Source organism: Ornithodoros turicata, chromosome 10, assembly GCF_037126465.1.
Source record: "Ornithodoros turicata isolate Travis chromosome 10, ASM3712646v1, whole genome shotgun sequence".
Taxonomy (NCBI): Eukaryota; Metazoa; Arthropoda; class Arachnida; order Ixodida; family Argasidae; genus Ornithodoros; species Ornithodoros turicata.
The window spans coordinates 7,642,661-7,703,608 of record NC_088210.1 but is presented as its reverse complement, the minus strand read 5'-3'; the positions used below and the strand labels follow the sequence as shown (position 1 = coordinate 7,703,608).

At 46.2% G+C, this 60,948-nt stretch overlaps 1 protein-coding gene across 1 annotated transcript; it reads right to left on the bottom strand.

The window, feature by feature from the left end:
• Positions 1 to 7,338: 7,338 nt before the first annotated feature.
• LOC135371087 (paired mesoderm homeobox protein 1-like) lies at positions 7,339 to 51,395 on the bottom strand. Its single transcript, XM_064605088.1, has 3 exons — positions 50,843 to 51,395; positions 40,129 to 40,289; positions 7,339 to 7,592 (listed from the first exon to the last, which is right to left on the bottom strand). The coding sequence occupies exons 1-3, from the start codon at positions 51,012 to 51,014 to the stop codon at positions 7,395 to 7,397; spliced, it is 531 nt and encodes a 176-aa protein (XP_064461158.1). The 5' UTR covers positions 51,015 to 51,395; the 3' UTR covers positions 7,339 to 7,394.
• Positions 51,396 to 60,948: the final 9,553 nt, after the last annotated feature.

The window sequence follows — 60,948 nt, the reverse complement described above, 5'->3', positions numbered from 1 at the left end:
TAACCTTTTTTTGTCGCTCTTCACTTGCGACATTTCTAGTCAGTGTATCTAAATATGTTCATTTGAATAACGCTGCAGTTTTTGCATTTTCGTGTCCTTGCAGGGTGACACTCGAGACAATACACCCTTTTATTGAGGGTGTAATGTCTCCTAGGGGTTTACATTTACATCTAAAAGGGTGTTAGTTATCGAACCCTCCAAAACACCTTCACCTCCGGCACCTTCAATAACTGTCTCCTACCACTTTCAATCTCATCGTGTCGGTTACAGACACAGCGACTCCGTCATAACGACACTCGGCAGTTTCAAGAGGACGCTGTCCGACTGAACGACCATCTGCGGTCTATCGACCCGGCAATAGATTTCGTTGCCACACACCACTGCTCGCGTCAAGAAACATCCATTCTACACCGACTACGCCTTAATGCCGCCAAAGCACCTCTACTTCTCTGTAAAATGGGTCTTCTCCAGTCACCCAAATGCCCCACTTGCGCTGTTGAAGCCGATGTTCCACACGTTCTCCTCGACTGTCACAGATTCGACACCCCTCGAGCCACGCTGACACGACGCCTACTCGAGCTGCGGTGCACGGACTTTTCTCTGGCCACTCTGCTCGGCCCAGTACGAGATATACAGCGGTCTGTGACCAAAGCAGTTCTGACTTTCTTGAGAGACTCAGGTTTTATGAACAGCCTGTGAACTCAGTCGTGCAATCTCATTCTTCTGTGCCCCACTCTCACCCTCAATGCATTAACCTCATGCTTTCCTTTTAAAGACATCTTCTGTGATCCCTCTCATCATTCTTTCACCGTTTGTTAGTCATCTTTATTTTTTTGTTGTCATCTTTGTCTTTAATCTACCTCATCCCTCTTTCATCATTTGTTAGTTTATCCTTTACTTCCTCATTCTTTTTCTTTTATTTATTTCTTATTTCCTAATTTTCTTTCTTTACTTATTTCTTATTCCTTCCTATTTCTTTTTTTCCTTAATTCTTTTCTTTTCTTTTTCTTTAGTTCTTATTTCTTAATTTTCCTTATTTATTGATTTATTTATTTCTGGAAGCGCAAGCCGACGTCTCGTTTGGCTGACCGTTCCCCTGTTTTTTTTTTCCTTTTCGTCTAATAAATATATCCCCCCTCCAAAACACCCAAAAGGGTGTAATACACTGGACTAAAAACACCCTTTCTAAAGAGTGTATTTTCTTCTTGTGGGTGGTCATTTACACCCTAAAGGGTGTTAGTTATGGTATCGCGTGATTACACCCTAAAGGGTGTTTAGAATTTAAGAGTGTAAGCAGGGAAATACCGCGCATCTTTGGGACGGATTTGCAGTGTCGCTGTATATGGTTCCCTGTTTTGAACAAGCCTTGTTCGTGGTTACCCTAATAGTTCAGCTAGCAGCTACAGCAGATGGTGGTGGTGGTGGGTGGTGATAGGGCTTGCCGTTGTCGGCCTCACTTATGTGGGCAACGTCACGACTCACGCCCTGGGGAAAGTGCGTGTCCTGGGTCGACTTCTAAGGGAACTGTGCCGACATATGTCTGAAAGCGTCTGAGGAAAACCCAGGAAAAACCCCAGACAGCACAGCCGGCACCGGGATTCGAACCCGGGTACCTCCCAGTCTCGACGTCGCTGGTTCACTAGATTGTTCGCTTAGCCACTCCGCGATGTTTTGGTTGGAAGAGATATGGTAACCTGGTTTGATACCTGGCACATAGAGGTGCTGATCGGATCACAGTGGTGCATGACATCATTTACAAATAGCTTATTGTACATTAAACGCACAGGTTTTACCTGACAGCGTTCATTCGTCGCTGATTTCGCAATAAGCATTATCACGAACCTCTCTCGTCTGCTTCTTCTAAAGAAATCTTTAGAAATAGAGAACCAAGTACCTTTCATTTTCGACAATTTTTCCAATACATTTTTTTTTCTCTCTGTCATCACTTATTGCTCGAAGTTTGTGTGACACATGTCTTCAAACTCTAGGCAGACGATCTATTGTCTTGACTTCGCTCTCGAGTACTTCGTGGAGCAGTTTTTCGTGGGTGTTACATCGTCCGCCTCTTGCATTCCAAAAACTAGCAAGTTATGTCTTCGAGACCTGCATTCAAGATCGTCTATCTTGTCACTAAGACAGTTATTTCAAGCCTCGATATCTTGTCTGTGTGATCATTGACTTCTTAAGCTATGGACATTTCACTTTTTGAACTTGAGGCCTAAGTGCTTTGATCCGGGTGTACGCTTCGGACATCAAGTCATTTATTACATCCTGGTCAATCTTTACCTGGCAATTACTTAGCATCACGTATTGGGTTGTTTCAATAATTCTGTCAGTAACGTATGTATGCGTGCTCAGTAGGAAGTCCAGGATTCAATTCGACATATCCAGACAATAGCGGTAGGAATGACTTGATTACACTCACGCACTTCGAACAGATTTCTACGATCTGCTGAGTGCACGGCAAAACTACGATGCATTCATTCATTGTTATTCCTAAAACAAGCATGGGGGAATTGTTTTCTCACCTGAACATAAACAAGAGGGTTAAACGTCCGTCTGATTTATTGCCGTGCATCCGTCTGGGGTAGGTAGAAAAACGCCAATCTTCTATAAAGGTTTCGGTGATGCTATTCCTCTGGCAGTGCTCCACAGAAGCTCAGGCTCCGTCAGGATGTCATCAGGAATGCAATCGCCTCGCTCCAGGATTCAAGCCAGTCTTTTGTGGATTATACCCTTCAATAGCTTGCCAGCGCATGACGTTAGAACTGTGCGGGAGCAATAGGACAGTTGACCTTCTGGTCTCCTCTTCTTTAGAACAGGTGTCACCCAGGCGCGTCTCCAGTGCGATAGCATGCATCCATCCATGAGGTCCAGACTTCATTAAATAGCTACATTTACACCTGAAAGGGTAGTATTGGCTGGATAACTAGCATGGATGAGAGCTTCAAGCTTGTCGACCCCTAGGTTTTTGAGGGTGTGATTGGAGATCCCATAGACCGGGTCTAGATAGGAGATCCCATAGTCTAGACCGGGCGAGCTGCGCCGTTTTTGACCTTGCATGATGGACTTTAGTTGCGGCACTGCGTAGACACCGTCCGCTGGAGAATTGTCGGCTACACTCTAAGAAAAAAAAGGTAGACTTTCTACCCATTTCGGTAGAGCTGCATTGCAACCACATTTCTATACTCGAACCAGTTTTACCTTTTGGGTATAACTCCATGCAGAGTAGAAACAAGCTACAGAGTTGAAACTGTCGTTCTACCAGCTTGGGTAGGAAATTCTACCATTTTCTCTTAGAGCAAACGTGAGAGAGAGGCACAAGGGAAAGGGACGCTTATACCCGCGGGGGAGAAGTCGAGTGTGGATTGGCACGAAATGGTAGAAGTACCGTCCTGCTCCAACTTTGGGTAGGAAATTCTACCTTTTTCTCTCAGAGTGTACAGAGTGGCTAGAAGCTAGGCATTAGCCACTCCGACTAACGACAGGATCTAGATCACTGAGATTGCCTTCGGATATGCCTTTGGGGTCCTTTGATGCCACGTCACCGATTAAGTGACGAGCGGGTTCACAGGTTCTGGGAGGCCTCCAATAGCTCTCAGTGTATTCCAAACCTTCGTTGTCGGAGTACAAACATTGAGAGGCTCGCCGAACTCTCTCGATTGAGTCCGCCTTACCTTCAACGTACACCTACTGTGAGCAGCGAAGACACGCCCGTAGGCGATCCAGTCGACCTGAAGACCAGTTCTCAGACCCCGTCGCTGCGCACGACGTTACGCCGCACGGAGGTTGAAGAACCGGAGGCCAGGGGAAAGTATAATGGCCGGGTGGTAAATTTATGAGAGCTGTTCGCCAAGGATATCTTTACAAAGTCGAGCAAAGCACATGCCGTGGAGGCGGCAGGTTCCTTGCTGAATTTCACCCAGTTAGTGATATTACTGGTTTTCCTGAAACAGTTACTGCGACACGGAGTCGAAGGCCGAATAGGGAGCTGATCTGAACCCTATTGTGCCAGGCTCGGCTTCACACTTTAGAGTGATATCAGGAGCAACTCGGGTCAACTTGATTGCATTTACGTAGTGGGGCGGACGCATGCGGGTGGGAGAGCCCGTGTGAGCACCACTGGATCTCTGGAGGAGAGGTAACTAGCAATGAAATTACTTCGTTTTCAGTTTCGTCGACCGTCCCAAGGACTGTGGCTCGCATTAAAGTATCCGCATACAATTAGAGGCCCCGTCAGAAGCAGCCATGCTTCACACACTGGGTCATCCCGTAAATACCGAGCAGTAATATGATTCGAAAAAAAAAAAAGAAGAAAAGAAAATATCAACACAGAGACACGATTTAACGTCTGTTCTCGTTTATTATTATTATTATTATCATTGTCATATACACATTTATGTGGGAAAAGTAGATATTTGTTCAAAGTGGTAATCGGCCATCGATGCGTCGTGGTTGTAATGGGACAACTGGATGGGACTCATCCTTGGATGCCAGGCTGGTGTGCGGCTGCATACGTCCGACACCGTGCGACTCGTCCGTTGGGCCGTCCGTTCATTCCGTCGAAACTTAGCTCGACGGTTCTGGAACCAGACCTGCAAACATAATGGTATACGGTCAAGGCAGAGTTGCGTCGTTCAAAGACCTACGCTCCTGGAACGAAACTAAACCCCATCACACGCTCAGTGGCAGCCGTTATGCGGAATGATACTGTTGTTACCCTTGATTCAGTGTGTAAACGTGCGAGGCGTACACTCTTAAAAATAAACCTTCACCGCATAGCACGCTGAAGGCCAAACATTGTACAGGGTGATACCTCTATCACTCTTGATTTGTGGAAAGCGCGGGGTGTACACCTTTTTGTGACGATTAACATTCCTGCATAAGTGTCACAAAAAGGCGTCAACAGATCAGGGGAGAGAACGAAGTCTCTCGGGATGATGCTTGGCTGGGAGAGTGCTATGTGGTGAAGTTCATTTTGAAGAGTGTACACTTTAAAAACTGAGGAGGGCGTCGGAGTAGTTTGAAACTGAGCTTAACCGCATAGCACTGTCTGCGACAACCATTGTCATGAATGGTAGGAATATCGCTTCTGATTCGAGGAGAGAGAGAGGGGGGCGCACGTCTTTTTGTCTCAATTATCATGTATCCAAATTTACAAAAAGGCGTACGCGCCCTCTCTCCTCGAACCAGAAGCGATATTCCTATCGTTTGTCGCATTGGTTTGCGCAGGGAGTGCGATGTGGTGAAGTTCAGTTTCAAGCTACTCTGACACCCCCCCCCCGTGTGCCTTTTCTGTGACACTTATGCTGTTCATAATTGTCACAAAAAAAAGCCCCCGCCCTAATCGCTTCATCGTCGTTACGGTCGTTAAAAGCTAACGAGTGGCGGGAAATTCAAAAAGGTGGGCACGTGACACATTGCGCGTGACGTATACCACGGTCTTCACGTATGGGGCGAAGAGCGCCGTGCACGTGTTTTATCACGTGCTCACCCTTTTGAATTTTCCCGCCACTCGTTAGCTTCAAACGAGCGTAACGACGATGAAGCGATTAAGCCCCCAGATAGCGATATTGCTGCGAATCATCTTCGAGAAACTTCGAGGGCAGGCACGAAACGGTACATCTCATCCCGGCGCGTGCTAAAGAAGCAAGAAGTTTCCAGACACATCAGTAGTATAAATATATGTCCTATAGCCAAGAGTTTTCTCTAATCCAATTCTAATCCAATTCCAATCCAATTCTAAGCCAATTCCAATCCAATTCTAAGCCAAAATCCACTGCTAAGCCAACACAATCCAGTTCTAAGTCAACACAAACCAATTCCAAAGCCATCTGATTGGCCGCCATTAGCTCCGCCCACTTCACGTTGATTGGCTCATGCTAGGCCTACTGATCATTGATTGGTTGATCGTAGCTCCGCTCCTTAATGCTAATTAGTTGGCTTGGCTCCGCCCACTTCACGTTGATTAGCCCATGCTAAGCCACTGATCGCTGATTGGTTGACCGTAGCTCCGTCCCTTTATGCTAATTACTTGGCTCGGCCCCTTCACGCTGATTGGTGCACGCCGATCGCTGTGCTCCGCTGATCGGTCCATTCTAAGCCTACTGATCACTCTCCCAGACTTTCTAAGCGCTCTGATTGGCCGCCGCCACCGATTGGCCCGCTGAACATAGCCTTTATTCGCGCCCGCAAGATGGCAGCTGCGGCTTTATCTCAGATGTTCAAACTAACCCTGTGGCGTGCAACTTTCCGCCCACTTCATGCTGATTGGTCCATTCTAAGCCTGCTGATTCAGACGCCTAAGCCAAAGCCTACTGATCACCGTCCCAGCGCTCTGATTGGCCGTCCCCAATGTAAGCCTACCGATTAGCCCTCGCTGGCCTGTTCTAAGCCCACTGACACCAGATGGCGCAACTCTTTACTGGCTCCGCCCACTTCACGCTGATTGGCCCTTTCCAACGATTGGTCCATTCTAAGCCTACCGCTGGCTGGCCCTGATTGGTCCACGCTAAGCCTACTGAACGGTGATTGGCTAACCTGAATTTGTCGGCAGCAGCTTCAGACAATTGTTGATTTCAATCTTTATTTGGTACAACGGCCTCTAGTCCAGCTGTGGGCTGGTTCCCCTGATGTGACTTGGCGTGGACCAATCAACGTGAAGTGGGCGGGGCTAATGGCGGCCAATGAAATGGCTTTGGATTGGCTTGTGATGGATTACAAATGAATTGTGTTGGCTAAGAACTGGATTGTGTTGGCTTAGAACTGGATTATGTTGGCTTAGAATTGGATTAGAATCGGCCATCTTGGATTAGAAAAAGGATGTCGTTGTTCAGTACGGTTCTTATGCCGTATGGTTCTTATACAGGCACCGTTATTATGCCGTATTAAACTATACTACTGACATATTGTTGAACGCAGCAATAAACAATGCAAGGGGGACACGAAGTTGACGCCACGGCTGCATACTCACAACCGACAGAATATTTATTTCAGGCTGATTCTATCCGTGATATTTCTCGTTTTCCTGAAACCGTTACTGGGACACGAAGACGAAAGCAGAATAGGGAATGTGATGTGACACACCTTGCGGTGATATCAGAAGAAAGCCGGGTTAAAATATATTGCATTTACGTAGTGCGGCGGACGCGTGTAGGTGGGATAGCCCGTGTGAGGACGATCGCTGGAGGAGAGATAATTATTGTAGCAATGAAATTACCTCGGCTACTGTTTCGTCGACCACCTCAAAAGACCGTGGCTCGACGACTGGGTCATCTCGTAAATGCTGAGCCGTAATACGGTTCGAAAAAGAAAAAGGATCAACACACAGACAGGGACTAAAGGCTCTTCTCGTTTTATTATTATTGTTGTTATTATTATTGTCATGTACACATTTATGTGGGAAAAGTAGAGATTTGTTCAAAGTGGTAATTGGCAAACGATGCGTCGTGGTTGTAGTGGGACAACTGGATAGGACTCATCCTTGGATGCCACGCTGGTGTGAGGCTGCATACGTCCGACACCGTGCGACTCGTCCGTTGCGCCGTCCGTTCATTCCGTCGAAACTTAGCTCGACGGTTCTGGAACCAGACCTGTAAAAGTAATGGCATATCGTCAAGACAGAGTTGCGTCGTGCACGCATTACGGATAGGAAGACCCAAGGGTGCTATAGACTCGGCAAAGCTGAACTAAGTTCAATACTTGCCTGTGGCGGCCCGTGCGTGATGACGAAGACGTGCAAGCGCCGTAGCGCACGGCAGCAGAGGCACGTCTTCGTCCTCACACACGTTTATTGTATGGCCGCCAGAGCCAGACTGGGTAGACTCATGGCGGCCAAAAACCGTTGAAGAAAGCTCGCGCCTTGCGATATGGTGCTGGTGGCGCATCAACTTCGTCTTCGGCTGGGTGGCACTACAGCCCTCCCCCCCTCCCCCATGCCAAAAACCGCGAGGAGCGATCGGCCTTGGTGAGCAATGCAAGCTCGGATGGCAATACATGCTTAGATGGCGAGCGCTTGGTGGAGCTGGTGGAAGCTACGTAGACAGGCGATGGCCCGGGGGGCGACGAGGCCATGAGGTTAGGGTTCTCCAAAAAGGCAGTTTTCAGCCTATCGACGCTGACCGTATCTTGCCTGCTGTTGATGGCTATACAGAAGGTTTTGTCCGATTTCTGGAGTACAGGATATGGGCCGGAGCAGGGGGGGGGAAGAGATTTCTTGATGGCGTCGGACCGTAGGAAAACGTGGGTGGCGGTGCGTAACTCCTGCGGAATGTAGGCCTAAGCTAAAGAGTTTGCACGCGTGGGAACTGGTCGGAGGTTATCGAAGGCATGCTGCAATCGATCGAGCAGCGCGGAAGGCTGGAGTTCTAGTGATGTGGCGGCGCGTGTGTGATGACGAAGACGTGCCTCTGCTGCCACGCGCTACGGCGCTGGCATCTACCCGCACCGAATAACAATAAGGTCTTTGCCATCCGCAGCGCCGAATGACACGGCTATGGCTTCTGATTTGAGGACATAGCGAGGCGTACGCGTTTTAGTGGAAATTGCCTGTCCTCCATCCGTCTTTGTTGTCTTTTCCTTTTTTTGGTTACAGTCGTGACGACAGCAACGTCTGTGTGGCCAACATGAAGGAAGGAAAGAGAGGAGGAGCCCAGTTGTTCCAACACCACCTAGATAACGCAAGGCCTCTTCATGCTTCCCTCTCCCTGCGTGTGACGTAACGCTAGTTGCCCGAGCTTGATCCCGAATCCGATGGCCCGATGCATGCTGATGCAAGCGCTGTGCAACTTGCCGGTCATCTCTCCATGCTTCTAGTGTCTGTTTCGTGAGATTTTGGCCTGTGCGTCGCATACTGCATTGTCAGGGTTCTCGAGTGACAGGTACGTATGCTTTTGGAACGCTCTATGTAGACACAGGCAGTGTCCGTTAACTGAAACGATGTTGGTGAGTCAGTTCCACATGGGCCGGTGCTACGTTCCTCGCTGTCGAGACAACAACGACGAGGGCCCAATAGTGAGAGAGAGAGATCATGGGTTTAATGGCATAAGGGCAACAAAGGCCCAATAGTGCATGTGTTCTCGTTCCCAAAGGATGAAGCTCTCAAAGAATCGTAGCTGAAGGCGATTCCACGCGCAGATTTTAAACCGATCATTCGCTCCAAGGTATGTAAGCAAACTTGAAGCCACTGCCACTGGAATGCCGTGTGGGATCTTGCATACATGTTTGTTGTAATACGGTTGTCCTCATTCTCTCGCAGGTCTGCGAACTGCATTTTCAGCAATTTGAACTGTCGCGAAACTCACGCACAGCGATGAGGCCACTGGGAAGACGACTGAAATCGAAAGCGATCGACTACGACTGGTGCTAGGTGCTGTGCCCTCAGTTTATTCAAACTGCCCGGCCTGGTGGTGGTGGTGGTGATGTTGAAAGGGCTTGCCGTTGTCGGCCTCACGTATGTGGGCAACGTCACGACTGCCCGGCCTGCATGTCATCTACGCATGCTCGTCGCGAATCAACGAACTCCAAACGCGCCAGGATGAACACGACCTTTCAGAAACCCCTGTAAAATTCACTAGGAACCACAAAGAAGTGATGAAGAATTCAGTGTCTTCTATGACGACTTCAAAAGCAAGTTAGGAGGCATCTGCAACACCAACTTTGGACAATATAGGTGTCACCGACAAGTGTGTGATGTTTCTCCACATTGTAAGCAAACCATCATCGAAGGAGTGAAGTAGTTTTTTCAGCGTTCGAATAAGTATATAAACTTACAGAAGTGCTTCGTTCACCAGTTGGCCTTGTTCCTCAGTTGATGCTAAATTCCATTACGTTTGTTAAAACATCGCTTTCAAGAACAAGAGCGCGACGTCGCTTGCTTAGGCACGCTCTGGCGACCGTCCAAGTCAGGTATCCCAAACTCACCTCGGAAAAGCGTGCAACGAAGAAGGCCGCCACTAGATACCCCACTGTTGCCGTTCCGGATCACTTCAGCGCGCTAAGTTTAGCGGCAAAATGTTTTTGTTGTTTCTGCGAATGAATCTAGTCTTTATATGCCAAATAAAACGCGTATAACAACTTTCTCTGTCGTGTTTCACTTTTTGGTCCCGTTTTTAAACGTGTTGAGCGATCGGAAGGATCTAGTGCACGGCTGCGTGCATCACATGGCGTACCTGTCGTACCAGGCGCCGCAGGCGCTGCAGTCGTCCATTTTTCCTTGGGTGACTTGGCCTGGCTTGGATTGTGCTTCAACTGGATCTTTAGCGCGCTACAATCCACGCAAGCCAACGTCTGGTAACAATGGGGTATCTAAGGGCGGCCTCCGGCATTGCACGCATCGGGATAGGAACAAATACATGGGAAAATTGCGACCTTGGGGGACCTGGTCCAAGTATCAGAGGGAAGCAACCGAGGGACTGACCTTGAGGGACTGACTTGCCTTGATTTGAAATCAGGGGCGAGAACGTTGTCATTCGGGATGATGGTTGGCTAGGAGCGTGCTATGTGGTGAAGTTCATTTTTAAGATTGCAGCGTGACGTCACGGCGTGCATGATGAGGCCTTGTGTTATCTAGGTGGTGTTTGTTGTTCTGAGAAGTGAAACCGAGATTGGGGGCCACTCCAGTGACATCACCTCTCCCCTTCCGGTTTCGGTTACATACATATCTATGGGAGTCCCCAACGCATACACTCTTAAAAATGAACTTCACCGCATAGCACGCTCCATCTCATCATCTCAAATGATATCGTTATCTGCCCTGATTTGTTGGAAACGGGAGGAGTACGCCTTTTTTGTGACAATTATGAGCAGCATAAGTGTCTGTGCTTAGAATGTGGTTGTATTTACAACACATATCCAGGTGTGAGCTGTAGCGCGAGCTCGCCGGCTCATGTGAGCAGATGACGTGGCACGGCAACGGGCGAGCATGCGGAGCAGAGGGACGGAGGCCCGCAACTAAAGCCAATGACAGTCGAGCCGCAGCATCACGTGACAACAGCATCTTCCCGGCCGCCAGTGATGCAAAGTCATTTCAGGTCTTCTCCAGGAGTCCAGATGCAGATGAAGAAAAAAAAAAGAATTCGACCAAAAACCTCTGTTGATTGAATTTTCTCCAGAAACCGCCTTATAAACATTAACTCGATTCAACGTTGTCATGCACACTTGCATGAGACATAGTTGCATCGTAAAAACTGCTGCTCTCGGCTGGAGATGCGGTTACAACATATAGCAGAAACAATGGAATACAAAATTATAGTGCCTAGATATGCGGCAAGCTCCAGTTTGGGATATAGTCTTGGATATTTCCAGCTTGCGAAGTACTCGCTGACGTACAGGGATCCGTCCATGTGGCGGTGGAATTGTACGCTGTCATAGTTCGTATGAAGTGCAGGACGTTTCCTCCTAGTCCAAACCACAGACCCAACCCTAACGCAGACACCAAGAACGGTATTCCAAACGTCCAGTGCAATTCGGTGTCCTTGTTTATTATTTTTTTTTTCCGCCAATGGTTGCGCTGAACAGCCTCTACTTCGGCGCTGGATCATGGTAGGAGCAGAAAAAAAGAAAGCAAAGTCAATTCAACAATTTCCCTGTGGCAGGATTGTTACACAGACATACGCTTCTACGCGCTGCTTCATAAATTTCGTAAACCGAAAACGAAACCTCCAGATTTCCCCTCCAGCCTCCAGATCGAAATTCCTCCCTCCAGACGGCGACACCAACCCTCTAGATGTGGAGCGGACTCCTCCCACTTGGCAACACTGCTTCCAACCCCGTCCTACAGATAGCGCAGCCTGTCTTTGCTCTGTCTGATCGCGGAAGAGTCGAGTAAGTCGCCTCTTGTCTCTCCTACCTGCTCCGTGGTTCCGGCTGAATCCGAAGGTTCTCGGCAGTGCACTACAGAAAGCTCCGTCGCGGGGCCAGTTGATTTCAAGCGATCAGTGGAACGTGAGAATCCAACCCAGATCCACAAGTAAAACTACCTCCACCGAGGAACAAAGATGACATCGACCAGCCCAATCCGCCGTTGATTAGTGAAGCAAGCGATGTGGGTACCCCCAAGTTCCAGAAACTTTGCCCGACTTCCTTTCCTTTCATTTGTTTTACATATAACGAGCCCTAAACACCCCATCCTGGAGTAGCCAGTCCCGAGCGACTTAGGACCACGGTTGCGGAATGGGATCACCCATTCCATTCCAATTCCATTCCGAGGAATGAAGATTTGCGATAATTCCATTCCTTTCAATTCCTCGGAATGAAAAGGTATGGTCAATTCCCACTCCTGCACTCTTAGAAATGAACTTCACCACATAGCACGCTCCTAGCCAACCATCATCCCGAATGACAACGTCCTCGCCCATGATTTGTTGAAAACGGGAGGAGGAGCCTATTTTGTGCTCATTATGCACGGCACAAAATAGGCTCCTCCTCCCGTTTTCAACAAATCTAGGGCGAGAACGTTGTCATTCGGGGTGATGATTGGTTAGGTGCGTGCTATGTGGTGAAGTTCTTTTTTAAGAGTGTGGAAAGGCCATTCCATTCCTTTAATTCCACTAATGAAATAATTAGGACCGGTAATCGTAATAGCTAGCTCAGCAGTGCTATAGAGTAGATTGACATTACCCAGCACGGAAAAAGCACAAAAACAAGGTTATTTCGCCCTCCTACTCCCTTCCTCCTCCTCCTCTGCACTGGCATCATCATTACAGGAGTTTCCACTAAAGTAACTGGTACAAGTGATGTGGGGTTGCGGGCCTCACACTAGTGAAGCCAAAATCTCCACTTTATTTTTCCTTAAAGCCAAACCAAACCATCGCCCTTGACCGTGTGACACCCAGACCATTACATTCCAATTCCATTCCGCGTGCTAAAAAATGCCTAATTCCATTCCCGTTCCCGGGTATTTAAATACCCCTGTCAACAAAGTATTTTGTATTTATATTTAAATACTCAAAAAACATATTTATGCCCATCCCTGATCTGGAATGATTCCGGAATCATTCCAACCTCGGAGTGGCAACTCCGCAACCCTGCTTGGGACTAATATCTTATTTTTTATTTTTTTTTGTCTTTCACAGATCAATCGATCAATCTAGAAACTGGCTGCATCCTGAATTGCTAGATTTCCCCCAGTTAAGTTTCCTAAAAGAAATCTGGATCGCGGATGCATATAGGAGGCGGAATTGAACGTATCATTTATTTATATGCGTATTTTGTCCTTCATAATTTTGTCCCGTATTTTGTCCCTATTTTTTCATTGGAAAGGGCAGTGGATCTAGCTAAACACTTTCCAATACAAGATACAATCAACAACAACAACAAATGCGCTGATGATGAAGTATAGGGAAATTCATCACATGAGTTGTGGCCCACTACCCCAATGCCGACGGGACTGCATGAGATGTAAAATGATAACGAGGGGAGACAGAGAGAAAGATGGGGGGGGGGGGGGCGAGGACCTACAATGGTACCAGAGTTGTACGTAACGCGTTAATAGTAATTGCGTTACTAGTAATCAATTACTTTTTCAGTAAATTTAGCGTAATAAATTAATTTTGTGAGCAAGTAATTTTCCAAGTAATCTGATTACAATTTTCGCTAATCAATTGCTGAGTAATCGATTACTTTTTTAACCTTCTGTCAACAATGGCAACACTTTTAAGCAAACCAATCTGTGCTTCTGTTCCACCACGGGTTCGACTGAAGCAATGACGCAGAGGTCACTGTGACGGCCGTCTCTAGTCCACACCAGACTTGTACGTATTTGGAGTATTGTATTTAAAATACTGTATTTGAAATACAATTTGCGGTATTTTGGTACTCTACTCAATACTTTTTGTTTTGTGTATTTGTACTCTATTTAAAATACATTTTATGGTATTTTCTACTCAATACTCTAATTACATATTTTGGATCTCCCTCTCAAACTTTCTGTGCCTCGTCTTTTCATTATCTTGCTTGTTAAATGGAAATTTCAAGAGTCCCTCGGACTGGACCCGGACATTGGCCCTTCTTGGAAGTCTCCATTTAGAGATCTTGGCCCGTGTGTACTAATCCTTTGTAAGTGAGGGTTCTATTTGGTGTGCCCTGTGGGACCTGCCAAAGTTTGCTTTGTTCTGGGTCACATATACCTAGTGGAGTTATGTAGTGTCTCTTTGTCATCTTTTGGGGACTTGTGTTTAGATGAGTCCTATCACACAGGGACGACTTGAGTAGTACAGGGGGTTAGGTGATTCCTGTCACATAGCGGCGACATGTCGCATTGACCAGTGACTGGTGACATTTCGGGTTCAAGGATAAGTAGTATCTTAATTGTATTTCAAATACTTTTTGAGGTATTTTGCACTCAATCTTAATTACTTTAATTTTCATGTATTTATACTCTATCTTAATTACATTCTAACGTCAGTATTTATTATCTTATCTTAAATACATTTCTGAGTATCTTGTACATGTCCGGTCCACACGTGTTCTATGCACACGACAGTAATATGATAATCCCTTACAACCGCGACCTACTGGAGCAACACTAAAATAGGTGACTGTAATGATTAATTGTGCTGCGCTCAAAGCTCTTCTGACATTTCTGGACACCATCGGACTTCGATCGTTACTGTGAAGGGGCTCGTTATTTTATTCCCCACGTCCCCACCAGCAATGGGGTAGAGTATCGCCTGTGGCGATGAACCTCCCCACTCTCCAAAGTCAAAATAAAGTTGTTGTTGTTGCGCGGGCTGAATATAACAACAGTAACAAAACGAAGCGGATGTTTCGACGCCTGTACCGTCATCCGCATCCGGGACAGGAGGCGAGACAATTTAAAAGTAACGGGAAAAGTAACGCGTTACATTTTTAATCGGTAACGTATTAAATTTGTGATGAAGAAATTTGTAACGGTAAAGAATTACTTTTCGCGCAGTAGTAACAGTTATTGTAATCGATTACTTTTTTCGAGTACCGTGTACAACTCTGAATGGTACACATAAGAATGGAATAACAAAGCATAGCAGATTAACGAGCACACAAAAAAAGGTAATCGTTTCACGGGCGATTGAAATATTCATATGGAACCGGACGTGGCAAGATGATGAAAGGAAGTGATTCCATCTTAAACCGCTGGCGCTTCTCGCCTGAGAGATTACACAACATGAACTTCTAAAAACAGAGCTTCACCGCACAGCACGCTGTGCGCCAACCATTGCCACGAATGATATGGTTATCGTTTCCGATTCGAGGAGAGAAGGGGACGTACGCCTTTTGATGACAATTTGGATATGTGGTAATTGCCACAAAAAAAAAAGGCGTACGCCTCCCTCTCTCCTCGAATCAAAACCGATACCCGTATCGTTCCGGGCAGTTATTGGTGCACTAAGTGCTATGCGGTCAAGGTCTGTTTTTAGAGTGTAAGACTACACTCTTAAAAATGAACTTCACCGCACACTCTTAGAAATGAACTTCGCCGCATAGCACGGTCCTAGCCAACCATCATCTCGACTGATATCGTTATCTGCTCGGATTTGTTGAAAACGGGAGGCGTACGCCTTTTTTGTGACAATTATGAACAGCATAAGTGTCACCGAACAGGCGTACACCCCCTGTTTTCAACAAATCAGGGCAGACAACGATATCATTCGAGATTATGGTTGGCTAAGCGCGTGCTATGCGGTGAAGTTCATTTTTAAGAGTGCATAGCACGCTCGTAGCCAACCATCATCTCGCATGATATCGTTATCTGCCCTGTTTTGTTGAAAACGGGAGGCGTACGCCCTTTTTGTGACAGTTATGCTCTTCATAATTGTCACAGAAAAGGCGTACGCCTCCCGTTTTGAACAAATCAGGGCAGATAACGATATAATTCGAGATGATGGTTGGCTACGAGCGTGCTATGCGGTGAAGTTCATTTTTAAGAGTGCATAGCACACTCTTAAAAATGAACTTCACCTCATAGCACGCTCCTAGCCAACCATTATCTCGAATGATATCGTTATCTGCCCTGATTTGCTGAAAACGGGGGGCGTACGCCATTTCTGTGACACTTATGCTGTTCATAATTGTCACAGAAAAGGCGTACGCCCCGTGTTTTCAACAAATCAGGGCAGATAACGATATCATTCGAGATAATGGTTGGCTAGGAGCGTGCTATGCGGTGAAGTTCATTTTTAAGAGTGCACGCTCGTAGCCAACCATCATCTCGCATGATATCATCATCTGCCCTGATTTGTTGAAAACGGGAGGCGTACGCCCTTTTTGTGACAGTTATGCTGTTCATAATTGTCACAGAAAAGGCGTACGCCTCCCGTTTTCAACAAATCAGGGCAGATAACGATATAATTCGATTATATATATATATATTATATATAAATTACCTATAGGTAATTTCGCAATCGGGAATATCGAGGCCCTCCTAAGGACGGCTCTACTATTTTTCGAGGCGAACGTATAGGGGGTCTGGGGTCGCTACGTCCAACGAGACGTTACATCCAACGCGCCATTACATTCATCGGTGGACGTATCGGCGCATTGGATGCAACGGCTCGTTGGCTATAAAGGCACGGTATGGATGTACCAACACAGTTGGATGTAACCGGACGGTGGACTTGGTGGCCTTTTGGACGTAACTGCTCGTTGGATAAGTGGCTTCAGGATATGTCGTGTCCTTACTAATCTGGCATCGGTGCAGTTTTGCAATCAGCCACTCCGTAACAGATATTTCGTGGCGTATCCTCGGAATGTTTCTGTTTGTTTGTTCGTTTGTTTCCGTGAGCGGACAGAGTTGCTGTCGTAGAGAATAAATTAGGTCGGGTTCTAAATTACGAGGTTGGTGCACAAGTTGAAATCCCCAAATCTCAAAATATTCACGAAATAATATAGTTGCGCATTAGGTAAAAAAGCTGCTGGTGTCATATTCTGCTTTCCGTAGTTGGCCTCGCTGAGGACGGGTCGCTCGTCACAACCAACGCAACGCGTCATTTAATGGGAGCAGCGCGCGTCCTAGGCCGACTTCCAAGGAAACCGTACCGTAGTGATGGGCAAAGTAGCTCAAAATTATACTTCAAGTAAAGTACCAAGTACCTGGCGTCATTAGTACTTCAAGTACAGTACAAACTACCCAATTCCAAGTCTACTTCAAGTAAAGTACAAAGTACCAGGCAAAGTACTTCAAGTACTCAGGAAGTACATTGCCAATTTAGTTTCTATCACTTTGCATTTCACTGTTTAGTATCTGTGACTTGTTTTTTGGCAAAAGTTAGCGAGTATTCTTGACAAATGCTTTGAAGCCATAAAGTCTTAGGTTAAGTGCTAACCCGTGAATATAAACTTAATCAGAGGTCATAATTTGCAGTTACATGTAGAAAGGTAATCAGCAGCTGTGCTGTGATTATGCAAAATACTATTACACCCTGACTGATCCAGGATCACCTGCCTAGTGTGGTGTTCTGGTACTAATCTTCTGCTATAACAGACTAGGAAATTTCAAGGAGAAAAAAGTACAAGGCAACAGAAATTACATATTTCTGGGCATTTCTTGCCGCTTTTTGTTTACAAAAAGAATATGAAGAAAGTAAAAAAGGATGAAGCACAGTATATGCCTTCATTTTTATACGACTGTGATCGGCTGCAATGTAATCCATGTGACCAATTAAAAAAAACGTAAAATGTAAAAATGAAAGCCAGTGCCTTTCAGAGTGTTCATCATGTAATGCAATCACACATATAATGTGACAAGAATGCTTATTAATTGCGAATGAAGGAAACAATTATAAAAAAAGCATAGAACTCTGCATTGCGAGAACAGAAATGACAATGGACCAAGTGATTGTGCTGCCGGTTGCAATGCCATAATGTGTGCGTGTCATTGTATTCCATTCGCTTTACATACTAACAGAAGTGTTGATACTTTTGTCAACATTTCAAGCCTCTCAACAATAGATGTTCTTCAACAAATATGCTCTTTAAAAGCACAAAAATCCTTGGTAAAATGTCAGGCTGGGACTCTTGGTACCGTATCCCACTAAAAGCGCTGAAGTGACGGCACGAACACGAAAACTCAGAGATAGCCCTATCTGTGTGTTTTCGTCTTCTTGTTGTCATTTTAGCGCTTTTAGTAGGGTGTATTTTTGATACTCTTTTGTGACTTTTTGCCTGGAGTCCAAGTTTGGGTACTTGAGTACTTGATGGGAAAGTACTCGGAAAAAAGTACTTGAAATACAGTACAAAGTACACGATTTCAAATGTACTTAAAGTAAAGTACAAGTACCCAGAAATGTACTTAAAGTACTACTTGAGTAATTGGTACTTAAAGTACTGCCTATCACTGCCGTACCGGCATGTGCTATCGTCGGGGGAAACCCAGGCAAAACATCCTGGCAGCACGGCCGGACTGGACATAAGTAAGAAAGCACCAACACGGCTTTACGACAACGAATGGCACGAAGGCAGCGAACGATAAAAGTGACAACAAAGCAGCGACAAAGATAACTTCCCGGAATGCAGACGCAGCATTGCGATTTTCTGTATTTATTCTGTATTTTCTGCGACGCCTAGTGACACCCCTGGCTTCCCGCCAACGGACAACCGACATTCTTCCCCCCTCTATGTTGAACAGAGTTGATCCCACGCTCGCTTTCCGCATGCCACGAAACACCTCTCGTCAGGATGCTGCATTAATCCACCGAATGCGCCTCGATGTGGCCTTTACAGCTCAGTGGCGTTACCGCTTGAGGCAAGTTGACTCTCCCACCTGCTGCCACTGTGGTGCTCTTGAGGATCTGGAGCACATTCTTCTTCATTGCCCTCACTACGAACCTTCCCGAACCACACTCTCCGAGTCTCTTCATCAGCTGGACTCTCGCCCTTTCTCCCTATCGAAATTGCTTGGTCCCTGGCCCAATCCAGCCCAGCAACGCTCTGCGCTCAAAGCTCTTCTGACATTTCTGGACACCATCGGACTTCGATCGTTATTGTGAAGGGGCTCGTTATTTTATTCCCCCCATTCCATCCAGCAATGGGGTAGAGCATCGCCTGTGGCGATGAAACTCCCCACTCTCCAAGGTCGAAAATAAAGTTGTTGTTGTTGTTTCTGTATTTTCAAAGTGCTGTCCGTTAACAATACAAAAAGCCATCTGCTGTACACCTAACATTTTATTAATATGCGCGTTGCGCCACAAATGCGCGTTGCTTAGAACTCAATAACCTGCCTCATACTCTAACGACCTTCGTTTTGTGGTTGTACCAATGTAGCAGCTGTCGATGAACCAATCAATGTCAATCCGTATTACAGGTCACTTCTTTGTATTTATTTAGTTAGTTTTTTCCTATTCAAAGAAGTACCCGTGAGGTACCGCGTTAGCATCTAGGTTTGACACAGGCGTCTATGTTCAGCTACACCTGCGTTCTTTGCGCTGGCATTGGAACCACAACCACTGTCCCACACTTTCCGATGTCTGTGGATGTAATGGCGCAATGGACGTAACAGCTCGTTGTGTACGGTTTTCCGTTGGATGTAACGACTCGTTATATGTACTGACTTATGGATGTATCGGCCAGAAATGGACGTAAAGTCTCGTTGGATGTAACGGTCGTTTGTATGTAACAGCAGGGTGGATGTAACAACTCGTTTTTGGATGTAAGAGCACGATGGACGTAACGGCGCGTTGGATGTAGTGGCACGGAATCCGTATAGGGTGCTTCGGCCGTTCACAAATGAGAGAGGATTTATTATGACAGAGTTATTTTGAAGAGATTTCGTGTGGTGTATATGTATGAGTTGATTTTGCCGCCGTGGATATTGACAGATTATATAGCTGAAAATTTATTTTGAAAAGTTGATTTTTACATGATTTATCTTTCGATGTAGTATTCTTCAATTATTTACTTCGGCGTCTTCCCTATTTGATAACTGACACAAAAAGGCGTACACCTTCCTCTCACTTCGATTCAGAAGCGATAACCCTATCGTTCGTGCCCATGCATGGTTGGCACACAGCCTACTATACGGTGAAGTTCTATTTTTAGAGCGTGCATTTCGTAATCCTGAAATGATATTCACAGATAGAGAATATAACTATTAGATTTTCACGTAAACACATACATCGTCATTTCAAAGAACCATGGAGTTCAGTTATCTGGGCAACTGTCCCTGTATGTCCGTTCGTGTTTTCTTTGCGTTCGCCCACATAGTACGGTAAACTGCAGTGACAATTTTGATACTGCAGTATATTCTCGGACCTTGTCGACGTTTTGACATTTCTTCGTTGCGGTAAAGTAATCAGAAATTGAGCATCTGTGACAGAAGCTTCAAATTCTTACTCGGCACACCCATATAGGCGCGCCAGCTACGTCGGGACTTGGAGACCTCAGCCCCCCTCCCCCGAACTTTCCCACGGGGGGGAGGGGGGAGGGGCAGGAGAATCCCTCTTAGAAGTCTACACAGCTAACTGTTTCGAGAGATATATCATAAAGATGACGAGTTTCGTGCGAGTGAACATGAAAATCCTATTAATATTTGCCACACACACTCTTAGAAAAAAGGGTGGAGCAGTTACACATTTTAGGAGGTAATAGTTGTCGCATATGTTGTGCCTAAAATGTTGCAAGTTGTGCTACCTACGAATGATAGGGTTACTGCTTATGATTCGGTGAGCGAAGGGAGCGTACGCCTTTTTGTAGCAATTTGGGTATATGATAATTGCTTTTACCACCCTCTAACACCCTTTATCAGAGGACTATGTCGTATCCTTGCGCCAGTAAAGTCAAATTAAACCAAATCAGAGGACTATGTCGACTTACGTGGTAACTATACACTCTTAAAAATGAACTGCACCGCATAGCACGCTCCTAGCCAACCATCATCTCGAATGATATCGTTATCTGCCCTGATTTGTTGAAAACGGGAGATGTACGCCTTTTCTGTGGCAATTATGAACATCGTAAGTGTCACAGAAAAGGCGTACGCCTCCCGTTTTCAACAAATCAGGGCAGGTAACGATATCATTCGAGATGATGGTTGGCTAGGAGCGTGCTATGCGGTGAAGTTCATTTTTAAGAGTGTAGAAGTAACCTCATTTTCACACCCTTTTTTTCTTAGAGTGAAGCTTCACAATGTGGAATCCCCGACACCTTACTCGACCACTGTGTATGAGGTGGGGGGAGGGGGGGAGCGTCTTGGCAAGGCCCCCTGCGGCAGGTTCAGAAAGCTCCGCCTGTGGTTACGTCGTTAAAGTTATTTTTGCTCTGAACTGTCCTCAATTAACCTACTACTTAGCTTCTAGAAAAATGGTTTCAACCGTCATTTTTGCTGCTTCGAAACTGAGCCTGGACCGAAACCCGAAAATACGGGTTCCGATCAGTGTCGTAGATTACTTAGCTGTATAATAGAGAGCCTTAGTATAACGTACGCTATAGGCATTTGGGTCCGTAAGGAACAGCATTGTTGGTTCTGCGGGCATTCTTAGGGGCGTGCGCGAAACACCAACGCTATCCCTTACGTACGCAAAGACGACGGCGTACGATGTACCAAAAGTCTGTATTAGTGAATTTTAGTGCGTCGTACGCTATCGCTCTCGCGTACGTAAGGGGTAAGGTCGTGCCTCTCTTTGCATTTTGCGCGTCCGCTGAACGAGCAATGTTATTGATTGGCTCGTTAAAAAAAAAAAAAGGAAATGTTAAATCAATGTTATTACGTAAGCAATAACCAATGTTATTGATTGATTCGTAAAAGAAAAAAAAAGGTATGTTAGACCAGTGTTATTACATAAGGAATAACCAATGTTATTCCTTATGTATACGCAAAGTCGATAGCGTACACTCTAAAAACAGAACTTCACCGCATAGCACTCTGTGCGCCAACCGCTGCCATGAATGATATGGTTATCGCTTTTGATTCGAGGAGGGAGGGGGCGTACGCGTTTTTGTGGCAATTTGGATATATGGTAATTGCCACAAAAAGGCGTACGCCTCCCTCTCTCCTCGAATCAAAACAGATAACCGTATCGTTCGCGGCAATGATTGGCGCATATGCAGCAGTGATACAAATACATTTCAAAAATGAGTATTATTATACATAATATTAATAGTTCTGTGTATTACACGAGTAATACTTGTAATATATTGATACTTAACTTGGGGAGAAAGAAAGGAAAAGAAGAGAAGAATTACTTAGGTATATGCGCATTACTTATTGAGACAATCATTCTCCAATGACGTTTTATTCACGCTTACATTTTTGCACATGGCCTGATCTTTCTGAATAAGATCAGATAGCGCTGATCAATTCGATCGCAGTGAACAACTTGCTCTCATTGTGGCTGAGCCCTGATTTCATCCACTCTGGACGATAAAATATGGGCCGTTCAAAAACCTATGACTGTCCATAGTGCAACCGCCATACAGGGGTGACTGGGTGCACAGGACAAACTCTTTTTCATAAGACAAAGGGCTTGCACTTGTATGACTCATCCTCACGGATTCTGAAGTGGAAGGAATGCGAGGAAACCTCCAGTAACCACTGGCCACTCCCTTTGGGATAATTTGGGGCAAGCAAACACTGTAATAGGAGCAGGGATGGGCAGTATTTAAATACATTGTAATTAAAATACTATTTAAAATATAAATACATGTATTTATATTTTGTATTTAAATACAGACTTGAAAAATGTATTTATAATTATATTTAAATACCAACTTTCGGGTATTTATTCTTGTAAATACTTTATAAATACTCTTAAATACAGAATATACTGACTCATATCTTAAAGTTGCCCTGCATTTGACCTTTCGGGAAGAAGGGCGAGTTTGGGGCCCAATTATGCCGGGTTTGCGCTAACATGCGCATGCAACAAACCATTTTAGATGGCGAGTTTTTCACTGTTGTTGCGGACAACGGTCGTGACTACCCGATTACATTGTTCTACGAAGCATCTTCGTCAAATATAATACAAGCATTTGTTCATCGGCACCTGTGGAGATGCTGTTCTCCTTTGCGAATCTGATTGTACGGCCGAACAGAAGATGCCTAAAAGAAGCAGTCTTCGAGAAATTTCTAATATTAAAATCGCCATGATAATCTAACAAATAAATGCTATTCTTTCTTGCTGATTTGTTTTTATGATCATAATTATTTCTATAATTCCAGATGACATCTTCCTCACAGTATTTATGGTAGTAGTTACGGTATTTAAATACAGTATTTATATTTTGTATTTAAATACTCATGTTGAAAACTATTTATGAAGAGTATTTAAATACCCCGGTCAACAAAGTATTTTGTATTTATATTTAAATACTCAAAAAATGTATTTATGCCCATCCCTGAATAGGAGCCTTGTTCGTGTTCAAATGTTTGTGGGACACGAAAAATTACTGATAAAGTGCACCGGTGACACTTTGCAGGTCGAACTTACGACCTCTGGGAAAGTATTACACCTTCAAAAGTATTATAATACATGTAATACCTCGTTTTGTGTATTATAATACAGATACAAATACATTTCAAAAATGAGTATTATAATACATAACACAAATACTCAAAAGTATTACAGTAATAGTATTATAATACAAAGTATTACTATTACTGCCCATCCCTGATTATGCGGTGATGGTCTGTCTTTAGAGTGTTATGATGTACTAAATCTCAGTCTTCGTCTCTGATTTCGTTCGTTTCGAACCATTGAGCAAGCGATCAGTTGCGCATTCTCGGCCGTTCTACTAACTTATTTACGTTCTTTCGCCTTTTCGTGGGTCACAGGTACCAATCACATTCAATTTACAACCTAATTACTCTTTTTCTTCCACGCCTTTCTCTTTAGGCTATGTTATGTTTTGGTAGTAATGATAAATTATATACGTGCACCCAAATGCTGATTAATATCGCGAGCAGCCCCACGCTATAGTTCCCTATAGGGACTCCTGTCTGCGTAATAAGTTATGTCTGTACATATGACGCACAAAAATTAAAACGTAAAATGAATGAATGGAATGGAATTTGAGGGTGCAAACAGGTTTAGTTATAACGCGTTATTTACTGTAAAACAAAACAAAAAAACGTGTAAGTAACACGAAGCACTGTGATTATAAACGACGTACAGATACACTCTTAAAAATAAAAATGAACTTCACCGCATAGCACGCTCCTAGCCAACCATCATCTCGAATGATGTCGTTATCTGTCCTGATTTGTTGAAAACGGGAGGCGTACGCCTTTTTTGTGACATTTATGCTGTTCATAACTGTCACAAAATAGGCGTACGCCTCCCGTTTTCAACAAATCAGGACAGATAACGATATCATTCGAGATGATGGTTGGCTAGGAGCGTGCTATGCGGTGAAGTTCATTTTTAAGAGTGTAGGTAATCTTCAATGAGCACCGTGCGGACATTCGTCTAGACCGTGTCATTTACTTCAGGGCTTATAATCTGACGGCTTATCGTGACGTTGCCCACACACGTGAGGCCGACAACGGCAAGCCCTTTCACCATCACCATCACAACCACCACCGCTTCTAATCTGCGTTGTATGATAGTTGCTATAGCTTGCATCATGTTTTCCCCGTTGAAAAATCTTGTTCGATAACACTGCTCGATTAAACGAAAAAGCAAACAAAAAAACCCACCCGTTAGGTCATCAGAGACAACCGAGAAAACCGCGCGTAAAAGGGCGGAGGGCACGTATATATAATTGAAATTTCCGAGGGAAGAAAAGATAAAAGGAAACATGTATATAACTTCCGTTTCTCGGGAGCATCACCGTGGCAGCGTCAACGAAGGGGAACCGTCTCAAATGGAGCGTCCCACTTGGTGTAATACGATCCGCAAACTGTGTTCCTTCTCGAAAACGATACACTCCACTGAAAATAGCGTCTTTCCTATACGACGGAGGGTGCAGAGTATACCGTGCATGTGTCCGTCACGCCAGCGCCCTCCTGTCATCTCTTTTGGATGGAGACAGCTGCGTCGTCGGTTCCGATAAGGCGGACGCCAGATGCTCTTCCGCAATGACGCCTTCTTCTAACCGTCCAAAATAAACGCGCATATTTGCAAACGTCGTCTGGATTTGCTCCAAGTGCGTTTTTCGTCTTTTAGTGCGACTTCCGATGCGTCTCAGTTTGATTTGTGAGTGACACAAACGACGTTCGAGTATCATAAACGTGTTTCGCGTGTGGCGCGATCCGTAACTAATGATTTGACTGTTAGGAAAGCGGACGACAGCAATTAGCGGATCGTATGTGGCGCGTGAAAGATAAGGCTCGAGAGAAGATGCGCAAGAAGCGAGCCAGATAGTGAAAAAGGAGGTCACGTGTCAGGACTCTTTCGTTTGTCTGTTTCCGCATGCTTTCTTTTTATCTTCATTATCGTTATTGTATATGTATATATATTTTCATGTTCCATGTGTCATGTTCGATACAACTTTAACGCTCCTTTACACATAACCCTAGCGGGCTTCCTTTCTTGTAATGGCAAAAGGGCAAGGGTGCAGGCCAGCTGGTACATGGTGAAAAAATTGGAACCGGAGAAAGGGACAGAGGAGGAACGACACGACACGTTCTCGAACACAGCAAACCCTTTAATAACAGCAACAGCTACGTGCTCAACAACTTCCGAATTGGTGGCGAGGGAGCAACCGACGCCACACTTACACAATTTCCCCTCGTGACAATCTCTTTATACTCCTTTAACAGTCTGGCCACAGGGTTCCGAACAGAATCTGGGACACTTGCCTCGTCGAAGGCCTGTGGCGAAGGTACTGTGCGATGATTCGCCTTCGATTGTTCACACCTGTGACACAAGCGCCGGAGTTCCGCACATTTCTTCGAATAATGCTACCGTGATGTTACACGAAAGGTTTGAGGGGAGGGGAGGAGGAACAATAAAACTGAAGAGAAAGCCGGACCAAAGCAAAGACGCGAGGCACACTCTTTCGTTGTTGCCTTCTTCCTTTCCGTTTGCGTGCAAATACACTGCGAGTTTTTCTTCTTCAAGATGTACAGCTTTTGACCAAAGTTCAGGGGACACGGCACTGGCGTATTCCTTCATTGGAGCGTAGGTTACTGCCCCGACACATTCTTTCTTTTTGCATTTTAATTTCGTTTATTTCTTTCGATCTGTAACACACATTTTACAGTATAGATAGCGATATATAAGCTCATTTGTGTCCGCGGGGGGAATATATTTACTAAAAAAAAGGAAAGGCCAGCCAGACAGAGGTCGGCTTGCTATTCCAAAAAAAAAAAGTAAATGTGTTCGCGGGTCGCATGCCACAACTATGGGTTAGAGCCTGTTTCTGATATAGAAACAATACTTTTTATCAGGAAACTTTGGCACCTGTTGCTTTTACGTACTGCGTCAACGTAGTGTGAAATCGGTCACGCAAGTACAATCCTATAAGGAATGCGTTGAAGTGTTCGTTCGTTAGTTGCGAGCGTAACTTTGGCTTATATGTCAGCAGGTTCATCACATCGTCGCGAGTACTGGCGTGTACTGGGGTAGCCAGTTCGACTTCGTCGAAACCGCCATCCCCCATTTTTTCATTATCTCATCACATCACATCGTCGCGACTGTTTCTACATAAGCCTGCGTGCAGGTGTATGCAGCAGATGCGTATGCAGATCTCTCGCGACGTAAAGAAACGAATTATGATTAGACGTACGTATGTTGTACCGAACATGAACAGTTTGTCCGCGACAACATAGGTAGCACAAACTTCGGAGAACTCGTTCTTACTGATGCGCCGCACTGCAGGTCGATCAGTTCCATTTGTTAGTCATTAGGAACGCTGTCAACAACTGCTGAAAACGGTGAGCCAAAAATCTCCGTTTGAAGGCTCCTGTGCAGTCGAAGAATCTTCGCTCGAATTCACTGGGGAGATCACTGCGTCTGCGCCTGAACTGGTCCATTTCTGGAGGCGTAGGCCAAACCGGCCAGGAAGGGGTTTGCGCAAAAATTTTGGTAGGAATGTACTAAGAACACCAATCGAGTAAAAATTACACGCAGACGTAGAAAATCATCAGAGTATACCAGGAAAGCAACACAGAGGCATAGACGCTCTTAGAAGAAAGGGTGGAGCAGTACACCTAAGCTCCCCGGTTGAACAGGTGAAGCCGTTTGGAGCATTGGCCGTTCATCGGGGCACGACCGAAAAATCTATTTAGGAAGATTTTTGAAGGCTTTTTACTAGGCCCTCGGATGCGTCATGCACAACATCCCACAGGGACTTGGCACAAGCCGTGTATATAGGGCTGTTGATTTTAAACGGCCAACTGAAGACCCATATATGAACAGTGACTTCACTATACAGGAATTGGAGGCTGCCATCCACATGTCCAGGAAGCGGTCAGGCGGTCAGCGAGGCACTTCACCGAGTAGTGCACTTCCTCGTGGAGAGAGGCATGGACTCTTTTCAGAAAAGACTGTAATGCTGCCTTTTACGCTTCACCATCTCAAGAGATTTCAACTACATATTGGTCATCATCAGGTGCGCCGTGTACCACACTACCGCTTTCTCGGCTCACTCTCGATCGGAGTTTGTCATGGGTAGCGGTACCCGATGGGGCACGTCTCCTCGGGCAATGCTCAGCGTTCACCGAACTCTTATAAGTCAGATAGTTGCTCATCACATTCCCCTGCTACACAACCTCCCTGTTACCACAGAGAAAGTGTTAGAGTCTATCCTACCAAAGGGCGTCAAACTCTGTCTTGGCCTTCCTCCAACGACATCAAACGCTTTGGCCATGACAGAAGCACGGGAACCACCTGTATCAGCTCTCAGGATGCAAGAAACGTTCCGCCACTCCGTGCGGTTGGCAACGCATCAACATCGCCATCCTCAGCTTCGAGCCCTTATGAGTCGTCACCACTCTTCTTTAACCCTTAGCTATCCAGACACAACGTGGTCTTATTCCGAAGCACAAGCCACATGCATTACCGGATATCTCGGCGACGAGGACGATGGCATCTTACAGACCTCCTGTTTTTGTTATACAGGTTGGTAGCACATCTTGTATGTTTTCTAAGAAAAACAACAACCTTTGTCTTTTCGTGCTGCCGAGCCCACAGTCGTTAGTCACGATTGTATCCGAATGTTACAATGTACTTGCAATTCTGCTTGTGAGGGCCGGTGATGTTGAGCTCAACCCAGGCCCCTCGACTGACGCCAAACTTCAGCAATTACTTGAAGCGGTGTCCATTTTGCCCGCCCTAAGCCCCGGTCAAGCCAAACTCTTGAATGACACTGCAACCATTAAAACAAAGCAGGAAACAACTGAGACTGCTTTGCTTGACATAACCAGCCGCATAGACAAAATCGAGACTGATGTAGCCTCCGTAACAGCGGCATTGAAAGAAATTAGCGAAATGAGAAGCACGATAACAAATCTAGTGAGCGAAAACACTCGACTACGCTCTCGCATAGACGATATCGAATCAAGGCAGCAACGCTCTCTTCTCTCGCTTCTCTTTTTTTCGGAATCCCTGATAACGAAACGGAATCATGGGCCGAGTCAGAGCAGAACATTGTTAAAGTATGCCTTGATAGACTCAACATCCCGGTCACAGGCAATGATATTGAACGTGCGCACAGATTGGGTCGTTATCAGCCGAACAAAACACGACCAATCATTGTCAAATTTCTTCATTAAAAAAAAAAGGAATGTATCATATCTGCTGCACCTAATCTCAAAGGTACAGGGATGGCGGTCAGCAACGACTATCCAGCAGCCATACGTACGGCTAGAAAACACCTCACTTTTGCAAAGTCTTTATCATCACCGTATAAGTTGCGTCTCAACACACTGCATGTCGACAACAAGCGGTACGAGTACGATTGTTCCTCGAATTCCGTGAAAGAAATAAATGCTGGGAAGCGCGCTCCATAACTAGTTTCGAGCTGTCCAGTCCTGACTTCACGGCCACAAGACGTTGGTCTCTCGCTTTTCTACACAAACATACGTAGTGTGATGTCAAAAGTAGATGCTCTATCCTCTGCTATCGACGACCACAGCCCTGACCTCATTGCCATCACAGAAGCGTGGCTGTCACAGAATATTAGAGATCACGAAATATTCCGTCAATCTTCCGCACATACTATTTATCGTGTTGGTCGTGTGTCAGGGAGGGGAGGCGGCGTACTTCTGGCCGTGAAGTCTAATCTGCTCTCGCATATGATTCATGTCGACAGTAACTTAGAGACGTGCTGGGTATCACTAGAATGCACTCATCCACCTGTTCTTGTTGGTGTGTGTTACCGACCCCCTCAAGCTACAACCGTGAATTTGCCACCATCTTCCACAACGAAACCGCTTCGCTCATTAATCTTTTCCCACGTCACCACCTTCTCATACTCCGGGATTTCAACTATCCTAACATTGACTGGACGTCAAGGGAACCACACGGTACTAGCATCGATGATAAGAATTTCGTCGAACTGTGCCTTACGCTGAACTTAACACAGATGATCCTTTCCACAACAAGGAATCCACCTTTTGCGCCTCACACTCTAGACCTTCTGCTGACGTCACAATCCGATATTCTTAATAACCTGTCGATAGACGATGGCCTTAGCGATCAGTGCATCATCACCGCAGGGATGACCATACAGAGAACCAATAGGTCAACCTCTGTTAAATATATTCTGTCTCCTATATTCCAGAGGTGCGATGCGATGCGTACGCCACTTTGATGCGATGCGTACGCCACTCCTTGGTTCACTCGCACATTACACTTGCTGCGAAAGAAAAAATAACGCCTTTTTCGCCAGGCTCGCATTCTGGGTAATCCCGTCCTGTGGAATAGCTACAGGCTGATCGCTCAGAAATACGTACGAAGAAATACGTAATGCAAGACAAAGGTTCTACAATACTGAACTCCCCAAGATTATGTCAAATAAACCTAGAAAGTTCTGGAAAATCATAAACCCACGTTCTAATTCACAACTCCAATTGGGTGACTCTGAGGGACACCCAGTGCCAGAAGGCGACTCTGCGGATGTATTTAACAACTTCTTCTCTTCCGTCTTCACGCGTGACTGCACTAGGACTGCGCCCACAGAACTCTCTACGCCCCCATATCCCACCATGGAGAGTATATCCGTCAGCCCGCATGGTATCGCTAAACTTATCGACTCTCTTACGAATACCTCATCATGCGGTCTTGATAGTATAAATATCAAAGTCTTAAAACTGACCAGAGACATATCCTCACTCTCCCTGTCATTTATCTTTCAGCAGCCGTTAGAGACAGGTGACATTCCTCGTGACTGGAAGACAGGCAAAATCATTCCCATCTTTAAGGCAGGCGAACCACACACTTCATCGAACTACAGACCAGTTTCACTAACAAGCGTCCCGTCGAAACTCATAGAGCACGTCGTCTACAAACACGTGATCCAGTTCTTGGAAAATAACCAGTTCTTCTTCCACAATCAGCACGGATTCCGAAAGGGTTTTTCCTGCGAAACCCAACTTGCATCGTTCACGCATCACATCGGCCTCGCTTTAGATAACAGCACTGAATGCGATGCTATCTTCCTCGACCTATCAAAAGCCTTTGATAGGATATCACACTCATTGCTGTTTAAAAAATTATCAGCGCTCCACTTCCACCCACTTATACTTCAATGGATTAAGAATTTCTTAACAGATCGCTCACAGACGGTATACGCTAACAACTACTACTCTTCATGTGCACATGTCACGTCTGGTGTCCCACAGGGTACGGTATTAGCACTTTTGTTGTTTTTAATATATATTTCCCACAGTCAGTTTCATCGCACATTCGCCTATTTGCAGATGACTGCGTCGTCTAGCGCACAGTCCATTCCACAGCTGACCATATAGCCTTACAGAGTGACTTGTATAAAATAGGCGAATGGTGCAAAACCTGGCAGATGCCACTTAACTCCACAAAATGTAAGCATGTGATGTTTTCACGAAAACAACGATCATGTCCCACTACATATATCATAAGTGGATCACCTGTAGAAACCGTTACTAACTACAAATACTTTGGAGTGCATTTCTCGTCTGATCTAACATGGAACACACACATCTCTTACATACTTTCTAATGCAAACCGTAGTCTTGGGTATCTTCGGCGACACATTACTCATGCACCTCCACACCTCAAACGGCTGGCCTACCTCACGTTTGTCCCCCCGAAGATCGAATATGCCAGTGCCATGTGGGATCCCCACCAAACTTCTCTTTCGTATAATATCGAAGCCTTGCAGAATCGCGCTGCCCGGTTCTTTTTCAAACAATATTCACCTTACGCAAGCGTAACCTCACTCAATGTCCGAGCTGAGCTCACCGACCTTAAAACACGTCGCATGATTCAACGGCCGTCATTATTTCACAAGTTCTATCACTCTCCCGCGCTCCGCAGTAGTTACATCCACTCCCCTCCTTATCTTTCCCGCCGCGTTGACCATCAACATACTAAATCGGTCACGTACAACATCATTCGAGGCATCCTTCTTTCAACGAACATCATCAGATTGGAATAGACTCCCACGGCATATTGCAGAACTCACGGATCATATCCAAATTACCAACGCACTAATCGCCGAGTTTACTTGACCATTGCCGTTCCATGTACACGCACATCATTGCTCTCTAATCTAGATATATTCTGTTTTTCATCTTGTTATAATCTTTTTCTGTCTGCTGGTTTTTTTTTGCTTGTTTTTTTTTTTTCAGTGTATGTTTGTTGTTTGATGTACAGTGCCAGTGTGCTGCATACGTGCTCACTCCCTCATGTAATGGCCTAAAGGCCCATTGATGGATCAATAAATAATAATAATCTCAACATGGGTCCTACAGTGTCTTGACGTAAGAATGAATGTTCCCGGACTCCCGGGAAAGAAGGATATACCAACGCATGTTCTTCGTCAGTTCAGTCTTGAGTTACTAAACAGCCCCGCAGGACCACCCTCACCTCTGCGTCGGCCGCTGAGCTTTATGGAGCCCTCTTGTCACTAAGTTTCATCAACTCGCGATCTTCAGTTGCTCGCTGGACCATCTATAGCGACTCAAAATGTGCGTGACAGACTCTAGCTACCATGTTTATTATGAGATCTCTGGCGTCAGCAGCGCGCACCATGCGGCAGTTTAAAAGCGTCATGACATCCAAATGTAGCGCAGTGCATCCAGTGCAGTCACTGTGGCATTGCAGGCAACGAGGCTGTGGGTGCTGCTGCACGCCAGGCTCTTCAACTCAGGCGCGTCCAGACGATGCCCATTCATTTCACCAAGGGCGACGCGGGGCGAATGCTGAACGAGCTCAAGCAACAAATGCGCAGCACCTGCTGGTTAACAGGATCGGCTCGAGATTCGCTTCTGTACAAAGTCGACCCAGATTTACGCTTTCCAGTACCGCCTTCCTTCACGCGACAAACGACGACTGTCCTACAACGGCTCAATGTACCGTATACAGCGCAAGTCTTCTCTTCGAACTTGGATAGAGAGACTCTCCGAACTGTAGTGAGTGTGACGTTGTAGAGGATGTAGAACACATATATGTTCTACGTCCTCTACAACGCCACACTCACTACAGAAGGATTCCTTCTCAGGTGTCGGAAATACGCTGATGTTCGAAGGGTATTACAGACGAGCCTCTCTCGTGTGGACACCCCAGTCTTCGACATCGTGAAGCTCCATCGAAGGTCCTCCGTCGTCCGACAAGGCGCTAAGGGCACTTGAAGACTTTCTGCATGCAACAGGGCTTATGGACATCCTATGACACACTGAATGCGTGATCTGTACTATGTGTGGCCCCAGCGATTCCGACATTTTACTCTAACTTGGTCGAAACTTTTGAACTACATGTTGAACTCCATATCATCTCTGGATTTCATCATCTGTTTTTTTCATCATCTCATCATCTGTTTGTGTAAGTGTACTGGGGTAGCCAGTTCGAGTTCGTCGAAACTCGCATCACTATTTTGTTATTTATCACATCACATCACGTCACATTCACAGTACACCTTTTAGGAGGTAATAGTTGTCGCGTATGCTGTGCCTAAAAGGTTGCAAATTTCTACCTGCTACCTCACTCTCAAAACGTTGCCGACCATTGTCGCGAATGATAGGGTTATGGCTTCTGATTCAGTGAGCAAGGGGGCGTGTGCCTCTTTGTAGCAATTCGGATATATGATCGTTTCTTTTATCACACTTTTACACCCTTTATTAGACGCTATGATGACCTAGGTGGTAACTTTAGAAGTTGACACCTTTTCACGCCTTTTTTTTCTTCTTAGAGTGCAGGGCACGACGAACATATGATTAAGAGAACATGAGACAGTTGATGTTCTGAGGCTGGAACACACATGAAGGACGAATACAAACAAAGCTTCAAGTGTCTAAGAAATTAATGATGAACGATGGAAGTCACTGAAAAGATTAGCCAGATGTAAGACTTGAGCCCACATCTTCTGGATTACCGGTCCAGGACATTCCTTTCTGTGTGTTCCAGCCTCAGAACATCCACTGTCTCATGTTCAACTGATGCTGCTCACGTCGATCCCGTCGTACGAATGTGTGTATGAGCGAGAAAAATGCAGGGGTAAGAGGGGAGAGTGGATGGTCTGTTCCTTCAGATGACGCAACTTTGGAAGCCGCTCGGAAGGTGTGTTAGCTTAGCTCAATTCGTAGAGCCCTGGACAATCCAGAAGGTGTGGGTTCGGGTCCTACAGCTGGCTAAACTTTTCAGTGACTTCCATCTTTCTTCATATGAGTAAATGTTAGTCATCACTGATGCGTTTTGATGCACAGGTGTCCCTTCCGTTGGCCTGTATCCGTTAGTTACCATGACAACGATCTAGCGGAGAGCTCCCACGCACGGACGTACAAGAGTTCGCAACGGTTCAACTTTTCCGCATAGCAGTGCGTTCGACGCAGCAAGGAGAGCAATCAGAGCGGTGAACCTGAGGCATGCGCAGCTTGTACTTGGTAGGTAAACGTTATGTGGATTTGTGTATGTGGTGCAGTCCTGGGCACTGCATTGCAGTATAACGCAGCGAAATGGAGGTAACGAGTCGAGGCTAGATTATAAAAAGGCAGTGCAACGTGATAACGTATGTTCTTGTCTCATTCGATGCCTGTTGAAAGATTAGCGCCGCCGAGGAATTCTTGCCGCAAGAAATTCAGTGAAGGCATCGCTGAGCGTTACCGTGTCGGTATCTTCCATGTTGAGGCACGACAGCACGCAAACGAAACACTTTTAAAATACGATGTTCAAAGGTAGTGCCTTCGTCTGTGCTGTATGGGCATGCACTGAACCCACGTTGGTGCGCTTCATCGACCACATGTGTCAACCACCGTCAACCGACGGACGTAGGACCGTGACAGTGAGAACGTGTTAACGCATTGCGCTGCGTTCAACACTGAGGATGCGTGCCAGCGGAACGGACGTCAGTGCGTCGCACTAGTGAAGACCAACGTTAAGGGTGGGTTGAGAGTTCGACGTTCCTTTGCTGTCTTCGTGTTACATTTCTCGTATTCGCCTTTGTCATATGCCAACCAGCCCTCGTCTGTTAGAGAGTCATCGGCTGTATAGAGGCCAGTGTCAACAGTCACTAATTAGAGCAATATAAACTGAACGAATACGGATTCCAATGATAGCTTGAGGACCGTTCATTAAGTTTGGGCCTAGTATATATATTGCTCTTAGTCCACGCGGGCCGCCACTTTAGCGCCCATCCTATAAGGTAAAGTGGGTACCACGAGGTGAAAAAAAAAAATGAAAAAGAAAGAGCTCTATTAAGACAGTTTGTCGAGCCCCGTCCCGCGTACAACCACACTCTTAGAAATGGTGATGGTGGTGGTGGTGACGAAAAACCGGCATGCCGTTGTTGGCCTCACCTATGTGGGCTGCGCCACGACTGTATAGAGAGTGTGCGACAAACTGGTGGCGCCGCGATGCGGCCTCCGGAGAAAGTACCTTGCGTGATAGCCTCCGGGTAGCCAGCTTTGTTTACGTGTGAAGTGCGGCCGTCTTTTTTTTGCCACACTGGAACTGTTGCATCGCTAACTGCTTCAGCACCTAAAAGAACTCTTCATTAGGGACCAGATGTTTCATTTCTCGTGATTTCTATGCCCCGAACATCACCGAGGGCACTAGACTCGCAGCGAATAGCGTTTGTGACGCGCGTTCGGCCATTGCATGAGGTGTGCACAACATATTCTATTTCTTTTGTTCTAGTTTCAATTAAACTGAATGAGGACCTGCGAAATGATCAATGATTTACAGTTCACACTTCCGTGACGGTGAAACGCCGCTGGATACTGTATCACCGTCAAATGCACCGGCCAAACGGCAACCTCTTTCGAGATAAAGATTGACGTGTTTCATCGCCAGTGCCCAGAGCCAATATTGCTCCCGGTAATCTGGTTGACGAGTCTCACAGTGAGAACGAAAGTTCTACGTTGTCAAAAAGGTTTAGTTTTAGTATTTACGCACCGACCATTTCACAGCTGTCGTGCCGCAAGCCTACGGCGGTAGCCGAGGTATAAACTCGTGTAATTTGTTCGTTGAGGATCTCTTTAGCGTTATTGTATCTGAAGATACTGGAAAAATTGCAGTACAAGCTTAGACAATAAGTTGTGAATTCACGTGTTTATTTGTATGGATAAAACGGACGCACGATGTAGATTTCAGTTGATCAAGCTATATATGTGTGCCCAAAGAGGACGAAAGGAATACAAGACTCAGTCAAAAACATGACATTACAAATGGCTGGAATCAGAGAAATACACGTATATAGCCTTCGCAAGCAAGCCAGGATTTTGTGAGGCGTCAAATAACCATCCTATCCTCTCGACATATCACTTACACGCGTTTTGACCAGACAGACGTGAGTGGCTGTTCTCCTACCACACTGTTAGATACATTATAAATACGGTGGTTGCTTCTGTGCAGTGTGTCTCCATCCGCTTCGTTCGCGCCCCAGAAAGGTTCCACATTATTTGCACTCCGAAATTAGCCCTTCTCATTACGGCGGTCGCCACGCAAGCTACGGTTACACTTGAGAAGGCATACAACGGGCGACGTGGTATCACGTCGGATACTTCCAAGAGCGCCACTGGCGGCTCTGTCGCGACGGAGCAGCGCGCCTCCTTTAGGTGTCGCACGGTCCCTATATACCGAATAGCGCGAAAGGTTTTGATGTGTGCAATTTGTTTCCCAGAAAAAAACTCACGTACACATAGCTCCGCGCGTTCACCCTTAACTCGCCACTCCAGCTATAACGGGGATGAGGAGGTATGATGCCACATCACCGATGACGGTATAAGGAGAACTCGTTCTGGTTCGCCGGTCAGTGGGGGTCAGCGCCTTGCCCCTTTGTCGCCGTAAACCTGCTTGGCCAGTTCTCCCGGAGAATTGGGGATAGAACAAGCGGCCGAAGCATTACCGAGCAAGGAGAAAGGCTTTATCAGAACCCCGAACAGCCGAGTAGCAGACGACAGCGGAGTAGCGGACATTTCTCTAGGCCAATCAGCGAGCGTTCTCCTTGTAGCGTCAGCGCGAGGTTCCAGGTAGATCACAGGCTGGTACTGCTCTTCACCACCGTTGCGCACGGTCGCTTTTTGCGGCGTATTTTAAATTCAATTTCTGCGATAATTACGACTCTGTGGTGTAAATTACTTCGCATGGTGCATCTTACTGGCAACTTAACAGTTGTATAGGAAGAAAATTGGGTGTTAAAAATGACTTCTGTGCTACTTTAAGATACTTTCGAAGGATATCGTTGCAGACAAAAAAAAAATGGCGTCCCCCTTTCAATCCTACATCTCGACGTATGAGGAAAAACTTACATACACAGCCTCAACGTAACAATGAAACAAAACGTAATACATATGACGTTTCGATGCCTGTTCGGGCATCATCATCAGAATGAAACAAGAAGGCTTACCTTTTCTTGTTTCATTCTGATTATGATGCCCGAACAGGCATCGAAACGTCATATTACATTTTGTTTCATCGTTACGTTAAGCCAGGGTGTGTAAGTATTTCCTCATGATGTCCCCTGGCTTTTGGCCTGTCTTCAATCTCGACGTATCATCGTCATCACGCATCTCTCTCTCTCTACATCTCGACAATTTATAAAAGTGTGTATGCATGTCTGTCCCGATCGCGCAGTTCCAGTGCATCGTGGGAGAATCGCGTGACGGCCCCGTTTTGTCAGCGCCAATTTGTCACAGCGGCGTCTCGCTCGTGGCACGCTTGCTGGATGGAAGGGGAGGGATGGGAGATGGGGGGGGGGGGGGGCGTTCCAGGAAGGTGCGATCAGCCCACTCAGACTTTGCGACAGTTGGCGGTTCATCGAGGGGAAGGAAGATGGGAGGGGTGGAAGAGGAGGGGAACGACGATAATGGTACGGTAGAGGGAAGGTACCTGTCTGGCCCTGGTTTTTGGCATAGATTGAGAAGTCACTCGTCAAAAAGAACTCGTTACAAGTTAAGTTACCGTGTGCAAACTGTAACTAAGTTAATAACGAAGTTCTCCAGCCTGAAATGTAAACAACGTGAGTGTTGTGAAAATGGAAAGGCCAAGGGCGTGAATAAGATCGCACACGAAGAATGCCTTAAGAACGGTTATTTTACAGGACGAGAATTTCAACAGAAGTTCCGAGAAGAGTAAATAATATACGCTGAGCTCAGTGTCAAAGGTTTTACACTTAGAATGAGTTAGGCGTGCTTTTTCATCGTATAGAAGGGGAGGTTGCAGGTGCCAGCAAATACCGACTTTCTGGTCTCGAGGACCCCTTTGCACTGCAGCCAACGAAAAATTACGTCGTTGACTAGGCCTTGTCAAAAATTCAAAATAGACAACTTGCCGACACCTCTGCCTGCGCTGCACGGACATCAACTTTCGAGCCACTGCATTAACTGCTGCTGTAGTCGCATGACGAGTACACTCTTAAAAACGAGCTTCACCGCATAGCACGCTCCCAGCCAACCATCATCTCGAATGATATCGTTATCTGCCATGATTTGTTGAAAACGGGAGGCGTACGCCTTTTCTGTGACAATTATGACCAGCATAAGTGTCACAAAAAAGGTGTGCCCTCCCGTTTCCATCAAATCAGAACAGATAACGATATAATTCGAGATGATGGTTGGCTAAGAGCGTGCTATAAGGTGAAGTTCATTTTAAGAGCTTTCAGACATATGTCGGCACAGTTCCCCTAGAAGTCGGCCCAGGACGCACATTTCCCCAGGGCGTGAGTCGTGACGTTGCCCACATACGTGATGCCGACAACGGCAAGCCCTATCACCACCACCACCACCACCATCATTTTTAAGAGTGTTATATAAAAGGGGAGTCTGGCATTTAATGTCACCTGCCTATGTACGGAGTTCCACCCCCGCTTTTTCAGCTTTCTGGCCAATCGCAGGGCCAAAATACAGTTAGCTGTTAACAGTCAATTCAAAGTATATTTCACTTGTATTCCCTGGGTGCCGCCATTTTCGGGAAACAGGATTGGATTGGCTTGAATAGGACATTTCCCGGCGACCTACACTCTTAGAAGTGAACTTCACTGCGCAGCACGCTCCTACCAACCATCAGCCCGAGTGGCATCGTTCTCTCTCATGATTTCTTGAAAAGGTTTGTTGAAGGCGTACGCCTTTTTATGACACTTATGCACAAAGTAAACTTTTTTACACTTTTTTGGTGTAAATGGCTTGTCCCATGGCGCACACCTTTTTGGTGTTGCCTTTACACTCAAATGACGGGGGTTTCCTAATACACCATTTGCTTAAGTGTATTCCTAATAAAATACTGTTTTAATGGGGGTTTAAAAACAGAAACACCCTTAAATGGGGGTATTCTATTGAAAACACCTTTTATGATATGATGGAATTGCTGGCAAATATTCCCTCGCAAATAGCTAGTGTAATACAACCTTCTGCCGCAGCATGTCGAGACCACTGGCCGAGACATACAGTTCGGCGTTTTTGCTTCTATCGAGCACCCACCCTGAACACGGCAGACTTCCAGCCGTGGTTTCATCGTAGAACCTAAACCGGAGCGCAATGCGTCGCAGCCACACCTCGTTAGCTTGGTAACACTGTGGGGCCAACGTTAGTGCCGAGGCTTGAAGAGACCTCGGGCCCCCTCAGTAGCCTATATTGGCGTGTCGAATGGATCATACACTGAAATAAAATTTGTTGGGACACGTTCGTTACACGTGGCGGGGCGGGAAACGTTTGTAAGGATGACGGGAATGCGGTTTTGCAATTAACACCCACGCTTGCAATGAGTCAAAGATATTAGCTAAATATCTAACATATTTCCCTGTCAAATACTCTCTTTTTAACGCAGGTTATCGTCTATAATGTGATTACTTGCTGAGCGGAGCTGTGAAAGCAGCATATTTTTTTTCTCTCACGAAATAAAACACCATTTTTTACACCGTATTGCCAATTCAAAGTGGGTGTAAAAAAAGGTGTATTAGACGGTAAACACCTGTTTCAATACCCCACTTTACACCCCTAATGACCGACATTGGATAAAACGTGGTGTATGCCGATATCACACATTTAGTAATGCTCTTCTTGCACCCTTTGCAGAATAGAAAATGGTGTTTTTATAAGGATACATATTTTTTGAACAAATAAAGGTGTAAAATGATTTACTGTGCAGAAATGTTAATTATCACTAAAAGGTTACGCTCCGCGTTTTCCACAAATCAAGAGTGATAGAGGTATCACTCTGTATAATGGTTGGCTTTCTCCGTGCTATGGGGTGAAGCTTTGTTTTAAGGGTGTACACTCTTCAAAATGAACTTCACCACATAGCATAGAACAGCATAAGTGTCACAAAGAAGGCGTACGCCTCATGTTTTCAACATATCAGGGGAAAGAACGATGTTATTCGAGATGATGGTTGGCTAAGAGCGTGCTATGTCGTGAAGTTCATTTTTAAGCCAGCATAATATCGATTCCATCTGGATGGAGATCGGCATGTCGGGAAGACGGAAAATAGCAGAATGCCACGGACGGATTTCGTTCCTTTTGCGTGGATCTCAAGATAACGAGATAATATCACTTCGCCACGAGAAATCATTGCGCTTTAGTGGTCATTTAATGTGACGTCAGTGATTCGTCCGAATCCCAAGAACAAGTGCTCTAATAACCCTCACCTGTACTCTGGCTTCGGAGAGATTCACCCTCCTAGCGATTTCTTCTCTTAGGAAAGCATCCGGGTAGTGGGTCCGTTCGAACACCTCTTCCAGGGCGTTCAACTGATGAGGACTAAATGTTGTTCGATTTCTTCTCTGACGTCTGTCCACGGCTCTGGACTCTGAAAATATGAAAATTTGGTCGATTCACTCGACTGATTGTAAAAACTACTTACTAATTACAAGAGCCCGAAGTAACTCGTTACAAGTAGCTCGCTACTGTAACTAAGTTCCTTCTTTCTTTCTTTTGTTTGTTTTTGTTTTGTTTTGTAACTTGTAACTTAACTCGGTACTTTTGCGCCATGGCAACTTTCCGAGGAACTATAGCTTCTTTTTTGGGCAACTTTGCCAAAATAACTTAAGCTAAGTTCCAAATTACATTTAATTCGCTTAGCACCCACACACACACATATTTTCGTGCTTTCTGTCCGGTTCCTTCATGGCATTTTATGCTACAGAACGTAATATTCAATCAACGGCAGTATTTCTATTCAGGAAGTTAGAACCGCTGACATTGAAATGAAGCTGAACCATTGTGCGCCCACAGGGAGTGAGATGCAAGCGTTCGAATTGTTAAACATCGAAGACGAAAACTAAGCGTGTTGCAGTCCTCTGCAGGCAACTCGAGCTCGAACTCAACTTCTCACACGCGTCCAGCACCCGTGTGGTGCTATTTTGTGTCCGAAGTAACTTAGAAGTAACTCGTTCTTTTTTTTAAGTAACTCCGTAACTTTGAGTTACATTTCAGGCTGAAGAACTTCGTTACTAACTTAGTTACATTTTTCACACGGTAACTTAACTCGTAACGAAGTTTTTTCTTTTCTTCGTTTCTCTTTTTTTTTAATGGGTAATTTCTCGGTCTACGCTAATTACAGGGCACAGTACACGCGCATAAAAGGGTACAGTCGTGACACTCCGTTAAAGCGTTACAGCACCTGATGAGGAAAAAGACAGAATCATTATTTACGCTCATCACTCGATCATCACTCAATTATTTACACTGTATTTCTTTATTTTCGGCTCTATAATTTTGTGCTTTGCTTGTACAACTCGTTCGGCAAAAAAGAAAAAAAAGCACCTTGTACAACAACAAAAACTTGTTCGTGGCGACAGTTTATCAGGCTGGCTTTGTGACAATCCAAAACAGGAAATAATCATCAACACCATCTACGATTAAAGATCATATTGTTCTCGAGGCGCTGACCATTTACTGACCGCTCCACGCCGTATTAAATTTTTCTACCACACAAGATCAAACAACGTCAAAATCACCTGATACGATGGGGTGTTCCAACCAAATATCTCATTTACTGCTTAGCTGGTTCAAGCACTGCCTCTATACAGGGTGTCCCAGAAAACGTGTCATTGAATTATAATCATAATAATAATAACATACGCTGCCTAGAATCATGCGGTCAACTGCTTAATTGTTCTTACTAGGTTTTTGCCACCTCCTGATGTGCATGTCATGTAACCTAAGTTTAATTACGTTACATTTTTGCGAATTGAACGACGGATTTTTCGTTTCCTTCCGTTTCGAAATTTCTAGAACAGGATTCGCGTTTTCGCCACAGCATTCCGCAGTTTACATGTTCTCCAGTGTTTGTGTTCTCTAATACGCAAGTGATATCAACCCGAATACTGTTATACTGTTATGTCACGACCAGTGGCAGATCCGGGGGACGGTGAGGTCGCCCAGGCCAAAACATAAGTTTATACATTGAATTTCCCTCTCTCCCGTCTGGCCGTCCCACAAAGCGGTAGCTTCCACTTCCCAGGCATACCCAAGTAACACAGGAACTACCACAGTGTGTCGCTAACAGCCACAGGGGTGGCATCCAGTGTATTCCTCCGTAGACGAAAGCGTGCTGGGCGAACGCAATGCATCCTGGACAGGTCCTGGTCGCACGTCACAGCAAATGTCAAGGCGCACGTGACCTTAAAGATGGCGGCGCCCGTGATCGGCGGCCAAACCGTTTGTAAACAATGCGGTTGTTGTTTCTGGACGACGTTTTGGATGTTTTTCGATCACGGTAATTATTTTTATCCGATAATCTTGCAGCAAAAAGCGCAGTTTTGCACACAAAGCCTCGTGTGTTGACTTCCAAAGATGTGATGCCGACTGCGCGTTAATACTTACCGAGCCGATGCCATATGTACTTAAACTAAGGGGAAATGGGCTACCATGTTGCGGAAGAAGCACCGCATAGTTTACGCTAGCAAAATTCGGTAATCTCTTGGTGTTATGACGGCGAAAATATGTCGGTAAGCGGCAAAACGACATATAAACAAAGTCACATGACCTGAAAATGACGTTTTCTATGACGTGCGACCAGGACAAGATGGCAGTTTTGCCAAAAGCACCCGCTTGAGGGTAGTTACAACAATGGCGGGTTTGTGTCACCCCTGTGCTAACAGCGCACTCTTCCACCCCTCCGGAACAGTAAACTCACCCGCTTCCGGTGGCCGCTAGGGTGTCGCACCCAGCGGGGTGACATAGGGTCGATTCATACGACGCAACTTTTTGCTGCAACTCTGTTCCTGCTCCAGTTGCGCGCAACCGAAGTTGCACCAAAAAGGTCCCTTTCATACAGCGAGCAACTCGGAATGCCGTAGTTGTCACCAAGCTCGCCAGATGGCGCGAAAAAACATCATTGTCATCATTTTCGTCCAATCGCACTGCGACTTCCGCTCGTTACGACTTCAATCCGTTGCGAGTTCGATAATTTTGCATAATTTCCACTGGTCAGTGATAATTTCATCGCCTCGCGTACTGCCGCTGCAATAACTGGCACATGGAAGTCTTCCTGATTGGTGGCGCTAGAAAGGAGGAGCCGTGTGATTGACAGGTTGCAGCTAGAGTTGCAGGAGAAATCGCTCGTGAAGCGATCGGCTGTGCAACTCCTGCAACTCGAGTTGCGCAACCACCAGAGCTTCGCGTTCACACGGTGCAACTTGGTGGCGCAACCTGGTTGTGCGCAACTAAAGTTGCATCGTGTGAATCGACCCATAAACTAGAGGTGTGCGCCGTGGACAGCAGTCTTATCGGCGTGAGCCCCGTGGGCTGTCAATATGTGTTCTCTTCTCCGACGGGGACGCACCGACACCTCAGAGCGGGGGTATTTTCTCCATCATAGACACCGAGACGGTAGCAGTATTTATTGTACCTTGCGCCTAACAAGTACATCAGCACTGGATAAGCGTGTATTATGAAAGAAAACCAGAACACACAAAGGAATATTATAGGGGAAGTAAAGCACTTCAAGAAGGTCGTCGCCCAAGAACTTCGGCAGGGCCCGTTAAGGGCCGGTTTCGCTGGAGAAAACAACATAGCTAGACAATCAGAATGACGATCCATCCCTTTAATGGTAACCACACGTAACAGTTACAGTGAGTGCCGAACGTTCACAGCAAGACGACGCGTAAAAGCTCTGTCCACTGATCAAGTGGCTCTTTTTGAGAAACTATAGTAAATATATGTAAATATGCAAACGTAAGAAAACGATATGGTATAAGGCGCACCCACCACGTCATTGAATAGTATTTTCGCAGAGGTTGTAGTTATCATGAATATACTGTAAAGCCCTTTAATTTCGCAGCCCTAAATTTTCGCGAATCGAGTAGGGATATATTCGCAACCACTAAATTCCGCGCACTCCTCGAGTTTCTCGAGCTCCTCCTCCTCTGCTTTGAAATTTTAGCGTGCCCGCGTTTAGCGTTAGTTCGCGAATTTTCGCGATTCGCAAAATTCGTGAATACGTAAGGGTTTAAGGGTTTACAGTATCAGCTTGTCCAGAGCGAGTGGGTTGAGGCTGGCACGCTTCGCGCGCAGTCCCGCAATCCCGCGATTGAAAACACCTTGTCTGACGGGGTGCTTTTCGCCGGCACACACTAAACGCACTATTTGCTACGCACTTTTCGAGCGCAGAAAGAGCGACAGGCAATCCACGTTAGAGGACCACGTGCTTTGGAGCGATCGAGCTGATTGGTGGAGGCGCTAATCTGTATGTTGGCCAGATAAATCGAAGCTCGCGTCATTTCTGCGCTCGGAAATTGCGTATTTCTTGTTTCGGCTCATTCGCATAGCGACATTCAGCGTCGGATATTTCAACACATGTGCGCATTTAAGGATTTCTTAAACATGGAATGGCTTTCAACGAGGAATATCTTCCGTTCTGCTATCTCGCTTTTGCGCGAAATCCCCTAATTAAAGAATTAGTGAATTTTAGGTAATTGATGACCTTGTAGTTACATACTTCCTTCGAGATAATATTCGCCTGACCAACTAAAAAACGGCATCTATTTTGTTCCGCTAGTTTTTTTAACAAAAATTCTGTAACGGATAAAAAACAAAACACCCTGTATATGGAAAATGACCAGTGCTATGGTGTTGGTGGATGATCAGCAAACAACCTGCAGGAATTGAATGAGAAGTTTGCCTGGAGTTGTGCCTCCAGGGTCGACTGTGAAACGAAACTGTAAAGCATAAACAACATATTAGTGATGAAATTCTTACTGCTAAGAACACCACAAATGGAGCCTGGGACCTAAGATGCAAAAAAAAATATTAGGTATGGGAGAGCTTTTTTATAGAAAATGGATAAAAATGGACACATTATACAGCCGCGCCGATTTTTCAACATCGGCTGCGGCGGCGGCGCGCCGACAGTTTTGGCTGACGCGCTGTAACTAAGTTCGAACTTGAAGCAAAACGAACACAGCTCTCGAAATCCGACGGGGCCCGCGCTTGTTCTTCACACTCCAACCGCCCCAACTCACGAAGCATTCCAGTTCCGGAGTTGATAGACTGTTCGTGGGATAATAGTCGTGTCCAGGAACAGCACAACACACGTTGAATCACATCGACGCATGAATAAACCAGCGAACATATCCAGAAACTGTTCTGCCGATTGACGTCACCGAAACACAGAACACAAGAGGACGCCTTGCCGGCCGATTTTATGATGAGCATCTTCTTTCGTTGTTTGCGAAGCGGAAAAGGCGCTTGTGTGGCACGTAATCGTAATCCTGTCTTTGTTGTGAGGCCTCAAAATCCGACGGCGCCCGAACGCGTTCTTCACGCTCCAACCGCACCAGCCCACGAAGCATTCCAGTTCCGTAGTTGATGGACTGTACGTGGGATAATAGTCGTGTCCATGAACAGCACAACACGCGTAGAATCACAAACTGTTCTGCCGATTGACATCACCGAAACACGGCACACAAGAGGACGGACGCCGTGCCGACCGATGTGAGCTATTTCGAAACTATGCTGAAACTGCTGAAACAGCAGCCGGGACGCTGCACACACATGCGCGCGTACAAAATGCGATTTCAAAACGTTGTCGACCAATCGAAGCGCGCACGCAGCCTGGGCCAATGAGCTTGCAACGTTGTAGATTGGCGCAGTGGTACATACTCTACAGCCGCATCCTCGGTTACCTCAGGAGGACTGCCTTTACCATAAACACGCCATTATCGTAAATACCCTCAAGCGGGTACTTTTGGCAGAACTGCCATCTTGTCCTGGTCGCACGTCATAGAAAACGTCATTTTGAGGTCATGTGACTTGTTTGACACGTCGTTTTGCTGGTTACCGACGTATTCTCGTCGTCATAACGCCAAGAGAGGAACGTACTTCGGCAGCGTGAACAACGCGGCGCTTCTTCCGCAACATCGTACCCCATGAGAGAACTGATGTTCTGAGGCTGGAACAACATAGATACAAAGCCTCAATTTGCCTAAGAAATTAACGATCTCTCATGTTCAACAGTTGCCGCTTGCGTCGATCCCGTCGTATGAATGTGTGTATGAGTGAGCAAAAATGTAAGAGTGAAAGGAGGATGAATGAGAGAGAGAGAGAGAGAGTGTGGCTGGTTTGTCCCTACACTCTTAAAAATGAACTTCACCACATAGCACGCTCCTAACCAACCATCACCCCGAATGACAACTTTCTCGCACTAGATTTGTTGAAAACGGGAGGAGGAGCCTATTTTGTGCCGTGCATAATGGTCACATAATAGGCTCCTCCTCTCGTTTTCAGCAAATCAGAGGCGACAACGTTGTCATTCGGGATGATGGTTGGCTAGGAGCGTGCTATGTGGTGAAGTTCATTTCTAAGAGTGTACAGATGACGCACTCTTGGAAGTCGTTGAGAAGGCGTGTTAGCTTAGCTCAGTTGGTAGAGCCCTGGACCGGTAATCGGTGGGTTCGAGTCCTACAGCTGACCTCCAGCTGACAGTGACTTCCATCTTTCGTGGTAGCCCATTTCCCCTTAGTTCAAGTACATTGCGTCGGCTCAGTAAGCGGTCGTCATCACATCTTTGGAAGTCGTCAACAGTACGAGTTTTACTGCGAGGTTATCGGATAAAATGAATTACCGTGATCGAATGACATCCAAAAGGTCGCGCAGAAACAACAACCGCATTGTTTACAAACGGTTTGGTCACCGATCACGGGCGTCGCCATCTTTAACGTCAACCGTCAATCTTTGACGTTTGCTGTGACGTCGACCGGGACATGTCCAGGATGCATTAGGCAAGGGGATGAAACTCGCGAGTTCACTTGCGGACTAAAGTGAGGCGCTGCGAGCTTTTCACGTCATCAAACGTCATGAAACGTCAGAATTTTCACGTCGAAGCGCGAGTTCTCAACCGTCACGAGCCCATTGGCTCCTGAGGCCGCTACCCCGGTATGCGAGCGCTCATTGGTTGGTTTGAAATTATGAACTTTCCTTGGCGCGCTCAAGCCGGCGACACCGTGTCGGTGGTGCCGGTGCAATTCGCAGCAAAGTTTTGAAATGTGTTGGGTGCAGCAGGGACGCAAGCAAAGCATCTATGCCGGTACCGCCTTGGATGGTTTTTAGTGTCCTAACAGGATGTCGATACCGACTCTGAAAAGCTCGGTGCCTCATGGATATTTCTGCAAGTCAATTCAGTGATAGATAAGTGGAAGGCAGGTCTGCTTCGCATTGCTTGGTGCGACAACGATCCAGGAAGGACGAATACTGTGTTTTTCCGCTACCGATGACAGGTAAGTCAGTTCCTATTCCATTCTGCCGCTTAGCATAGCATAGCGCCACACCTGTGGCATATACGCAGCAGTTTGACAGGTAGAATTTTTGGTTTTCACGTTTCTGATCTCTATCTTTCTTGTTCAGGAATAAGCACTCAACCCATACCAGCTTCAGAATAGCATCTGCATGGATACAGTAGAACGGATAAGCCACTCAAAGTGGTTGGAGGATCACCTTTCGGCATAGCAGCTGCACAAGTTCCTTTGTGGCGGGTCAACCATGCAGGCGCCTATACACAAGCAGCAAAGGGATATGGACATGTTCTCTGTCATGCTGGATCTCTGAATGTTTGTGCCTGTGCGGCCAATATACTGTTGTTCTACTGTGAAATCTTCCAAGTGAGACATCAGCTATCAGTGAATGCAAAGTTGCTTCGGCATATCATTCGAACTTCAGAAACAATGTTCATATCATGTTCGTGTTTTGCACAGCTGCAGCAGATTGCAGTTTGTGATTTGGAAATATCTATCTCGAAAAATAAAGCAGTTTGTGTAACAGAAACAGCCAACGCCTGCCGCATTTTGTTATTTATTTCACTCGACGCGAACGAAAATCCACAACCACCGAGAACCGCCAAAGCGGGGGAGAGGGTAGAGTACAGATGAGAGAGGGGAAGGGGAAAGCACCCCCAGCGTCACAGGTCACCCAGGGAAACAGAAAAAAGCAAAGCAAAAAAGTTACTCAACCGTCGTCCAACGATTGGCCCAACGCTAGAGGTCACGTGAGTTTTTCCCGACAATAGAAATATACTACACGTTAGAGGGGCTGCATTGGGTTCGCCCAGCACGCTTTCGTCTACGGAGCAATACATAGGATGCCACTCCTGCGGTGGCACCGAAGAAAAAGTACGCCGTTCGCGTGTTCCGTAAACTTTGTTCCAACTAGAGCCCTGCGCGGATAAGATTTTTGGCATCTGCATCCGACCCGCATCCGCGCACACGTTATCCCCTCCGATCCGCATCCGCAGCATACACAACAGTTTACATCCGCATCCGATCCGTTGAGCAAAACGCACCATCCGCATCCGATCCGCAAAATCCGCACGTTTCGAAGGACGCGTAAAGGCCGCCGGAAGCATGTTGGTATAATTTCGGAACCCTCCATGCTGTCACGGAAAGACTCACTACGACAAGCAAAGGTAAACATTTCAACAAACGCGATATGGAGAAACTTCTGGAACGCGTGGAACGCTACCTCGTATCGAGACGCCAGAATGCCTCATCTCCCGTCTTGGCCGTCCATGGTCAAAGGTGAACCCGAGCATGCGCTCGCTGTCGGCGCGCAATACAAATAAATTGCTGGTGGAAAAATTACAGCATGCGGTATATCCGCATCCGAACCGCTATCGATCCGCTGCCTTCACATCCGCATCCGATCCGCATCCGATCCGCACACCGCAGAAAGTGCTAAATTTTCATCCGAATCCGCAAGTATGTTTGCGGATATCCGCGGATATCCGCTTCCATCCGCGGATGTTGCAGGGCTCTAGTTCCAACCTGTACTTCCAAAAGAATATTGCTTCCAGTCATGTCAAAAGCATACACGTTGAGGGATTTTCTGAGAGCCCACTCCAAATAAACGTTACGCTTCTACCTCAATGAGGTGAAACAGCTCATTCTGAACATGATGAAATGAAATAAGAGACCGAGGCCTGTGTTTCCGTTTCGTTTTCTTTTTGTTCGTCACCCTCGTCTTTCGTGCGTGAACTTTCTCACGCAGGGGGCGCCATGCGCGATTTCTTCTGAGGAAGGCGGGACGCATACACGTTACGAACTTTACGAAAAACAAAAAGTCGGAAATGTTTTCTAATTTGCGACAGGAGACGCCGATTGTAAAACAATATTTCGGTGCGTGAATGTTCCTGGAGTCGGGTGATAACGATCAGAGGTAATCGAGAGAAAAACGGTAAGAAATGCGGCCTACAATTCAAAAATACAAGTGAGGCCCTTTTTCATTCTATTGGTGAACTCTGCTGGCCCACTGAAGTGGATGAACACTACAGCATCGGCGAGCTGTTATCCTGTCTTCGGATACATTCTTAAAAATGAACTTCACCACATAGAAAGCTCCTAGCCAACCATTATCTCGAATGATATCGTTATCTGCCCTGATTTGTTGAAAACGGGAGGCGTACGCCTTTTCTGTGACACTTATGCTGTTCATAATTGTCACAGAAAAGGCGTACGCCTCCCGTTTTCAACAAATCAGGGCAGGTAACGGTATCATTCGGGATGTTGGTTGGCTAGGAGCATGCTATGCGGTGAAACTCATTTTTAAGAGTGTACATGCCCTTCTGCACCGCTTCCACTGTGTTGCCAAAACGACATCCGGTTTCGCAGCAAACACGGTCTGCGCCAACCGCTATGGCGACCGATACTGCTATCGCTTCTGATTTGAGGAGAGAGAGGGCCGTATACGCCTTTGTATGACAATTCAAATTGCCACAGAGAGACGTACGCCTCCCCTTTTCGACAAATCAGGAAAGTGAAAGCTATCATTCTGCATGGTGGCTGGTTCCCAGCATCCTTATAGTCGCGTAAGGACCGGAATTTTTCGTGACACCGAAAGGCTTGTTATGGTTACCCGTGAATGTCATGTGTCGTACAGTGCTGTAGTACAACAGCATTCGAAGGCGCGACGCCCTCTGGCGTCTGACGTTTATTTTTTGGAACAGCTCTTTCTGCGGAAGTATACTTGCAACGGTAACATGTCTCTTTGTATACTGTATAAGTCGCATAATACAAAACTTTAGCTCTCTTTATGTTTTGCGCTTGCGCAGAACCACCAGCGCTATACCATTTACGTACGCAAATGCGATAGCGTACAAGACCCTAAAACTCTCTAACAGCGCGCTCGTTACACCTTAGAAAATACGGTATACAAAGTGATGGTCTCTCACCATGCACTTGCGAAATGGTGATAGATGGTGATGGCACGGAGACAGGACCTCTGCATCGTAAACGATCACGGTTTTCCTAGCAAAATTCCCCCCCACACTCTTAGAAATGAACTCCACCGCTTAGCACGCTCCTGGCCAACCCTAATCTCGAATGATGTCGTTATCTTCACTAATTTGCTGACAATGGGAGGCGCACGCCATTCTTTTTTCTTTTTTTTTTGTGACAATTATGAACAGCATAAGTGTCACAAGGTGGTGATGTTGTAGGTGACAGGGCTCGCTATTGTCGGCCTCACAGAAGTGGGCACCGTCACGATTGACGCCCTGGAGAATGCGCGTCCTGGGGCCGACTTCACAGTGTCACAAAATAGTCCCCGCCCATGCTTTCAACAAATCAGGGGCGAGAATGTTCACTCTTAAAAATCAACTTCGCCACATAGCACGCTCCTAGCCAAGCAAGTGACACCGCTCTCCCTCGAGATCTGTTGAAAAAGGGAGGCGTACGCCTTTTTGTGACAATTAACATTTCTGCATAAGTGTCCCAAAAAGGAGTACTCCTCTCGTTTCCAACAGATCAAGGGAGAGGTGGTTCGTCACCACCACAATTTTTAAGAGTGTTGTCACTCGGAATGATATGGTTTGCATATGAGCGTGCTATGTAGTGAAACTGATTTGTAAGAGTGCAAACCTCCATTGCTTACCCTCCACTTCTTGTTCTGCAGACTCTGCACACGACGCAAGTTTGACTGGCGCGTCATCTAGATTGAGGAGGTGGCTGACTGAGAATCGTCCTTCTGTGCACGGCGTTCTCCTGCTCCCACTGGATCGAAGATTGTCCGCGTGGATCGTCAACGAGTCGACGACGAAGTTCATGTCGCCCAGGTTATGAACACAATGCGAGCGGAAAACCTTCGCACTTCACCCTATGCCTATAGACACCTTTGCACCTCAGGCCTGGTCGGACGATAAACAGAAGCGTGCCGAGGGACACAACCGTGACGTCTCGAGGACACCGCACAAGATACATTTAAATCTCATACTACTGGAGTCGGCGAACAGGCTTTATGTAAAAGAGTGATTAGATGCAGACACTGAGCACAGAAGCGAAGTCGTCGCATCAGCGCAACAATTACGTCAATTGTGGCGCGTGCCCATCACTCATCACCACGCTGTCCAGGTTGCCGACATCACAGATCAGTTTGTCGCACACACACACACAAAAGAAAACATGTCCACGTACGCTCGGAGTTTAAACCTACGAGAAGGATTGGCTCCATTCCTAGATAGCATCCAGCAAAAACGAGAATAGCTCGCGAGGGAGGTTCCGGCGCGTGTACACTCCCTGGTGGGCGGTACCACGGACGGGTCCCGCCGTCTGCAACGGCCGTAGCGCTGGCAAGAATTTGGGGTCTATTTTCGGACGTTTTCAACGAAGTCTTTTGGTGACAAATGAGTTTCTGCTTCTTTCTTTGTGTTGTTGTAAAGTTAGAAATGCTCACGTCTTCGTTTCATGCGTGCGTTAAAGCTGATGTCGGCGGTTTACACAAGGTTGGCGCTTCGTTGAATGTGACAGCTCAGGCGCTCTTGACACGCGGCTATTCAAAGGATGACGGGCTGAAGGATGACCGTTTCGCCGTGAAAGGCGTCGTGCGTACGCCTTTTTTTTTCTTCTGAAATTATAAATGTCATGAAAAGGCGTATACTCTTAAAACAGTACACTGTTAAAACAGAACTTCACCACATAGCACGCTCCTAGCCAACCATCATACCGAATGATATCATTCTGTGCCATGATTTGTTCAAAACAGGGGGAGGCGCCTACCTGGGACATGATAATCTGTCCCCAATAGGCGCCTCCTCACATTTTCAACAAATCAATGCACAGAATGATATCATTCGGAATGATGGTTGGCTTGGAGAGTGCATGTGGTGAAGTTCCGTTTTAACAGTGTACTTCTCCACATACATGCCCTTCTGCACTGCTTCCAGTTTGTTACCAAAACGACATCCGGTTTCGCAGCAAACACGGTCTGCGCCAACCACTACTGCAACTGATACTGTTATCGCTTCTGATGTGGGGAGAGAGAGGACCGTATACGCCTTCTTAGGACAATTCAAATTGCCACAAAGAGACGTACGCCTCCCATTTTCAACAAAGCAGGAAAGTGAAAGCTATATCATTCTCTATGGTGGCTGGTTCCGAGCATCCTTAATCACGGAAGGAACGGAAGTCTTCGTGGCACCGAAAGTTGTGATGCGGCCTTGTTTATGTTTATGTATGTATGGTCTAGCATGGTGGACATCAGCGTGCCATTGCGCACACGCTTAAAAGTGAACTTCACCACGTAGTGCTTCCCTATTTTGACATCGCTCTTTTTCCTGTTTTGGTGAAAACTGGCGGTGTACGCCATTTTTTGTGGGATACTGCAGTTCATAAGTGCCACAAAAATGGTGTACGCCCCCGGTTTCCATCAGATCAAGGGAGATAACGTTGACATTCGTGACAATGTTTTGTGATAATGTTATAATGTTAACTCTCGATAGTTTTGCATACCGCTAGAACTTTATAGCCAAACCAAGTTACTGTGGCTTGTTTCGGACGGCGAGATTTAGGAGAGGACGCATCAAATAATTGACGAGTACATACACTCTAAAAACAGAACTTCACCGCATAGCACGGTGTGTGCGCCATCCATTAATTGCCAAGAATTATAGGGTTATAGGCTTCTGATTCGAAGAGAGAGGGGGGCGTACGCCTCTTTGTGGCAATTTGGATATACCAAATTGCTCCCTCTCTCTTCGAATCAGAAGCGATAACCCTATCATTCTTGACAATGGTTGGCGCACACCGCGCTATGCGGTGAAGTTCTGTCTTAAGAGTGTAGACGGACGAGTGCCTAATGGTGGGTTTGACCGATGTGGGGACGCAGTCATCTTCAGCCCCGGAAAACGACCTTTTTCAGTTCCTCTGCTACCCTTCCCGCTTCCTCTTTACATACATACATAAACATTTTATTTCCATCAGTAGATGGGAGGAGTCGAGGCTAAAAGCCGAAGGGCTTGAGAAGTGTCTCGAGTAATCTACAGTACACTCTTAAAAATGAACTTCACCACATAGCACGCTCCTAGCCAACCATCACCCCGAATGACAACGTTCTCGCCCTAGATTTGTTGAAAACGGGAGGAGGAGCCTATTCTGTGCCATTATGCACGGCACAAAATAGGCTCCTCCTCCCGTTTTCAACAAATCACCGGCGAGAACGTTGTCATTCGGCATGGTGGTTGGCTAGGAGCGTGCTATGTGGTGAAGTTCATTTTTAAGAGTGTAGCAGCAACCGTTCACATTTGCATGCAATAGCCTATGCATCAATTAACACATATATATTACATATTTAAGCGATGATACATCTAGATATGGACACTATAACAATAGCAAGAATACAGTGCCACTGGAAGGGTGAAGTGCTCATGGGAAGAGAGAGAGTACATAAATCAATAAATATAAAGTAGTAACAGATTGTGCACAATTTATCTATAGGGTTTCTCATGAAAATGTTATTTTCAAATCACGAAATGATATTGTGTGTATGTCGACACCATTTCGGTATAAAGTGTTCAGAAGACGGGGTACTGAAGACGACAGCCTTTGGGTTCCATAGTTGGTTCGAGAGAAAGGCTCAATGAATCTGTCCGTGTTGCGAAAGGAATAACGTTTAGTGCTGAGTCGAACATTGGCGAGAGTGAATAAGTAATTTGCGGTTTTTATAGACCGTTTATATGATAAGGCTAGACGAGAGGGGTAGTGCTGAAAAACTGGGAGGACACAGTGCTTGCGAAACAGTGCTTGAGTCGTAGCATCATATGGAATCCCCTCGATGAACCTGAGGACTCTTTTTTGTAGCAAGAACAGACGATGGAGGGTAGTTTTAGTGGCAGTTCCCCAGACAAGAGAGCAATAGCTCAAACGTGAGTGGATTAGCGTTTGATAAAGCAGAAGCTTGCACCAGCTGGGCAATATGTATTTTAACTTACTTAATGCGCCGAGAACCTTGCTGATCTCGGACGCTATTTCAGAAATGTGGTGGTGCCAAAGAAGGCTTTGTTGATGTCTAGAGAAAATGCTGCAGACGTCTTGTTTTTATTGTCGTACACTCTTAAAAATGAACTTCACCACGTATCCTATCCAACCATATCCACGCTCCTATCCAACCATAACCCCGAATGACATCGTCGTCTCCCCAGATAACAGGAGGCGTACGCCTTTCTGTGACACGCATGTGGAGATGTTAATTTTCACAAAAAGGTGTACGCTCCGCGCTTTCCACAAGTCAAGAGTGATACAGGTACACTTTTAAAAGTGAACTTCACCGCATAGTACTTTCCTGGCCAACCATCATCTCCAATGATACCGTTATCTGCAGTGATTTGTTGAAAACGGGGGCCTACGCCTTTTTTGTGACACTTATGCTGTTCATAATTGTCCCAAAAAAGGCGTACGCCCCCATTTTCAACACATCAGGGCAGATGATGATTTCATTCTGATGATGGTTGGCTAGGAAAGTGCTATGCGGTGAAATTCATTTTTAAGAGTGCAAAATGGTCGGCCTTCGGCGTGCCATACACTCTTAAAAATGAACTTCACCGCGTAGCACGCTCCTAGCCAACCATTATCTCGAATGATATCGTTATCTGCCCTGATTTGTTGAAAACAGGGGGCGTACGCCATTTCTGTGACACTTATGCTGTTCATAATTGTCACAGAAAAGGCGTACGCCCCCTGTTTTCAACAAATCAGGGCAGATAACGATATCATTCGAGATAATGGTTGGCTAGGAGCGTGCTATGCGGTGAAGTTCATTTTTAAGAGTGAACCCGTCAGCATAGATGCGCTACTTGCAAACGGAAGGAACACTTCACCCGCGCACGATAGATGGCATCACGCGCCAAAGTGCTCTCAAGTGCGCGCGCGCATGGGTAGCGTGGCGCGAAAACAAAATGCATGCTCGCTCTTGGAACTCAGTGTCAATATACTCTGACGCGTAGCCTATTTAGTGACTCTAGTTCGGATGATTCTTTAATGTCGGATGTGGAGAAACGTCTCGAGACGTCGCGAATGCGCGGACCGGGAACGTGGTGAGTATCTTGAGTATAAGGTTCATTTCGGAGTGTACATATGATGACTTTCGTCTGGAAAAACACTGGTATGATGCACATCCTTTGGCTGATGTTGATTCGTGCAGTTATGAAGATCCACGAGTAAATAAGGGTGGGGACGACGACATTGCTTGCAATTAGGGTAAGGTGGTAGCTATGTTGAAGATAGTTTTGTTAATAGCAGTCAGAATAATCGCATACATTGTACCATAATTCGTTAACTGAATCCCCAAGCCTTTGAGAAACGATCCACAAATTACCGTGGTACTAAACCAGATATTTATTTCGTATACGAAATAAATACGCGTCGAGAATCGCATACAAATACAAATTACTGTGGTAGTATTCTGGTTTAGTATACCACGGTAATTTGTATTTGTATGCGATTCTCGACGCGTGGAAGGCGAACGAGCATAAAACGCTGCTCATATACTTCTGCAGGCGTAACCGGGTTGTCCAAAGAGAAGGCTATAGTCGTCGCGTATTATTTACGAATTTCCGGCGTGTTTGATCAACCACATTTCGTGAAGGTGAATTTAACGTTTACCCGTTGCGAGGCCGAAATAGCAAACAGCGAGTGTCCTGCGCGCTGCAGGAATGTGAGAGACATGCAAGCACACGACATCTGTGCTGCAGTTCTCCTGCAGCTAACATCTTCTAAGTGTGTAATGCGTGTACGAATGTCGTTTACAAGTTACACGGTAATGTTGCGACATCCGTGTTTCACTAGTGCGCATGTTTTTGGGAAACCTTAACGAAACGTCGCATTCTTTCTGTATTCTTTCTCAAGTGATTTGACGAGCTGATTCAGAATGCAGAGTTACAAAACTGACTTGGTGTACGTTTTCGCGCTATCTCTTGCGCTTTCTTACACATAATGGCTACTCAAGTTTGAAACAAACATGTTCTGTTTTGTCTAGACAAGTTTTTGCTTCCCTTCCTGAAGTAAGCTGCACAGAAGTGTGCTTCAGAAAAAAAAATGAAAGAAAAAAAGGAAGAACGTTTATCAGGTATGTAGGCATTACCCCTCCAAGAGCTCTGCCAGACACACACAAGCCTTGCTGATGTAACAGGCCTGTTGATTTTTAGTCGCTCAATCCATCTCTTCCGAGGATGCGTCGAAGTATAGACGGTATTCCATGTGTAGAAAGAAGGAAACGCTGAAAGACAAACTGGCTGTCCCCTCGGCGCGCAGAGTCGCGTTGTGACACAGAACTAGAGTAGTTTGGTTTAGCTAGCTGGTCGTTGTCTGCTATGTTTACTTCATCCATGATTTCAACAGCAAAATAGAGGTGCAGATCAGCGATTCACGCGAAAAGCAGCAACTTCTTCTCCGCAAGTGTACGCGGGGTCGGCCGTGCGTACCTGGATTGGCTAGTCCCGAGTTTCACCGCCGTGCGGCGTCGATTTGGCGAAAAACGCGAATAGGGGTGGACGGGTAGGTGGATGGCCTTGAACAGAGTCGTGAAACTAAAGAACATTGACAAAGAAGGGACAAATACACACAGAAGATGTGGGTTCGAGTCATACAGCTGGCTAACCTTTTCAGTGACGTCCATCTGTCATCGTTAGTTTCAACATTGAAAAGACACATACCGTTCACCCCTTTTGCACTCGACTTTCAGAGCATTGTGCTGCCTGGGTCAGGGTGTCACGTGGCTTTAGCACAAACACTTGGCGGCAAATTAAATTGTTCAATATCCAGACAAGCAGGCTGCTTTCAGAAACTTTTACTCCGAGAGCTACACACGTGAATACTAAGCTTGCTGTCGTAGTTGAACAAGAACTCGCACAGTGTTCGGCAATCGCGTGCTGTCGGAGGTCACGTGCCCGGCTTCAATCGTGGGCACACGCCTGCAATGCTTTGGATAGGCCGCTCAGCACACCACTCATTCTAGCCCACTAGCACCTCGCACATGAGAGCGTCGAACGGAAAGGTTTTTCAGTTTTGTTTCGGGTTTGGGCTTCGGCCATAAAGGTTCAGCTCCGGAGTTCGCATATATCGGTTCGGTTAACCGATTTAGAGGCTGTAAATCGGTTCGGAACTGGTTCCGAACTACGCTGTGCCGATGAGAGCCAAAAAGCTCGAAACGGCCGTCTCCCTTCGATCTAATGATCGCCGTGGAGGGAGACAATGTAGTGCATGCCTGCTCTTCGTTTTTAGGGCGAGGGCAGTACTATTTTTGAACCGTGATGTGGGCAAGCTTACGCTTGTCCCATCCTACAGTTGGCAATACGAAATCGGTTCGGAACTGGTTCGAGGTTCTAACCAGGGTGTCAAACTGAGACGTTTTTCGTTCCGGTTTTCGTTCCGGTTCTATCATAAACGGTCAAGTACCTGTTCTGCTCCGGAGCAAAAACACAACGGTCCATACCGGAGGGGCTTGGGCATATACATTCCCAGAAAAAAAAGTCAATGTTGCAAACTGTAAAACCGTTTATTCCGCATATTCCGGTATTTAATATGAATAGGCAGCTGTGAAATTGTTAGCTCCTGGCTCCTGTAGGTCTGTTCAAATAGGCTTTCTCCTCTCTTGAGGCGCATGATACAAACGGACTTAATTGTCGTGATGTCATACTTTACTTAAAGTACTTTCTTGCTGGATTGGTGCGATCGCGTCCCATCCGAATGTCTGTTGCTGCTTCCGAGCCAGCACGCACCACCGCACGAGTACGACGCAAATCGAGGAACACCTTCACTCACAAATGCGCTCGACGGCTCCGTTTTCTTTTCTTCGTGTCCTGTCCACAAAAGAGGCGCCACTTCGCAAGCGCTTGACCTCGCGTATACGTAAATGTATTCAACTTCGCTGCTCTCAAACAAGGGACGCGTTGCGCGACATTACCAATAGAGAAGTCGTTACGCAGCCCCTTGGGTTGCTGTTTAGTTGGGGGGAGTTTGGGCGGATGAAATTAAAATGAAGACTACGGCACATTGCTAGAAAGTCACAACCGGTCACATGTACCTCTAAGTCTTTGTGCGCCAACGATAACACGTTACAAAGAGAGCCTAATGGTCATAGTATATACCGACATGCATTCCGCCGTAACCTTCGTAAAGTATCCATGACATAACTTCAGAACACACGACGTCAATTTCATTCGCTTATTCGTAGTCCAAACCGGTGGAGCTTTTCCTTGGACCGTAAACCGTTAAATAAATTTTTCGACTTCCCTCCTGAGCGGAAAAAAATACGAGACGAAAAAAATAAAAACGTATACTGTTTCGATTCCGTTCCGGTTCGCACCAAAATACCGTTTTTTTTTTTTTCGGTTCGCTCCGTCACCCTGGTTCTAATATGCTACAAAGTTATAGGTAGCCCCTAAAACTAATACAGGATATCTTATATAGTTACGTTTTTTATGCATCTATTTCTGTTTCTTTACCAACAGGGGGCCCCCTTTCTCCCTTCCCCGAGCAACGTACCGCCAATCAGGAAGACCGCTCAAGTCCCCACCCCCACCCCCATCCCCCAGGATATAATTTAAATTGCGAATTTGCGGCTGCACACACCAACCCGAACCGAACCGGTATCTCGAACCGGCAACCGAAGTTTTTAGATCGGTTCGGTTCCGGTTCAGCTCCAAGAATGCGCTGGTAATTACGGTTCAGTTCCAGCTAAAAATAACGGTTAATTCAGGTTAATTCGTTTTCGGTTCCGGCTCGGTTGGACGCTCTGCTTGCTATATTACGAGCTCCTGGTAGCAGCTCCTTCCAGGTGCGGATCCAAAGGGAAGTGAGGGCAGTTGAGTGATCGCTACGCGCTTCTACAAAGGAACTGCCCACCTCCCCCTAAAGAAAGAGTCTGCCTCCTTCGCTAACATAAGCCCAGTGAGGCACTCGTACTAGGCCTAGGCCTAGCTGTGTCTCGTGAAAGGCTCCTTTATATGTAGTATTACGGCGGTCTAGAAGGACTGGTGTGCCGAGCGCCTAATCGAATGCATGGGGAGCGCGTGGTCACGGCCGTGGACAAGATGGCGGCGAATTGCACGAGCTTTTGCGCTGTCGCTCGCAGCGCGCCACGCGGAAAGGCACATTTTTGTGGGGCTCACAAACGTTCTTCTGTTGCGAGCCGACCACGTGCTGTTCCTGCAGCACAGATTCGCGCCGACTGAAAAGCTTTGTAGTTGTATAGCCCATCTGCGCCAAAAGTCGCGAGCGCTCGCGCAAGGTCTTCTCTCTAGTTGTTTATTCTTTCTGGTTGGCTAGCCCGCCCTAGTAGTATATAGGAGGCCATGGTCTCGTGCACGTAACATGCACGCACGACGACGACGGGCGTGATAGCTTGCTTGTTGGCCGCAGAAGAAGATTCCTGGTCAATCTGGTCTGAAGAAGAAGAAGTAGTACGATTCCAGTTACTCCGGAACGGCCAACGAAAACTATAGCACTTCCAATGAAACCAGGGCCAAAATCGTCAGCTGGAAACGCTCCACGTGCACCTACAGTTCCAGTTGCCGATGTCTAGCAGTCCAAGTTCACGAGACCAGTTTCCTTCTCAGCGTATCGCCAGCCAACTGCCATATCATCAATGCCACCACAGCCTTCACCCATAAATGTTCCACATGCATCTGCATTTCCATTTGCTCAGCGGTCAAAGCCCAGGGAACCAATTCCATTTTCAACTCTCTCCAGTCGGTGATACACGGCAGTCAAAGCCCAAGAAATCGACTAAGAGGTCATGGTTTCCCTTTATCCATGGTCTAACGTCTGGACCCGCGAAACCAACGGCTCCAGCTTCACTGCAGTAGGTAAAGACTGGGAAATCTCTTCCCGGCCGAGAGTCTCTAGCAGTCGCAACACAATCAAGGATACCGACCCAAGCTGCACTGGGCGACGTACAGTCTACGAGGCCCAGAAAATCTGGTCAAGCCGTCCAGCCTCAGTCATTCATAGAGTTTGCTGAACCGCAGCCCCCCGAAGCATTCCAATACTACGTCGTGAACCAAGAACGTGAAAAGAAGATCCAGTATCGTTCCAGTTGCCCCCCCCCCCCCCCCCAAACAGACGTCCCGTCTAATCCTTCACACTTTTTTGCGACAGACCTTGCCGTGTTCGTAATACTGCTGTTCTACGTATTTCTCGAGAGGATGCACCCGCCTCATTCTACGAGCGCTGATGAGATGATGATCCGTGACCCTGCCGGTAATGCCAACCCCCGGTTAAAGGTGACCACTTCGATGGCCCAGTCGCGACAGGGTGGTACCGCTGCTCGTATGAGTGCTAGAGTGTAGCGACACACAGCAGAAGATGATGCGCCACCAGCAGCACATCGCAAGGCGCGAGCTTTAAAATTCTTCGACGGTTTTGGCCGCCATGAGACTATTCAGTCTGGCTCTGACGGCCACACAATAAACAGCCTTCTCCGCTACCGTTTTGGGATTATTTCGCTTAGGTTTCCCACACGAGTAAGTGTAGGCAGCAGCAAACTAGTGAGCGAGGAACGATCATCGTCTGTGGAGAACGGTGACAACTTGGAGACAGATGCTGACCGGTTTTCTACCAATCTTACTTCACCGACTACGCCATTCGTTGCGGAGCACGAAGAAGACAATTTATTGATCAATTGATATTATGATTTGTACGATATTTTTGGGGCTTTGGTCACCGCGTTATTGTTGAAAGATATGCATAAAGCATGTTGAACAGTGTTTA

Coding starts and splice junctions, on each gene's coding strand:
- LOC135371087 (XM_064605088.1), bottom strand. CDS start 51,014: ATGAACTTCGTCGTCGACTCGTTGACGATCCACGCGGACAATCTTCGA. Junction 40,290..50,842: donor TGCAGAACAAGAAGTGGAGG/GTAAGCAATGGA, acceptor TCATATTTTCAG/AGTCCAGAGCCGTGGACAGA. Junction 7,593..40,128: donor TCTCCGAAGCCAGAGTACAG/GTGAGGGTTATT, acceptor TTACTTTTACAG/GTCTGGTTCCAGAACCGTCG.